The 71,447-nt window shown below is 45.3% G+C and overlaps 1 protein-coding gene across 1 annotated transcript; it reads left to right on the top strand.

Annotated features, from left to right (window-relative positions):
• Positions 1 to 13,994: 13,994 nt before the first annotated feature.
• Kdr (kinase insert domain receptor) lies at positions 13,995 to 58,126 on the top strand. Its single transcript, XM_050150019.1, has 30 exons — positions 13,995 to 14,353; positions 18,110 to 18,203; positions 20,093 to 20,289; positions 23,574 to 23,704; positions 23,941 to 24,109; positions 24,678 to 24,817; positions 25,553 to 25,730; positions 27,041 to 27,155; positions 27,242 to 27,405; positions 29,072 to 29,228; positions 30,167 to 30,278; positions 31,129 to 31,237; positions 32,043 to 32,384; positions 34,966 to 35,112; positions 35,696 to 35,827; positions 38,316 to 38,422; positions 38,847 to 38,982; positions 39,338 to 39,442; positions 40,895 to 41,008; positions 41,517 to 41,605; positions 42,180 to 42,333; positions 44,130 to 44,227; positions 46,593 to 46,715; positions 46,854 to 46,965; positions 47,221 to 47,320; positions 47,727 to 47,832; positions 49,187 to 49,338; positions 54,007 to 54,106; positions 54,569 to 54,654; positions 56,365 to 58,126. Exons 1-30 carry the CDS (start codon positions 14,287 to 14,289, stop codon positions 56,558 to 56,560), a joined length of 4,032 nt encoding a protein of 1,343 aa, XP_050005976.1. The 5' UTR covers positions 13,995 to 14,286; the 3' UTR covers positions 56,561 to 58,126.
• The last annotated feature ends 13,321 nt before the right edge of the window (positions 58,127 to 71,447 follow it).

Below are 71,447 nucleotides of genomic sequence, written 5' to 3'. Positions count from 1 at the left end.
CACAGATTTAAAATATACTCTTTATAAAATATTGGCAGATAAAATATATTTGTATGTAGAAAACAAAGCATATCACAACTAAGTGTGACTTAGAACAGAAATGTAAGGTTAGGTGGTTAAAATATTAATAAGATATAATATTATAAGTTAATGTGAAAAATATTAATATGATAGAATAGTAATATGATATAACAGTAAAAAAAAACAGTAAGTGTTTATGGTTATTTTAATATGTGGAGAATAGGCATTTGGTAAAATTTAGAATTCATGACTCTTGATTAATTAGAACAGGAGTGAACTTTCTGGTCTAATAGAAAGCATCTGTGAAGACCTCCGACTGCACACATCATGAGGAGAGGCCGTGTGCCTCCTTTCAAGGCTCTACATTCCTATCACCGCTCTCCAACGCCATGTTAGAGAAAGAGCAAGGCCGCTGTCGGAAGACAGTCCACATGGAGTCGTGTGAAGCGAATTCTGAGTATTGGCAGAGAAACGCTAAGTAAACAATAGTCTTCTCTCCTCAGTTTCCTCAAAACACAGAATGATTCTTGGATTATGCTCTCAGGCCCCTCCCAAGTGCACCGGACAGGAGTGAGTTTATCAGATTTCCATCACAACCGGATATTAATATTTGTTTATATGTCTCTATGGGAAAGCATGTTTTTGCCGCCTGTGGCTTGTCCTTGTGATTGGACACTTTACTCACGTGACTCTCAACCCTCAGAATATATATTGTCTGATGCTCTGAATAAAGTTGGCTATTGCATGAGACCTTAGCCTGACTCAATTTTTGGCTCCATTCTCCCGGGTTGCACTGCCTCCAGACTAGTAAACAATCAACAAACCAACAACTCAAATACACTTAGATTGGAAGGGGATAGATTTTTTTTTAATTCTTGACATGATTATCTATATAGAAAAATCTTAACTAACCTACAAAAACACCCAAGAAGAATCTATATTTGAGTTTATCAAAAGCACAGATGACAAAGACATAAAAAACTTCATTATATGTCTAAATAGTGATAAAGAGCAATTGGAAAATGAAGCTTACAAAAATAGAACTCTTTATAATGGCCTCAAAGAACAAAATACCTCAGAATATGCACATTGGAAAGATGGCCTGCATCCCTCACCACAGGCCAGGATGAACCAACCTTGAGGGCATGCATGTAGGGGAACTGACTCCACCCACTCGCCCTAGGTGGGTGACCTCAGGGTCCTGGTCTGACAAACTTGGCTACTATCCAGGCCCATAGTGGGGTCTTGGGCTGACCCACCCTAGCATCTACCTCACTGAGGACCTGCTGGAGCTGGTGAAGGGACTGGTCCTGTGGATCAATACCTGCAAGATCTCCAAGACTTGTGGTAGCCACAGGATAACCCACAGGAGTTACGGTGAGGATCCTGTAATGGTGGTGTACCAGAAACCAGAGGCCTTAAACCAGACCAGTGACTCACTGCAATAAACATTTGCCAGTAAAACTGATGGGAAAAGGAGGTATGCTATACGGCACATGGAAGCCTCCATTGCTACCAGGATAAACAAAGAGGTGTTGGAGAAGCACAAACGAAGGAGGAGCAAAGAGATTTTTCTGGTGTTGTATTTTTTTCTTTTGGTTTTGGTTTGTCTTCTTTTGCTTTTGTTCATTTGCTTGTAACCAGGGACTGCGTGTTAATTTCCCAGCCGCCCAGACCTGAATAATCACACAGAAGCTATATTAATTACAACACTGTTTGGCAGATGACTCTGGTGTATTTCTAGCTAGCTCTTCAATCTTAAATCAACCCATTTCTATTATTTTATATTTTACTATGAGGCTCTTGGTTTGTTATCTCTTGCTTCTTGGGCAGCTACGTGGCTTCTCCCTGACTCCACCTACTTTCTCTCTATATCTCTATATCTCTGTTCAGATTTTCCTCCTGGCTTTACTCTGCTAAGCCATTGGCCAAAGCAGTTTCTTTATTAACCAATGGTAATAAAACATTCACAACATACAGAGGGAGATCCCACATCACTTGCTTGCTTACTTTGATTTGTTTCCTTATGGGGGGGGCATAGCAGGGATGAGGGGATGATGGGGAAAATGGGAACTGGGCTGCAAACGTGAAGCTCCCAAAAAGTCAATAAAGAAGTTATAAAATTAAGAAAAAATACTTCAGAATACATCTCTCAGAGCAGAGTCAACATGTGGAGGTGGAAAACAACACTATACTAGTGAGAAAATGTGCAAGGTGACCATCAATGGCTTCGGCCCCTTGCCATGCTCTTAGTATCCTCCTACTCTGAAGAACGCTGGCCTGGGAAGAAACATGGGGGTGTGGTGGACAAGACATTGTATATCTTGACATTCTAGACCACAAATGGCATTGTAGCTTCTCCCTTGATAGGTTGGGTCACTTGCTCTCGGGAAGCCAACTCTCAAGTCATGAGGTCATGAGCAATGCAATGAATGGACACTCCCAGCGTTCAGTGAGGATTGAGTCCTGCTGGTGTGCATGTGAGTGAGTCACCCTAGAGGCCTGCTCAGATGCAGTTGTGCTGTCACATGACTGCATTGCTTGCTGACCACAGCCTAGTCCATGTGACCCCTAAACCAGAGCCACCCAAGGAAACTAACTAACTGCTCTATCCTACCGGTCCGCAGAAATGCCAAGAGAATGAGCGCTTATGGTTAAAGCCATTGAACTTGGGAATAACTTGTTAATCAGTAATAGGGAGCTAAGATGGGCTTTGGAATCTACAAGTGAGTCATTTTCATAGCAAGTACTTTTGCTTGCTGGTGTGGCCCTCTAAGGGGATGTTCAGAAGAGGCTAAGACTTTGAGAAGTGAGGTAGTCATAGGGACCGTTGCAGAGACTGTGAGCAAAAGAACTGCAACAGTGGAGAGGCTGCCAGTGAGGGTTTAAGTTCCGGGAAATACTGGACAACGGAGGCAGAGAGTATATCAGGAACACCTACAATTTCCTCAGAAGATCTTTCAATTAAATGGCAGAACTCGTAAAAACTCAAGGGTGTTGTACCGCATTAGTTTTGGCAGAAGTCCAAGACAGAGATACCTTTATCTCAAGGAGATTGGTAGGCATGGATCTTGACTAACTGTATGAAATCTCAAGAGGAATTATAGAACGACAGAGTTTTGCAAAGGATGGTGTAGGCAGGAATATCACCAGCTCTGACGGATAGCCAGTCAGTGTTCGGATTTCTCAGTCGCTCCATGCATTTTATTTCCACTTAAGGCTTGGGCTTGAGAATGCTAGAAAATGTGGGCTGCGATTCTGGTTCTTCCGCCTGCTAGCAAAGCTTCCTGTCAAGGATGCTTGAAGTTTCTGAGCCCCACAGTGCTCTTGTGAGGAGAAATAAAAAATATATAAGAAATGAGTTTGTACCACAGAAGCATCATGTTCCGGCTTTAGAGATTCATTAGTGTGGGCCAGGTGAGCTGATGCAGGCCTTTAGTCCCAGCACTTGGGAAGCAGCAAAGGAGGGTCTTCACTAAGCATTCTAGGCCAGCCAAGGTAACGTTGGAAGACAGAGAGAGAGAGAGAGAGAGAGAGAGAGAGAGAGAGAGAGAGAGAGAGAGAGGAAGGAAGAAAAGAAGGAAGAAAGAAAAGAAAGGGGGTTGGGAGTTGGGACTTCTTTGTGGTCATGACTGTGCTTTGTCAGCGCCATTAAATCTATGGTAAAACCAAAAGCATGCAACAGAACCACATCTAGACCCTTTGATGCTGTGTCTAGCCTAGCCTTTTAGCACTGTAACATGACATGAGTCATCCAGAAAGTTCTTCTGAAGAACAATGTAATTTTCTAGTTACAGTGAAAATTGCAAAAAGAAAAAAAAAACCTCATAGTGTTGCTTATGAGCAAAGTTTATGATTTTTTGATTGGCTACATGATACATGTGATCTGTGAGTGGGTTGGCCAAACACACCTGCACAGGACAGGCAAGCTTGTCACTTCACACTCCCTCAGCCCCTTGTGCAAATGAAAGGCGCACAAAGACACCTCCAGAGGGAAGAGGATGGGTTTTTGTGCCTTTTTAAAAGTTCAAGGTATATCCTTACAAGTTTAATACATTTTAAATTATCAATGAAAAATACTTAAAAAATATAAAATAGTATAGATAATTAAAAAAAATCTTTTCTACTTTCTCATCTCCTATCCTGGTTTTTACAAGTAATTATGTTTCATGTTTGTTAAGATTTTCTTTCTATTCTTACATGTATTGAAAACATAGTGAGCGATTCATGCAAAAACTTTCAGCTGTCAATATTTTTTTCACTGTTAGATTGGGATGGGTAAATGTTTAGTGTGTAGTCTATATGCATGCAAACATAGATGCTTTTAATCTTTTCAAGTGCAAGCTCATTTTAGAGAGGGTGATAGTTTGGAGTCTTTATCGTAGACCCTGAAGAATCTTAACTACCTGTGAGTGCTGCCTCCACCTACTGCCCCCACTTGATTGGCATTTGTCTCTGGAGGTTAAAAGCCAGAGAGGGCGGGACACGCACATCTTACACTGTGCTCAGCCCTGTCTGCGGATCAGAGAAACCAATTTCCATGATTTATCTTTCCCAAGACTCAGTTTTAGTGTCTTCCTCCCACGCCGTCTCTCAAGCAGTTCTTTCTGTCATAACAGAATTTAATAAGAAACATAGCAGGGGGAAAAAAAAGCAGAGGAGTTACTTTTATAACCACCGAAGCCTTATCTCCTGTGTGAGGGAAGCTGTAATTTTCTACCACGAATGTATTGGTGTTTCCAGACTGTTGATTTCCAACTTGTACTTCCTTAACATTTTTTTAGTGGGAACTGGGAACATTCTGTGCTGTCAGACGCTGAGCAGGAATGCGAAGCATTTGAAGATGCTTTCCCATCCGACTGCAGTGAGTTTTGCTAGGAGAGCTGTCCTGAAGCCCGGCAGACACATTCAGATCCACTCGGGGCTCAAATCCAATCAAATAGATTTTCAGGGGGTGGACACTATTTAAAAGAATCAATAATTTTGCCTGGCTCAAAGAATAAATGATTTTGTTCATAAGAGTTACATTTGAAGAACATCTCATTTTTTTAAATACTTATTAGAATGTTCTCTGAGCTTCTAGCACCAATGAATAAAACAATCCTGGAAGGCTTGTGTTTCCACACCCAAGTTTTAGAAGGATCATCCCGGGAATGAGAATTTTATGTGATGTCATAGAGTCACGTTAGAAAGCAAAGGCACAAACAAACATCTTGAGCAGGCTTTCTTCCCGGAGATTTTAATTTAAATGTAGAAAGGTAACAGGAACAGGTGTTTTAAAAAAAGTTCTACAGCCTAAGAAATCTTGACATGTAGCCAGAATAGGGAAGCTTTGAATTAACATTAATAAATAGATCATCCAATAAATCATAAATAATTGAATACATTTAAAATACAACAACACAACAGCTATCTAATGAACTAATATAAAACGAGTAATAGTGTATCTAGTGCCTGAGTATGACTTTTAAAGCCTAAATTTCTGGTGTTTGTGTAGATAAATCTCTAGTATCTTGCTGTTAAAAAGTAAAGTAGGGCTGGGTGTGGTGACCTATGCCTTAAATCCCAGCACTGGGGGCAGAGGCAGGAGGATCTCTGTGAGTTCAAGGCCATCCTGGTCTACGGAGCTAGTTCCAGTACAGCCAGAACTACGTAGTGAGACTCTGTCACAAAACAAGAACAAAAAGTAAGTTAGGGGATGGTGTGGCCACTCTGTAGGGAAAGTTGCTTCCTCAGCAAACCTGGCACTCTAGAAGAACACTGAGCTGGAGAAGGGTGAGGGAAAAGTAAAGGTGGAAAGAGCCAAAGAACTCTGCTTTGGACATTCTGGGTTTAAGCAACCGGAGAGAATCATCCACAAGGATGTCCAGAAAGGATCGGAGGTTAGAACTTGGAGCTATGGGAGGACTCCAAAGTTGGCCAGCTTCGCTTACAGGCTATCTGCATACTGAAGATAAAGACACGGAAATGTGGTCCCTGAAGAAGTTGCAAAGCCTAAGGTGGATGAGCAAGATGTATCTGGTGAATCCCGTCCTTATGGTTGAGCTATCGAGTCAAAGCCAGCAAGGGACACTGGCTGGATGGGTACATACACCTCAAAAAAAAAATTAAATTTATGCCCTGGCAATGCTGAAGCACGCATGGGCATGTCGTATGTGGTGGTTCTGTTGAACTTGTCCATATTGGGTTTTATGGTCTAAGCTGATGAGGACGACTGACCAGGGCTCTTCCTTGCACGCACCTCAACTAAGGTGCAATTACAAGGCCGATAGACAGTGTGATGAATGCCGAGGACACACTGGGTGGTGTGAAGACTGAGAAGAGGCAGCTACATTTGAGGAAAGAGGCTGAAGGATGACCTCTTCTTCTTCAGAAACCTTCCCCAGGCAGTAGGAAGATTTCTGGAGAAGCAAGTCCAGTTTTGTTAGGAGAAGTGAAACGTACATGCCAAAGACCATTTTCCCCGTCCAGAACTTTTGATGCAGCATTTTCCTACTAGGCTTGTGCATGCTGCATCTGGAACTTCTATTTATGTTATGGAGTCAGACGCGTGAAACGACTCCCTGGGGCTTTTCATCTGCCGAGACCCAGCCTGACCTACTTCTGGCTGATTATCAACTACATCCAGAGCCGTGTTTTTCACTTTCGAGCATGTCTCTCTGGGAGGCATTTCCCCGATGAGTCGATTGGCTCATCACGTGCACGAAGGCAGTGAGATGTTAGCAATGAATGTTCAGAGACACTGCGCAAAGAGAAGTTTTATTTGTGCCTCGAGGGACCATGCGCCAACATTTTGGAAATTCTGGAGAGTAAGTGAATTTAGAGACAAGGAACATAAAACTTTCTGCTGCCACTGAGTAACAATGCAGGGGAAGCAACGTCACTGCAGAACATCATCTTTATTCTGTAGAAACGTGAATACTATTGCAGGATAACAGAGTGTCTTAGTTGCTTTAAACATTGCTGTGTGTCCTTTACCTGACGTTTTTGCACACCCCTGCATGAGCTTATGGGAGAAAAGGTTTATTATGGCTGACAGTGCCGAGGAGATATAGTCCTTCATAGCAAGGGAGGCATGGCGGCAGGAGCATGACCCTGGCTGCATACATTGCATTAGGAAGAAAAGAATAGGAAGTGGGGCCAGGTTGAGCTCTCAAGGCTCACAGCTAGTAATCTACTTTCTCTAGTGAGGCTCCACCTCCCACAGGCTCTACAGTGTTCCCAAATAGTGTCACCAGCTTAGGATCAAGTGTTCAAACACTTGAGCCTCAGGGGGGACATTTCACATTCAACTCACAGCGTGCAATTCATCTCTGAGTGTGTATGCTGGCTTATAAGGGATGTGAGCAAGATGGATGTGGCAAACCCTGTCCTTACAGGTAACGGTGAGATGGAGGATGCTGAGGATACTCTGGGCAGAGATTAATAACCGGTTGCTGCTTAGAATATAGAAGTTATCTCTGGGTATGTTTAGTCCTTTGAAGACCTGATAGCTTTAAGAAGGACGATGAATAATACACTGGAAAATGGTTGCAGTCTGCTAATGGCAGAGACCTGAGAGACAAATCGTACTTCTTATATAGTCCATATGAATACTATAATGCTGGTTTTTCTCACTTAAAATGAAAAGGCATTTCAATCTCCCCTTATTACTAGTTACAAAGGCTCTTTATCTTAGTTGACATTGAAATAGCTTCACATCCATCAGCAGGCTGTTGTCATCAGAGACAACTGCGAGGGGCTCCAGAGCCGTGTGATTGTGAGTGGTAGGAGACGGAGGAGAATCAGGGGGCAGCAGAAATGAACGCGAGAACAAACACAGTCCTAACTAATGCATCAAGAGGAATGTGGAACTGACCTAGCCTAATCTCTGCTATTGAGAGAGAAAATTTCCTGAAACCGACAGCTGCATTCCCACATACCGTACAAGTACTGGGTGTGTAGAAAAGGGACAGCCATCCCCTGGTTCTGTGACTAATAAAATGGTCTATATCAAGGTGTTTAAGATAAATTAGAAACTCAGTACATGGTTGGTTATGCACGACTATCTTCTAAATGTGAATGCAAAGGTCACTATATGAAGTACATTTTTAAATAGCTGGAACATATGATTTTAGATCCACAATATCTTCATTTCTTCTTTTGCACATTTACTTACTCTATTTTCAAAACTTTTCCAAGAAGCATGTTTAAGTTTTACTTATTTTATTTTATGCGTGAGTGCTTTGTCTAAATGTATGTAGTTCATCACATGCGTGTCTGGTGCCCACAGAGATCAGCAGGGGACCTTGGAGTTGTGAGCCAGCTTGTGGATGCTGGGAACTGAACCTGGGTCCTCTCATGAGCAACAAGTGTTCTTAACTGCTGAGGCATCGCACCAGCCACCTCTCCAAATTTTGTATTTTATTTGTGTGTCCATGCATGCATGCATGACCCCGTACATACGTGGAGTTCAGGGACAGCTTGTAAGAGTCAGTTCCCTCCTTCTGCCTTGTGGATCTCTGGGATCCAACTCAAGCTGCCAGGCATAATGGCAAGCTTTATTTGTGCTTTATTTGTGGAGCCATCTTGCTAGCCCAAATTCCATAGTATCTTTATACCTCTGTTTAATTAGACATTCATCATTGGTTTTATAACATACAAAGGTAGATTTTTATTAACATTCATTATTATGCCCTTTACCATTTTTTACTGTATATTAATAATCATCCTTTTAAATTTAATTACTTCCCTGGCTGATTTTTATGGGAGAGTTCCAGGAAGATCTCTGGAGAGATGGTTCAACTGTTAAGAGCAATGACTGCTCTTCCAGAGTGCCTAGGTTCAGTTCCTGGCAGTTACATGGTGCCTCACAACCATCTGTAACTCCAGTTCCAGGGAATCTGATGATGTCTTCTGACCTCTGTGAGCACCACATATGAAGTAAGATAATAAAGTGTAAAAGAAAAAAGAGAAGAAGGAGAGAGGAGGGAATAATGGAAAGAAAAAGAAGAGGGGAGAGAAAGAGAAGAAATGAGAAGAGAAGAGAAGAGAAGAGAAGAGAAGAGAAGAGAAGAGGCAAAAAGACATTACTTGGGTCTCACATTTCAGCTGGATGTTAAAAGATATCCAGGAGGACAAATGACGTTTTTGTTGTTGTTGTTTTTGTTTTGTTTGTTTTCGCAGAAAAGAAATGCACAATGTTTGCTAGAGATTGCTCTTCTGTTACTGGAGCAGACTGGTGATTTGAAGGCTAAGTAGGAGAGGAAGAGCTGACGTGAGCTCCCTGGTGGAGGCAGCCTGATGACTTGCCTTTCTTTCTGGGTCCAGCATCTCAGAGTCCCTCCCCTAAGTCACTCCCAGCCCACCATCTTTCTAGGAAAATGGATCATTTAAGGGAAATGTAGTGGTTTGGACATGAACGTCCCCCATAGGCTCAGATAGCTGGATGGAGGGAGGAGGTTAGGAGTGCAGCTTTGCTCGAGGAAGTGTTACCAGGGTGGGGCTTGATGATTATAAAGCTTCACCTACTACCTCATTCTCCCTCTGCTTCCTGCTTGTGTTTGACCTGGTGAGCCCTCAGATTCCTGCTCCTGCCGTCAGGCCTGGCCACCCTAGTAGACTCTCAACCCTCTGGAACAGTAAACTCAAAGTCTCTTCTGCAGGTCTCCTTGGTCATGGTGCTTTATTGCAACAACAGAAAAGCTTCCAGGCAGGCACGAGGAAGTCAGAGGCACCGATTCAACTCACTTAGCCTTATCCTTGTGTGAGGTTAGTCATCTGTAAGAAACTATGAGCTTAAAGGTCTTGAATGCTTAACATCCATTTTAAAAATCTTATTCAGAAACTTAGAACGGTGGGATATTGGAAAGTACTTAGACCTCCTAAATGCCTTCCCCCATTCTATGAGATTATACAGTGCATTTTCTATTCGGTTAGTTTGAGCAGTAAATAAGATCAATGAAGAAAAATGCCTGCCATGTAAAGACTGTTCCTAAATGCATTTATTTTGATATTAATTTTAAACGCACAGTGTCTTGACTTTCAACATTTTGATAGTGAGGAAAGATGCTTGACGGAGCTGGGTAGATGGTTCAATTGTTAAGGACACTTTTCCTTACAGAAGTTCTGGGTTCAGTTTCCAGCACCACCCACATGGCAGCTCACATCTGTAACTCTAGTTCTAGGGGATCCGACACCCTCTTCTGGCCTCTGAGAACACCAGTCACATATGTACATGAAGGCAAAATACACACATAAAAAATCAATCTAAAACAGTTATTTGAAAAAATATATACTTGATGTTAGAAAACTGGTGTGGCACTTCTTTCTTTTGCACAGCATTGAGAAGGGAGGGGGACATGTTCTTACATCAAGAATAACTTTTTCTTTCCCTCCAAGATTGCTAATAGTGTTTACTACCCTTGTGGACTGTCTTAAGGATGAGGCAAGAATGAAGCTCAGCTTTCAGAACTATGTCTGTCCAAACACTGGCTACCTTTACATTTTCTGGCATCTTTATCTGGTGCTATGTGGATTTTCAGTTGTTTAAGCTCCCCGTATCTTTTATATGCATTGTTAAAGAAACATTTATTTTATTATTTGTATTTGTATATGTGTGTGGGGGGTCATGTATGTGTTTTTTTCATGGAAACCAGAGCAACAAATTCCCTGGAGTTGTAGTTACACCTGGGCTGTGAGCTCCCTGGTGTGGATGCTGGGAACAAAACTAGGGTCTCATAGAAGAGCGGCAAGCACCCTGATTGCTGAGCCATCTCTCCATCTTTACTTTAAGTTGTCTAATTTATCTGTTTTGCTTTTGAAAAAGTCCCAAGTAACTATAGGGAAGTGTTTGGTGGTAGGCACATGGGTGCCTATGTCCCTAGTACCAACATTTTTCCTTTACAGGTAGCAAGTGATGAAGAGACATTTTGTCTGTCTCACAAGGATGGCATGTCCTTAAAATGCTTATTACACTGTAAGATATTACGAGTAGAACTGAGCTCTGATGAAACTTGTGAGGCAAGTAGCTGAGTCTTCCTTTCCTCGAACATAAAATGTATGCTTTAAGTGGAAAGTGTAAGCCGCCCAGGGAGTAATCTCAGCTTGGGGAGAAGCAGAAGTCTGATAGTGAGAAGAAAACAGTACTGGAGAACTTGCAGAGTGCAGCAGCTGCTAGCGTCGATGGGCTATAAACCCAGCCGACAGCTGGCAAGGTAGTCCTATGCTCCCTTAAGTCCCAGCACTTGAAAACATGGGAAAGCAATTAAACGAAGTAAACATAAGGAAGTGTCATGCAAATATGTAACTGACTAATGGCAATGCTTGAAACTACAGCAGACACAAGAAAAAAAAATAGCTTGTCACATTTCAATCATGGAAGAGGTTTCTTGGAAAAATATGTAACAAGCAAATATTTCTTCTCTCCCACCTACCTTTGTGGCAAGCACTTTCTAAATGTTGGAATTTGTACAGTGTGATTTTCCTGGGTACTGCTTATGACGTTTCCTATTGTGTATCCAAATAGGGAGTGTTATTGGACAATTGTGTATGCGTGTGTGTGTGTGTGTGCACGCACACGTGTGTACCGACTCATGATGTGTGAAGACCCGGTGTTGATGGGGGTGGCTCATCCTGCCAGAGGTAAACTTTGACTATCATTTCTCAAGAGTTTCTGCTTTGAGATAGTGTCTCCCACTGGCCTGAGGGTCATCAGCTAACTCACCTAGTCTTGGGGTGGGGGATGAGAAGGGGAATCGAGGCTCCTTGTATTCCTATTTCCTAGGCACTGGGATAACAAGCTGGTGCCACACCTGCCTTTTTAAACACGAGTCTGGAAGCTCAAACGTGGGGTTTTATGCTTGCACAGCAACTCCAGAAACGAACCATTCCCCTATCCTTCCCTCTGTGTTTCCCCCTTTCTTTCCTTCTTCCTTTTCAAACAGATCTTGTTCCTCCCTTTCTTCTAATGGACACAAAACATTTCTTAGTGTGTGAGGGAGGGAATATGGTGGACTGGCTTCACTAGGGTTCTATCAAATTTGGATCCCGTAGCCATCAAAGATGCCTCATTTCCTCTAAGACTTCTAAAGGGGGCTATTACCTTGGGCCTGTGGGTTCTGGTTTGTATTAGAGAAGACACTATCTTCTTACGTAAAACATGGACGAGGAAGTATCCAGAATAGCAAATAAGGTTTCAAGAGAAGTCTTGTTTGGGGACCGTGATGGAGAAAACCTACCTTGTCCAAGCCAGAATCCACCTTCACCTCCTTAACCCAAAGCTGACACAGCCATTCCTTGATCATTTTCTGAGGTGTGTTTTCGTTCCTTTGCTTTACTGTCCAGGAAGGGAAGTTCCCCTCAGTGTTCTACCTTGTTCACAATAAACATGTCTCAGATAAAAGCACACCTGCACTCACAGCAGAACACCGTTAAGAAGAAAGGGCCAGAGCCTTGAAAATGTTCTCCGTGGGTGCACTCTAAAGGGAAAACAGGGAAGGCTCCAAACAGCCTTCCTATGGGGTTTCCTTTTGTGAACAAAGAATGCAATACATAGCAAACTAAACATGCACAGAATTTGCGCGTCTCCACCGAAGGAAGGTGCCCATACCAAGCATCTTCATGTTTTTCTAGCATAATTCCACCACGAAGAATTAACTGTGTGTTGAAACTTTTTTTTTTTACTGTGAACATGGGAAACCAAGGAACAAAGAAACAACAACAACAAAATCTCCCTGGCTTGGTACCTGCTTCTAGCACAATGCTTCAGGCTAAGGCACATTCATATAAAGGGGCAACGGCTTCTCCCCTCTTTAAAAAAGAAAAGTATCATGTTACATTAATTGTATATTTGTGCATTGATGCGCATTAATGTTACACTAATGTAGCTTGGATTAGATACAGAAATAATAATCTTATGTCTTTATCCTGCCGAAGGACTGTCCTTTAGCCTCTCATTATAAAAGCATCTGGTTAGAGTCAGGAATGAAAGATGTTACAGGATATTTGTGGTCACTCCCGAGGTGTGGAAGGAATAGAAAGAAATCTAGGAATGAAAGTGGTCATGAAGGAGCCGCAGCTCCTCTACATTCGCTACTTGAAGTCTACATAGATGGAGAAAGGAGGTTTGTTCTCCCAGAGACCGCCTGCCCCTTCGGTAACTGCAGTGACACTCCAGCAGAGAAATGCCTGCTTCTCTTCTGCTGATCAGCTCTGAAAAAGGCTCGGCCAAAGGTACCCTAGGGGACCATGGTCATGGAACCGGGTGACCAAACAAAGTATTCTAGTAGCTGCAGAACCAGGACCAGTGCTCATTGCTCTGCAACTGCCTGGGGGGTCCTGGTCACGGCCAGCTCCCTGTTGGACAGAGTCAGGCAGGAGTCCCCAGCAGAAATGTCTTCTAGAGCTAAGCAGGTAACTTCAGATGTGAAGTTGCTCGATGGATGAGAAAACGGTAGGGGCATTGGCAACCTGTATAAGCACCTATCTAATTAAGGCATTCGACGGGAATTTTAAAACTATGGCTCAGCTGGCCAAAAGGACCATAAAAAAAAAAAAACTCCCAAGTTCTGGCCAACTCACTGCCAAGTTGGTGCCCTAAATAGTTCTAGGTCCAATGTTCCTATGCTCCAACCTGCCGCGGATTCTGGGTCTCTTGAGACGCTCAGCTACTGCAGCCAACTGAGTTCCGCACTTGGAGGCTCCTAAGGAGGGCGCAGTGGCCTTGTGCTTCGGTGATGTTTTCCAGGTCCCTGGGGACAGCAAGTGTCTCAAAACCCGTTCCTGGCTACATTTTACTTCCACCAGAAACCGAGCTGCGTCCAGTTTTTCTCCCAAGGGCGACTTGCCGACGGGCACAGTTCCGGGCTAGTTGGGGAGTGGGCGTGGGAAACCGGGAAATCCAAACCTGGTATCCAGGGAGGGGTGTTGCCGGACGCGAGGAGTCCCCGCCCCTCCCAGCAGTGACCCCGCCCCTGTGCTCTAGAGTTTAGCGGCCGCTCGCGCTCTTCCCTGAGTCCTCGGGACCCCAAGAGAGTGTAGGTCGCGCGGGACGCTACCTGGCAGAACAGAAAGCTCAGATTGCGTCCCGAAGTCGGGATAACCTGGCTGGCCAGTGTCCGCAGATACCTCTGCAGTTGTGGCCGGAGCCAGGGCGCCCCTGCCCCGCGCTCTCCCCGGTCCTGCGCTGCGGGGCGTGTATCGCTTCTGTGACTTCTTTGCGGGTCCAGGGACCGAGAAAGAGTCCGTGCCTGAGAACTGGGCTCTGCGCCCAGCGCGAGGTGCAGGATGGAGAGCAAAGCGCTGCTAGCTGTCGCTCTGTGGCTCTGCGTGGAGACCCAGGCCGCCTCTGTGGGTAAGGAGCTTACTCTCTGAAAGTAAGGCGGAGAAGCAGGGTGCGGGCGGAGAGCGGGGATGCGAGAGAAGAGGATCTAACTCGGAGAGAACTAGGGAGCTGCCCTTTGGTGTCCTTTCATTATCAACGGGAAAAACAGGTTCAAGGACTGGCCCGAAACGACCCAGCCAGTGGATGGTCTCCAGAGCTCTAGCCCGAACTCTAATCTCCCCAGGGTTTTGGTGGGACCTGTGGTGCAGAGCCGGCACAGCCTAGGGCGCTGGGGAGGCTGGAGTGGGAAGGCGCTCTGAGCAGGGGCAAGAGATGCCCCCACAGGCAAGAACAGGCAGTGAAATCCCTGCAAGCGAGCGCAAACCGGGCGCCCTGCGTGGCATTCTGCACTCCGGGCCCGGCCGAGCCTCCACGGAGTGGAGCAGGGAGCCCGCCCCCTGCTTTCTGGGCTTTAGCTCCCGCGCTTGAGCGCACCGACTAAGTGAGACGAGGTCTCTTCATAGGGCGAAACTTTCCTCCCCCAGCTTTCTTTTAAGCAGAACACTACTTTCCTCGCAGGAACAAGAGGCGGCCCCCTCTTTTGTGACAATTACTCCGGGTCTCTTAAAGTAACTATCTACTTAATACCCCAAAGCGTTTGGTCCTGGGGTAAACTCATAGTCAGAAACCGAATTTCAGCAATCTCTTGGGTTTTTCACTGAGTTATAGCGCCACTTTTCATGTCACTTAATCTTGCCCTCTGCTTCAAGGTTAGTAGCAGTCATGCTCTTGGGTTCTTGGTACAACTTCCCTTCCCATCCATTCCCTTCCCTCCCCCTCCTTTTCCCTCCCCTCCCATTCCCTTCCTCCCCACTCCTCTTCCTCTATTTCTGTCTCATTTCCTTCTTGTAGCCTCAGTCTGCCGTTTTCCCAGTCTCGCCCATTGGAGAACAGAGGGTCAGAAAGTAAAAACTCAATTCTGTCCAAACATCCCTTGCCCCAGAAGAGAACCGCGTGCCTTAAAAACACTGGCGCTGATGTACAGTACCAAGATCATCTGGCCAGAGTTATTGAATTTTCTTCATAATGACTCAGTTCATCAGGCCGGTTCTGTCATGGGTGCTCATTTGTCCCTGACAAACCCCCCACTCTCCCCCTTTCTGGGAAGAGAAAGACAGTCTGGAACATGTGCTGGCCCTGCGTCCCACAAAGAAGTGAGCTGCTTTGAAGCCTGGGGTGTTCCTAGTGCAGCAGTTTAACAGCAGCCCCGCTCCCCGAATAAAACGGAGGCTGCCCTTTTGGAGTGTGTGACTTTGCCTAATTGGATTGGACTCTAATTGGTGCCATCGAATTCCAGAGACAGAGCTGCTGTTGTTTTTCCTTCTCGTCGTCGAGCGGGAAGGATAACAGTGCACAAATTAATGAATGCTGGTTATGGGTTTCGAACATAAAAGGGCTTTTATTGTGCAGTCACATATGTACCTCTTCCAGTCAGAATGAACTTTCTAGGGGAGAGAAGCCAAACTTGCCAATGAAAATGAATGAGCTCCGATGGGGAGGGGTATTAGTCATTAATGTAACTCTCCAATATATTATCAATAACCCTGCTGACTAGCTGTGATTGTGGATCGATCCCTAGAATAGCGTGGTGTTGCCTTTGGCTTCTTATGAATGGGATGTCTTTTAAAGATGAACATAGCTAATATGCCCGCAGTCTAAGATAATCTCTGGGTGCACTTTACTATAGAGACAGTCAAGAGGCTGTCATGGCTGGGGCATGTAGATCAGTGATATAACGCTCACGGCCTGGGTTTGCTTCCCAGCGCTGAAGAATAGAAGTCTTTGACTGCAGAGGTGGGTGGATACATATTATTGAATGGCTAGGTATTTACTACACATTTTCCCTCACACATCTGCCCAACTGACTGGTTCTTTTTCATTTGCTCATCATAAGAGCTGTATTCAGTTATTGTTTTGGGGCTAAGGTTTCTCAGTCACGTTTAAAATCTACTTACCAAATAAACTGTTTTTATTTTCTGCTTCTCAAACAAAGTAGCGTTCCATCATTGGAAGACTGGTTTATGAACATTTTAATTGCTTGCCTAGGTGGAGGGCCATGACATCTTCCCGACTGAAAAGTGTCACATGGATGGGTTGAGTGTGACTACCCAGTTCTGCTGTTGCCTCAGGGTGCTCCACAGAGCACCTGTGACACAGTCATGTTAAACAGCATTTAAAATGCGTGTTCGCAGATCTAGGAACATCCAAACGCTGCATAAAGTTCAGAACCATTGCCCAAATGCACGTCGCTAACAATGTCAACTACCTTCTGAGATTTATTCATGTCACTTCATTTCCAGTGTTTGAAAATATGTCATCAATCAACCCATCTAAAGTTCTATCCGCAGCATGTGTACATCTGACTAGGTTGGGTGTGTTCGGGGTGCTTTGGCTATGGATTGTTTCGCACATCTGTGTAGGTGTGTGAGAACCCATGCTGTCGGTTAACCGCCTGGCTCCAGTTGTCCACATAGCGGCCACGGTGTCATGGCACCGGCTACTTGCCCCGGCTATTTGCCCGTGCTCTCTCTATTCACACGGCCTCGTATTTGTTCATGGGCTCTTATTTGCCCAACAATGTCAATGCCAGCTGAGGCCCTGAGAGTCATCTGCTCTTGGTTGGTGTGAATTAGAAAGCCTGGACGGCTGCCTGGTATTAATTAGTTATCTCTTCCTCTGAGACAGTTGCACTATGTGGCCCAGGCTAGCCTCAAACTTATGGTCCTCTTGTTTCGTTCCTCTGAAAGCTGGCCTTCCAGGTGTGCACCACCAGGCTAGGCAGGTCAGTAGTTGCTTTTCACGCTGAGAGCTGGAAGATTTTGATATCCCTTGGCATGATGGGAAACTTTGCTTTTAATCATGCTTTTCACATGCCTGATGACACTTTATACTTAGGTGGCTGAAAACTAGTTATCTTGCTGTGGAATGACCTGCAGAGATGTGTATCTTTCATGATGTCTTTCTGCATTGTCATCTGTAGGTAGCATGCATCTTGTGTCTGGAGCTTTGTGTTGGGATGAGCGCAGAGCTTTGATTAATGAGTTGAGAGCCCCCCCCCATTGTAGCTCACTAGAGCTACACTATTTATAGTTCTGCTCAGAGAAAAATTATATTAATATGCATGCATACATGAACGTTTCTTTTGCTCAGTTTATTTTCCTTCGTCTAAATGCGCGGTCTCTAGGAGCCGCTACCTCAGCGTTTGCAGCTCAGTCCCCAAAGGAAATCTGCTACACAGCATGATAAAAGACAATGGGACAAGGTCACAGTGGCTCCTATCCTTCTGGGGGGGGGGGAGTATGGGGATGAGCTGTATAGAGATCTCTCTGGGGAGTTTGCATTAATCAGCAATTTAGTCAGATGTGTATATCCTATGCTTTACAAGAAATGTCAGCGAGTCCTTTCCCAAGGGCTTGAGATCATCAGATGGGGGTTCACCGGGTTTCAATGTCCCATATCCTTTTGTAAGACCTTGAAGTTGGCAGGGAGGGAAAACAGGAACTCCACCCTAGCGCCGTGCACTGCAGAACTGTTGTGTTGGTTTGTGACCATCTGCCCATTCTTCCTGTTATGACAGAGTTTGTGGACTTTTACTGGGAATGGGGCATGCAGCAAATTCCACTTTTATACAATGAATAGTTGAAGAGGCCATTTAAAACTTGGAGTGTGCATTGTTTATGGAAGGTGTTTCCTATTGGGTCCGACTCTTATCTAATTTGTTTCTAGTTTTGCCGGGCGATTCCCTCCATCCGCCGAAGCTCAGCACACAAAAGGACGTACTTACAATCTTGGCAAATAGAACCCTTCAGATTACTTGCAGGTAAGGATCCACTTTAGATTCAGATTTCCTGTGTGAAAGGATGCATTGTTTACTGAGGTCACAACAATTTCCATTACTCAAGAATTATAATAGTATTGTTGTAATTGTTTATAAGTCATGAGACTTCTAAGAACTCATGTAATAATAAAACAATGAGAAAGGTCTTTTCAAACTTTTGTACTATTTTGCTGGGCCTTTTCAACACGTACAAGCGTTTTTACACAAATGCAACATGCACACACGTACACACAAGCATACACACATGTAAATGTATGCCAAACTGACATGTGACAGACATTTATGACTATTGATAAGTCAGTCAATTTAAGGACATATTGTTATGAAATAGAGTTGAAGTTTGAGCCATGTTCATGTCTGTTAGAATGGCTTTCGGACATCTTTTTAGCCCTTAATAAGAACTGTAATCTACAAATGAAATTCTGTCTGTAGCAGCAATTTAGTCTCTAGCCAATACTATTCCTGACCATATGTCCTGTTGAAAACATGAGCCTCCTACTCTGCCTTGATGTTCGGGGCCTCTATTCCGCTTGCCAGCAAGAAGCCATGCTGTTCTTCTGGAAAGGCAGGGCAACAGCACCCTTTGACAAGAGGCCTTTGAAATTTGCCTTTCAACCAAGAGGCAAGAAAGAAAACCTAGAGGAAGTGTAGGTGGATGTGGTCATGAGAGACCTGGAGGTCTCTGCAGAGCTGCCTGGCTTTGGTGGAGACGGTGATAGATCTAGGCATCTAAGAAGAGTGCTTGGTGCCGCAAAGAGCCCTGGCAGCTTGTGGTATTATTCATGGCTGAAGAATACCAAGTGGTCCACAGAATAACTCAGGTCTGTTTTAGGTTGTTGTATGTGGCCTAGGCCTCTTATCGAAGGTCTGCAAAGTCACCAGCGATACCCAGCCTTTGGGGGTAAATTTTTTTTTTCTAGAAACAGAAAGCTGTAGCAGGAGCTGTTTATCGTCGATAAATCATGGCATTTCCAGAGATTTCCCTCTACCTATTCTCAGACACAAAGGTTACTTAAGATCTGCAAAGGTTCCCACCTCCCTTTGGAAATGGCAGAAGCACTTCTTACGCTCTTGGCAAACCCTGGAGCAAACAGGTGACGTCGTGAGAGTTTCAGGCTCTTTGAACGAAGGCTCAGTGGGTGACACTGTTTTATTCATGTTGACTACAAAGCAATACAAGTATTGTCTATCCAATGTGACCCTTGCGAGTACCATGAGTCTCTTCCCTCTGTGCCCTCTTGGCACCCTCACCCCCATACCTCCATGATGACTCTGGCTTCCCTGCTGTGTCCCCAACACTCCAGATGCACCCTGGTCCCTGTCCTTCGCACTTTACTGTTCTGCTTGAAACGCGGCACCTCCTGATGTGCGTAGGGCCAGCTTGGCCAAGTTCCTCCCTGGTCTTTGCTTCTTTCATATTTTTCTTCAAGCCCTAAATCACCACCCTTTATACAAGCACTTGTGCTCTCTCGTTGTCTCTCTCCCCCGATTAGAGTGAGGGCCCCCTAAAGGAACTGACTTATTTCTTCTTGGTGTGCACTGGGCAAGTGCTCTAGCACTGAGCATCATATGCCTGGTCCCTTAAAGCATCGGTTTTTGTCCTTAATGCTCAGCCACCATATATGCTTTAAAAATATTTACTGAAAGATTGAATGTGTCAACTAATAGAAAACACGTGACCGTGACTTCTGAGATGGAGTGTTTGGTCTTCGGTGGCATGTCCATGCGGACTGTCTGTAATCGGTGTCTGTCAGCTTGAAAGTGTCTGCTGAGCATTTATATGCATGTGAGAACCAAACCTCCCGTTCTCTTCGTCATAACCCCGTGCCACGGAGTGTCACATTAATACTTTCCTGGGATATTTTTCTCAGGGGAGAGAGGGACCTGGATTGGCTTTGGCCCAACAACCAGCTTGGTTCTGGGGAAAGGGTGTTGGTGACTGAGTGCAGCGACAGTGTCTTCTGCAAGACACTCACAGTTCCAAAAGTGGTCGGAAATGATACCGGAGCCTACAAGTGCTTCTACCGGGACGTCGACATGGCCTCCGTCATTTACGTCTACGTTCAAGGTAAGCAGTGGGCCGGAACGTACTTTCCACATCCACTCACCAGGTCTACAACACAAGAGGCCCAAGAAAAGTTGAATCCAACAGGAGGCTTGTTGGAAAGGCTGCTTGCCAAGAAGGAATATAAAAGCTTCTCTCCCAGGCTTCCTCTGAGAAAGGACTCTCTGACAGTCTGGGCTTCGGTCTGAGCTGCCTTTCTCTTCTCCAGTTAGGTCCCTTTTCTGTGGTGCTCTCAGGTTCTCTGTGAGCCGCCGTGGGATATAGGGACTCCTAAAATGCCTTCAGCTGGAGAGATCTTAGTGCTGGAGAGAGATGGGAGGCGAATTGTGGCAAGGTTTCTGTGGTGAGATAGGTTATCTGTAGCAGGGAGGAGCTTTCTGCAGGAATGCATAGCGCCATAGCCGAGGACTCTGGAGGCTGTTTTCCTTTCCCCCTCCCCCATAAGATCTTTCCTTTCCAGACTCACACTTTATAGAAAAAAAATTCACACACCCATGTGCAAAGCCCAACACCCCCTCAAAAGAACCCTCGAGTACTGCATTTCTTGTTTTTGCTTGTGTGATCTGAGAGGACTTGGCTTTTAGACTCAGCTCCAGCGAGATGCAAGGAGAGTCATAGGAAAGTCACTTCATAGTTACAGCGTGTGTTTTATTTTGAGAGGATGAATAGCCGTGTGGGTTTTTTTTTTTTGTACACTTCACCTTTGAGGGCTAATGATTTGGGATTGATTTATAAAAAGCCCTCGTTTTATGTCAAAGGATTAACTTAGCTTTTGCCTCACATCAAAGGGTTAGTTTAGCTCTGCGAGCAAGTTGTGTAACTTAACATCTTTGTAAGGAGAACTACAGTGTAATATGTATTCAATGTTTAGAGCATGAACCATAATCTCTTTTGTATTTTAAAAATGGCACACCACCTTTTCTTGTGAAAAACCTGCCTTCACTTATGGGATGCCTGTAATAGCGTGCACTTCTCAGGAATATAAAGGTTGCATTATATAGTATTTGTTTTTTGATTTTTGTGTGAGTGAGAGTTGTGCGTGTATGTATGTGTAGTGTATGGGTGCCTGCTGTCTGTGGAAGTCAGAAGAGGGCATTGGACTCCACTGGAACTTGAGTTACAGATGGCTATGAGCCACCATGGGTGCTGGGAACTGAATGCAAATCCTCCACAGGAGCAGCCAGGGTACCTAACTGCTGGGCCATCTCTCCAAGCCCGGGTTGCATTGTGTTTGGCATGGGCATCCTGCACTGTGTTTCTTGCAGAGAGGATGAATCTTCAAAGGATTTTATTTGTTCATCTGTATGCAACCTCACATCCCGGAGGATTTGAGACAGGTGAAAATGACTTTGAAATTTTTTTTCTAGACGCCACTATTACCAGACAGGAAGGCTCTTCATGAGGGCAGCACCCTTGCAGATCTGCCCTTCCATTCCAGTAGGGACAGTCTATGGAAGACCACAGCCCAGTGACCCAGGGTGCCCTGGGGATGCTCAGTGGTTGGGTATTCTTTTTGCCTAGGGTGAGAAAGTCTAAAATGGAGTTCTGTGCCCTCCTCCTCACTCCACAGAGCTGAGGGAGACAAGGCTTGGACCTTGGGGGAATGTCTGGCTCCTTTTGATCTGACAGTCTTGGGAGATGCAGCTCTCTCAGAAGACTGCAAGGATTTCCTGCCCTCGGCCTGTCTAGAAACGCTACAAGATGAGCCTCTCCCACAATATCGCGTTACTTCCTTCTCCCCGAGTCAGGAAACCTGGAGACATGCAAAAAGTCATTTCGTGGGTTACAGTAAATATTTTATTTTGAGAGGATGTGTGGTTGTTTAGTGTCCCTTTGTTTATTTCCCCTTTAGGGCTACTGAAATAGAATTGAGCCACCAAATAACTTTAGCCTTAAGTCAAGAGGTTAGTTTAGATTCTCCAGGCTTGCCCCGAATGAAGCAAGTCATGAAATAGTCTGTCTGTTAACATGTTCACGGGGGTTGTGGGGAGACAGGCAATACAACAGTGGTGGTCTCTAGCACTGATTGTCTGTGTTCTCAGTGCTATTGGATACACCGTGAAATTCTGCTCCCGCCTCAGCTTAGCCTTCTGTGGTGGGTTATCCAAAAGTTTGGTCATGAAGTTTAACAACAGGAAAGAAAGCATTGAATGTATTATTCCCTATGGACAGGTCCTTAATGTCCCCCTCTGGTCCCTACTTCACTTCCTCTGTCCTCTGACCCACCTAGCGGTGGATGGAGCCAGGAGGTTGGCCTTGGCCTCATACCATAATGGCTATGACATGGGGGGGGGTGTCTATGCTCTCCAGTTGGGGAGGAAATCAGACCTTTGCTGTTGAAAGGACTTAGCTACTCTTCTGCCCTTTGGTTTCATTAACTCTTTATTCGCCTCTGAAAAGGCTTGATCAGATGTGTGGGAGGTAGGAACTGAGATGTTATCTCTGAGATTTGAAGTGATGACACCAGGCCAGGTCCCCTGTCTCTGGGGGATGGAGAAAATTCCCAACCATGTACTGACTCTGTGTGAATACTCTCTGAAGGATAGCAAGTCACTCTGGCTTTTGGCTTAATCGTTTGGCATTGTGGTCTCCCAAATATTCATTGTCAGAGATATTTGTAAGTTCTAAGTCTTGAGCTAAATGCAGTGGCTATTAAACATTGGCGCATGGCGACTCTTTGGAGCCCGCAGTCTCTAGGTATTATAAAAATCATTCTTTTGCATCGCTGGAATTGCTCTTTTCTCTTAGCTTAAAGATTCCAGTTTCTTTTCAGGTCATTTATATTATTTGCCTACTGAAAGAAATGAATTTTAGCATCATAAAACTCACAGTTTCAGTGTATGGATTTAAATTTAAAATGTTTATTTTATAAAAATTATAATAATTTATTAAAGCATGGAATTTCTAAAATAGATTCTACTTATTAATGCTCCATGTGAAGTTAAGATCATTGTTGGAGTTTACATTTAGAGTTTCCTCTCTCTCTCTCTCTCTCTCTCTCTCTCTCTCTCTCTGTCTCTCTGTCTCTCTGTCTCTCTCTGTCTCTTTGTCTGTCTGTCTGTCTCTCTCTCTCTGCATGTATGTCTGTGTGTATATGTTTCTCTCCCCTTCCTTGACCATAGCTTTGGAGCCAGATATCTACACGCAGACTCTAGTCAAAGATACGGGCATCTTTGCTCATGCCAGTTGTCAATGACAATCATTCAGTCATTCGGTTAGGGTTCATGGACCCAGGAATTCCAACTGTCCTGCTAACACCTCACTGGGAGAATTCACTTTTCTTCCAGATTACAGATCACCATTCATCGCCTCTGTCAGTGACCAGCATGACATTGTGTACATCACCGACAACAAAAACAAGTCCGTGGTGGTTCCGTGCCGAGGGTCCATTTCAAACCTGAACGTGTCGCTCTGTGCGGTGAGTTGCCTCCTTTTCAGTCACCTCCTACGTTTCCACGGTTGTTAAGCCTCTTTGCCGATGCCCTTCCTGCTTCCAATGTATGTCAACAGTGAACTGCAAAGACCCTGTAGAGTGGGTCAACCGCACCATAAACAAAACCAACTTACCTTCTCGAAAGTAAGATGGATCCTTCAGGGGTCATCAAGTTCGGACAGCACTGGGTAAATGTTCGTTGTTTCTTTGTTGTTATGCAGAGATATCCAGAAAGGAGGTTTGTCCCGGATGGAAACAAAATCACCTGGGACAGTGAGACAGGCTTTACAATCCCCAGTTACATGATTGGCTACGCCGGCATGGTCTTCTGCGAGGCAAAGATCAATGATGAGACCTATCAGTCTATCATGTACATAGTTGTGGTTGTAGGTAAGTAGGCATTTTTCTTCTGTTCCATTAGTACCAATTAATAAAGATGACTTTCTTCATGAAGATCCTGGAGAGGAAGGTGTAGGGCGAAGGGCAAGGGATGTGGAAGAAGATGTTAGCTCAGGATATGGTGCTGGTCAACTTCTTACAAATGCCCTTCCCTACCAGACAAACCATTGCAGCAGGGGGACAGGGGGTATTCCTTCTTTCCTGCCAAGACTAAGAATAAAAAAATATCACCACCAAAGCTCATTTTATGAAAAATGCAATATTCAGATCACTGCTCTCCATCAGTTCTTTTAATTGTATCTATTTAATGGAAAGCTCAACAATTTACTCAAGTGGGCCCCATTGGCCTAGACTTTATTATTCGTCAGGTTCCATTGGCGAAAACGCTGGAGATAGTGATTTGTGAGTTACCATAAACCCTCTTCCTAAAAGCCATCCAGCAGCAGCGAGTCCCCCAAAGAGAAGTGATGTCACTCGCTCGCACCACTTTAAAGATGTGTGCCGAGCCCTCGATGTCTTTTCCATCACACTTTCTGTTTTTATCATTTCCTCGCTCCAGGACATAGGATTTATGATGTGACGCTGAGCCCCCCTCATAGAATCGAGCTATCTGCGGGAGAGAAGCTTGTCTTAAATTGTACAGCAAGAACTGAGCTCAACGTGGGGCTTCATTTCAACTGGCAGGTCCCTTCTTTGAAGGTAACACAAACTGCCCAAAGCCAGACTTCTGAATACTTTGATTATAAACCCTAATGAAGTTTGCTTAAGAGATATAGGATCCCTTCTGGTCAGATAAATTATAAAGGCTTTAAAACACATGTGCATGTGTGCTCTATCTCTCTCTCTCTCTCTCTCTCTCTCTCTCTCTCTCTCTCTCTCTCACACACACACACACACACACACACACACACACACACCACACACACACACACACACACGCGCACGCACACACACTAATGAACCCAGACTTTAATATAAGGAGCCTGGCAGAATACATAGCAACCATGAAAAGACACCTTACTAGGAATCCCAACCCTTCTGCAGCTGGGCTGTGCAGATTGGTCTCCACTAAGTTATTAATCTTTTGACATTACGGTATTTCTTTGTTCTCTAAAGTCCTCGATCTGTTTGTCTCTTTAAGAGGTGAGCTGAGTTCCGTTTCTCTTTAGACAGCTCTATTTGTATCTATACTGGGCATACATCTCATTCTCATTAGGTAAAGAAGGCTTCAAAATCCTCCCTCAGTTCCGTGTATTTCAGCTTCCACTCATTCCTCCTGAATCCCAAAATATATGTTGATGTGGTGTTTAAATCCTCAATAATGGGGTCCACCAAGGGTCAGTCAGGACTGGATTCTGTGGGTCTCTAGGAGCTACTGGAGAGTTAGTGCTCTTCTGGGCTGTGAACTTTTACTAAAATCTTTTTGTTTTTCAGCATCACCATAACAAGATTATAAACAGGGACGTGAAACCCCTTCCTGGGACTGAGTGGAAGAAATTTTTGAGCACCTTGATAATAGATAGTGTGACCAGGAATGACCAAGGGCTATACACCTGCATAGCATCCAGTGGGCGGATGACCAAGAAAAACAGCACATTTGTCCAAGTTCATAGTAAGCGACCGTTCTCTTGCTAATACACCGTACCTGGGAGAGTCAGATGACTTACATCAATCTAGGTTACCTCGTTCATTCACAAGATACTTTTGAGTCCTTGTTAATGAGGGCACAAGACCTAGAGGTCAACAGCTTAGCTTTGGAGTCAGGGACTTGGGTTCAAAACCTCAACTTTGAAATGCCCCATGATACGCGCTCACTAGGCATTGCTCATTATAGCGGTTGCTGCAATTGTTATTGTATGTAGAGTGTTAGTATGAATGATGGTCAAATGATGTCAAAGATTTCAGTTTACTGCAAGGAAGGTTAAGAAGCTTGCACTTCTCCAACTGGGGAAACCCAGATTCAGTTGCTTTCTCTGTGGTTTTAGGTAAATCACCCGAATTTTAGATTGTGCCCTCGTATTTCCATAGCTGTCTCAGTTTAGATCACTTGTGATACTAGAGCTCGCGCTTATGCTTTTGCAGGCTTACTTTGCAGCTTACTGGGACTAGTTTGTTTGTGACATCAGGGGCTTGCAGGTGCTAGGCAAGTGATCTCGCATTGCGTCCTTTAAAGGAAGTGAAGGCAGAAGGGGGGTGGGACACTTAGGAGGCTGGTTGTTCAAATCCAGGTGAGAGATAGTAGAGGACTAGGGCTAGGGTATCTGTGGAGGAAGAAGAGATAAGATCCTGGATCTATTCCTAAGACATAGTCAGCGTGACTTGCTGGTTGACTCATTGGCGGTGATAATGACTTGAGCTTTCAATACAAAAGGATGGCTTGTGCTTACTACAAGCAATGAAGCAGTGGCGTCTCTAAGTGAAGAGGACCAGGTGGGATGGGATTCGGAGAATAGGTTGAGTTCCTTTGGAGATGCCCGTTAAACATCCTGGGGGAGATGTTTGATATGGACACTTGGAACCCAGAGAAGTCAGGGCAGAAGTAAATTTGTATGTATGGCAGATGTTTTGAATCTGAGACTAGACAGAAGAGGGGACAGGTAAAAAGAGGAGGTCTGAGGAGTGAGTGCTGGGATGGTCAACTCATAGAGTATGGGAGAGGGTGTCACGGGAGCAGGGGATAAGGTGTGTCTGCTGCTTACTGGAGGATTTAGAGGAGGTTGTGTGGAGGAATGGATGCTCGAGGTTCATGAGAGAGCGCGAGTGAGGAGAGTATTCTGACAACGGCTACAGGAGAGACAGTGTTGGACTCTCAGAATGGCGGTATATCTGTGTACCTCGATGTCTAATTTTCACTTGATTAAAAATTCAAACCAAGAGGGTAACTTGGCATTTATGAGAACTGTTGTTTTTATTTTCTTCTAGCAAAACCTTTTATTGCTTTTGATAGCAGTATGGAATCTGTGGTGGAAGTCACAGTGGGCAGCCAAGTCCGAATCCCTGTCAAGCATCTTAGTTACCCGGCTCCTGATATCAAATGGTAACAACTGCGAATCAAAGCCTAACATTGGTCTGCTCGAAATAAAATCCCTATGTTGTAGTAATTCCGGGGGCTCTCTTCCGTAGGTACAGAAACGGAAGACCCATTGAGTCCAATTACACAATGACAGTGGGCGACGAACTCACGATCATGGAAGTGAGCGAACGAGACGCGGGAAACTACACGATTGTCCTCACCAACCCCATTTCAATGGAGAAACAGAGTCACGTGGTTTCTCTGGTCGTGAATGGTGAGTCTGTTCAGTGCCTCCTCTGCCCACAGTTGACTAGGAAGGGAGAGGATGGGTCTTTCTCCGTCTCTCTCCTATTGCATCATCCTCATCAGTAACTGGGCCAGTGCATGAAAAATGAAAAACGACCCAGGGAGGTGGATTTGGATTGAGATGTGGCTTGGCATGCCCTGGCCATGCCTCCTTGATGAGTCATGTGAATGTGCTGTTGGTGACCGCACGCAAGGTCAAAGTTGATGGTACCCTCTAGACCCTAAGCTTTGTGAGCTCCCATTGCTCCTGCCCACAAAACGACACACTGAACGAGGATTTAGAAGACTCTCCTTGTGTTTTGTGTGATGTTTTCATCTGAAGCTTCCGCTTCATTGCTCCTAATATGTGGCAGCACCCCACAGGAAACTTGGGGAAGCTAGCGTCGTTGACTGGCCTGCTGTCTGGTCAGAGGACATACTTTGAGGCTGTCCAGAAAAGATTATAAACTTTTGATTTAAGGATGATTTCATCTTTACTTTCCTAAAGTGAATGCTATAATTAAGTATTTGGGGCTGGGGACAGAAAGGTACCATGGCCGGGTGACTGCAGAAGGTACCATGCTATCTGCCGACTTGCTTTTTTCTTATAGGGCTTCTTAGAGTTGTCACTATGCTCACGAATATGGCCTTCTCCATTGGGAGAGGGAGAGTCCTGAGGGTTTAACTAGCTTATGTGACTAGAGCACTCTTCCTCCCTCAGGAAACGCATTAATATTTTGCTTCAAGCCCAGTTGGAGAAATGCTTCTAGGGTCATTCTTTGTGTTCCCCACTGGCACCAGACATTAAAACGTCAAGATATTGTCTCACAACAGTAATGTACTTCCCACGTGTCTCGATCCTCCTCTGGGTGTCTGCCGGGCATGGCTTCGTTTCTCTTTTTTCTTTAGGGAGTATTTAAAAGATAGCAGGTTCTGGGATGGTTGCTTAGAAGCAGCATGGACAGAGGGGATTCGCGAGAGGGGAGGAAGACAAAAGGTGATAAGTACGACAAGAAGAAAATGATCAGACCACAAAGACAGAGAGACAGACGGAGTGCAACCCAATCACTTGCCTCATGAGGTCACACACGCAGCGAACCTTAGCGTGTCCCTTGCTGTGTGCAGTAAACACAGATGTGAAGTCTGGCTTCTGTTCAGAAGCCAGCATGCCTACCTTTGTCCTGGATTTTGCCATTGATTAACTGATGCCCTTGGGCAAGGCAAGTCTTTCAATGTTTACCTCATTTCTTCTCACGTGTGGAATGAGATCCAGAGTCATGGTTATGAGGATAGGCAGTCAATGGAAATCACCTCAGCAAGACGTGGTGCACAAGAAACATTACTCTGGTGGTTTTCTCTCTGTAGCCTCACCCCATTCTTGCTAGGCTGGAGGACGTGGAGAGTGATATCGTTCACGCAGAGCGAGCGAGTGCGGCATGGGTGTGGGGAGCCTGCCTGAACTCACTCAGCTTATCAGCGGTTAGTTTTATGATAGCATAAGAATTCAGGTTCTCTGTCTCCAAGCGTAGATGTTCCTTTGGAAAACAGGCAGAGGCGAAATCATCTGAGTACAAAGGGCAGAACTGGACGCTGAAGTCCTCTCCTTGTTCCTCATAGCAATCAGGCGATTCATGGGTTGTCTTTTCTGTGTCCAGTCCCACCCCAGATCGGAGAGAAAGCCTTGATCTCTCCCACGGATTTCTACCAGTATGGTACCATGCAGACTCTGACGTGTACAGTGTATGCCAACCCTCCCCTGCACCACATCCACTGGTACTGGCAGCTAGAAGAAGAGTGCTCCTACAAGCCCAGGTGAGCAGAGCCGTGTGCTCCATTTCACTTGCCACCTTGCATTCCTTCTGGCCAATCTCTGCCATGATTCCATCTAAATCTACAAGGCTATATCTCCCAGGACATCACCCTTAAAACGGTACTTGGATTCTCCTCCCGTTTTCCTCTGGGTCTTGAGTTTTAATAGACACCTTGGCTTGGGGCATCCCCCTGTGTGAGTCAGATTTCTTCTTAGTTAGCCCCGACGTCAGCCTCTCCAAATGAACAGTGTTTGCTTCATCTGCTAATTGCCAGTCTTTGGATCTTCTTCCCTCTGTGAGCTGGGGGTACCACGTTACTCCTCCTTATCTGTGGGAAGGTTGTCTCTCAGAGGAAGTGCCGATGGATGGGAGGCGGAGATAAACCTAGCCCAGGCCTCAAGAGCCTCAGGCCCAGCTTATCAAGTTCTCCCACAAGTGCAGACATCCTCAGGGAAATCAACAGCCAGCACCTTCGCCCTACCACCCCAAGCATTCTCCTTCCTGTTGTTGTTTTTGAAAGAGCAAGCACTAGTTTCTTCCTCAGCTGCTGGCCATTTCCTAAACAAAAGCCCCAGCTCCAGAGAGAAGGCTGTCAGGAGCCCAGTGGCTTCCAAGTTTCCTTACCTTCCTTTGAACTGAATTAACTTGAATTGTCCTGTTGATCCGATTTATGAATGGAGACCTGAATCGTCGATCCGATTTATGAATGGGGACTTGATCCCAAAATAGCTGCTTCCCTCCTGTATCCTCAGTCACCCTTGGGCCTCTCCACTGTCGTTGGCATCTATTTTTAATTGGTGCCAAGCCCTGTGAAGGGTTAGCCTATATCGAAAGTTATCCCTGAGAACATGCTAACCAAGGTCTGACTCTTTCTGGTACTATTGATTCAAATGGAAGAGAAGCCAAATCCTGACACGCTACGCTTTCTCCCTCATACAGCCAAACAAACTCATACACTTGTAAAGAATGGAGACACGTGAAGGATTTCCAGGGTGGAAATAAGATCGAAGTCACCAAAAACCAGTATGCCCTAATTGAAGGAAAAAACAAAGTGAGTTTGAGCTTCTTGATTTTGAATATCTTTCTTTCTAGTTCTCAGTTTGAATAGGAGGTGGTACAATAACATGCAAAGGTGTGTTGGAGGTTATTAATCAAATAGTCTGTGTGATACCATCTACAATAGGCAAGTTATAGAATCAGCCTGGTAGATAAAGAAGGTGTGAGTTTTACACACACACACACACACACACACACACACACACAACACAGAACAAATTTTGCCATTTGCAGAAAGACAGGGATCATCACATTAAGCAAAATAAGCCAGACTTAGAAGTACAAATATGTTTTCTCTCATATAAATCAAGATGAAAAAAGACACAAAGGTAGAAAGTACTATTTGGAAGAGGAGAGGGCTTATTTGTACTGAGCAGGGGGACCAGAGAAAGTAATTGGGAGAAATTATATTCTATGTTATGTACCTGTACAAAAATGTCATGATGAAGCCTGTTACTTTCTACAACTGATACCTACTAATTTTAAAAAAGAAGAAGAAAGAACATAGTACTCGTAGCTTACCCACAGTTTATTGAAGAGAAACAAAGCACACAGTGCCATCCAGTGTACACACTCATTGAAAGGTAATTCTGATTCTGTACATGGGAAAAATGAAATGTGCGCATAACACACATTAAAGCGAATCCTTGAGGGTTTCCAAAGCACGTCTGCATCCTATGTGCAACTGCCTAGTTAGAGCTGCTTACCTCGGAAGGGGGGCGGTGTGCAGTGTGAAAGGCAAAGTCAGGTCTTAGCGGCTGGGGGCTGACGGATCCGGGCTGGGTGTGTGTGTGTGTGCATATTCAGCCTGCATTGTTCATGGCTTGGGACTTGTATGTCCACAGACTGTCAGTACTCTGGTCATCCAAGCCGCCAATGTGTCAGCGCTGTACAAATGTGAAGCCATCAACAGAGCTGGGCGAGGAGAGAGAGTGATCTCCTTCCATGTGATCAGTGAGTAGACCCTTTGGAGGGCAGTGGGCGGAGCGGAGTCCCTCGGGAAGAGGGTGCTGTGCTGTGGGGCCCTCTGTTGTCCTTGGGGTTTGTGTGAGGGGCGTGGTGTGTAGTTAGGACTTGAAGGAGACAGAAGTGAAGACTGCTCAGGTGGCCCCAGGGCTTGCATCAGAGTTCACGTGCCTCCTCTGGCCTGAGAGTGGAATGCTTCCACGTGCTTTAAGTCTCTAGCGCGATGCTGTGTGGGACTTGTCTTGTTCCCCAGTTAGTGTGACTTATGACTCACTGGAGTTCGTGATGTTATCTGTGGGCTTGTTAGAGAACAGCAGCGGGGCTGAGCCTTCCCGAGGGAGTGGAACGGCGTGAGAGCACTGTCCTCTGCCTTCCAGTGATCCTGGTTTTATCTACGTAGCCTGGTTTTGTGGGTAAACTTGAGCTGATTGTGCTGGCTTAAATATTTTAGTGTGAGATAATTAGTCGTAACAAATGTAGTTTTACTGCCATGTGTTAATAAGAAGGCATCGTTAAAGTTTCTACATGATGATTCAATGCTTTGCCTTGGGTTTTTATTTTTTTCAACTTGGAAACCATATCCAGAACTCAAAGTGGAATACAGTAAAAACCTGGGGAAAGTTAATTCTCATTTCCAGTGAATAAACTTTGGGAACTAAATTGTCTTGTTTGGCTCTGACCTTATAGAAATGGCTGGGCGGTGCAAGACCTAAGTTCTTCACAGCAGCAAGAAGACAGTGATGTCATGTACCAACTTAAGTCACCACCTTCTAACTATGGCTTTGCATTTCAGAGGGTCCAGAAATTACTGTGCAACCTGCTTCCCAGCCAACCGAGCAGGAGAATGTGTCTCTGTGGTGCACTGCAGATAGAAATACATTTGAGAACCTCACATGGTACAAGCTTGGCTCACAGACAACATCGGTGCACATGGGCGAACCACTCACGCCAGTTTGCAAGAACTTGGATGCTCTTTGGAAAATGAATGCCACCATGTTTTCTAATAGCACAAGTGACATCTTGATTGTAGCATTCCAGAATGTATCCCTGCAGGACCAAGGAGACTATGTCTGCTCTGCTCAAGACAGGAAGACCAAGAAAAGACATTGCCTAGTCAAGCAGCTCGTCATTCTAGGTATGTAGGCATTCCTGGACGATGAGTTGCAATGCCTTAAACACAACGTGTTCAGGTTAGTTATGTTGAGAGCGCTAGATTCTGGGAACTTTTGTAGTAGACGGGCTCACTCCCAGAAGCAGAACAAAGCTAATAATGGTGAGGTGATGCATTAAAATTAGAAGACAGCTTGGCTCTTCCTAGCCTTTTGATGAAGTCACTACCAGCAAGAGATTAGTTCAGACTAGGAAACTTCCTATGGCATCTTTGGGCATTCAATGATTAAAATCAGAATGTTTGTTTAATACTGTGAGCAAAGAGCATGCCAGAATCTCATAGCGTGGACCTAGAAGGACAGGATGAGACCATGGGCAAACACTAGGTGGTCATACCATTGTGAGATCTCCAAATCATAAGGACAAAAAATGGTCTCTACTTGTTTGTTGTTGTAACGTTAGCCATAGAACACAGTGGTATACACTAGGTTGTAACTCTAGCCATAGAACACAGTGGCATATACTACCTGCTTCACAAACAGTGAGGCGAGGGATGAGTTTAAGATCTAGAAGATCATTCTTTACTGAGACCTCAAGAACAATGGCAACGGGTTTTTGATTCTACTGGACCTATTGGTTTCGTGGGAGCCTAGGCAGTTTCGTGGATGCTCACCTTACTAGACCTGGATGGAGGTGGGTGGTCCTTGGACTTCCCACAGGGCAGAGAACCCTGATTGCTTTTTGGGCTGACGAGGGAGGGGGACTTGATTGGGGGAGGGGGAGGGAAAGGGGAGGCGGCGGTGGGGAAGAGACAGAAATCTTTAATAAATAAATAAATTTAAAAAAATCTAGAAGATTCTAGATGCTGGAACATTCTAGAAAGGATGATACACTCGTTGCCTGTATGTCTGTGGTATTTCATGTGGTCTAGGGTAGGTGAAGTTCGGAGAGATAAACTTGTGCTTAGCAAGCCTTTCACATTCCCTATGGGGATGTTTTCTATGTCCTGTCTAAACTTGTACTTTGCACAAAACCTGGGAAATCTCTACTATATCTCTAAGGAGATCTGGTGAAGTTAGGGAGTGTCTCTTCCTTTCCCTTCATTTCCTCCTTTCTTTGCTGTGCCCTTCAAGGTTTTTGTGATGTGTATCTTTTCTGTTTTATAGAACAAGGAAGAAAAACTTCCTAGGTTAACTTATCTACACCAAAATTTTACATGAATAGCGTTTTTTGAGTGTTTTGGCTTAATTTAGAAATAGGCACCTGTGTAAGATTTTCTGTTCTGAAGACATGGGAACAGAAAGACAGATGCTTTTGAGCCAAGTCATACCCAAGACCCTGGAAATCCCACCGCACATAGGACCAGCTGTGTGCCCTTCAAAAATTTTGTGCTGTGTATCTACACCAAAATTTTACACGAATAACAGGTTTTTGTGTGTGTGTGTGTGTGTGTGTGTGTGTGTGTGTGTTTTGGCTTAATTTAGAAATAGGCACCTGTGTAAAGTTTTCTGTTCTAAAGACATGGGAACAGAAAGACAGATGCTTTTGAGCCAAGGCATTCCCAAGACCCTGGAGATCACACAACACATAGGGGCAGCTGTATGATGTGAACCTTAGTAGCTGGTCCAGAGGTGGGAGAGGTTAGAAAGAGATGTGAAGGAGGCTCCTGGCTTAGCCATGCAGGTAGAGCAAGATCACAGTGAGTGGGTGTGGCTTTATAAGGAGGCTCCTGCTGTTTCCCCAAAATCTGTTCTTAGAAACTGACCAGAGCCCAGCACCTTTGTTGAAATTCCGACTTAATCCATTGTAGAGACAGTCGCAGTTTGCTAAGTGTTAATGTGGATTCTTTCACCATAATTCTTTCGATGCCCATTTGATTTGGACAAGGTTTTTCCGCAGCAGATAGATGACCTGCAAGAGGAGGGTAAAGCTGGTATTATGCTGGGCATGTAAACAAATGTCCATGGGTTTTGTGTTTGGCTTGTTTGTGCTTTAGTGGGAATTACACTGACTTTCAGGCTCACCACATTCTGTTAATAGCACAACCACTGGCTTAGTTATAGGGATTTGGGTGAGATACTTAAACCCCTGAGATGTGATCACCTTACCTAAAAATAAGGTGAATGGCCTGGCCCTCATCATATATGATGGATAATAAGTATTAGAAATGATATAAAGTTATCCAAAAAATGTAAGTCACTCCCTATGTACTTCTTCTGAATCTTTGCCCTTCCCAAGGGAAAACATGATGAAACTGTACTTTTAGTACCTACCACTTAGCTGAGAAGGAGTTACCCTTTGGGAAAGCCTTGTGTAATTAGAGGGGGGGAAATACTATAACCTGAAAAGCGCCATCTCCAAGAGTCCCAAATCTTTATTTTGTGACTTGTATGTAGGGTGGCTAATGTGGACACGGAAAGGCTGCCATGGTCTGTCAGAACTGTCCCTCCTTAGTTCACCCAACGCATCCACCAGCATTGGGTTTCAGTCCACTTCATCAATGGGCTACTGCTTCTTAAGTTTAGACTGTCCAGTAGTGACAGGACACCAAAGCTGTTCACACAGTTGGAACCGTGGGCTCTATGGCTTTCTTTTTATGTGTACAGAGCGCATGGCACCCATGATCCTGGGAAATCTGGAGAATCAGACGACGATGATCGGTGAAACCATTGAAGTTGCGTGCCTAGCATCTGGAAACCCTGCACCACACATTACGTGGTTCAAAGACAATGAGACACTCGTGGAAGATTCAGGTGAGTGAAACTTGTCTATTTCTCTAGTGGCAGATTTTTTTTTCAAGGATGCTAGGTAAGACCGCTGTCATTTCTTGGTTTATTTCAAAGTAGACAGGAAGCAGTATTTATGAGACAGCTCAGTCAGTGAAATGCTTGTCAACAAGCCTGAGGACCTGTGCTCACATCCCTAGAACCCATGTGGAAAGCTAGATTCAGCATCCTTCTGTAATGCCAGTGCTAAGGGGAGGGAGTGTTGGGGGGGTGGAGGTCAAGTGCATTCTTGTAACCATTTGGCTGCCTGTCTAGCTGGATCATTGAACTCCAGATTCAGCGAGAGACCCTGTCTCAAAAGAATGAGGTGGAAAAGAATAAAAAAGACACCCAACATTGACCTCTGACTTCTATGCATGCCTCCTCCCCCACATGAACACACAAAGCAGTATTTAGGTACAGGAGCTATCTGGCTCTGAAATGAGCCATCCACCTCTTTAGAGTTGGATCCTAGCCCACGATGAAGGGCAGCAACTCTTCTAAACATTTTCTTGGATAAAGCACAGATCGCATCATCAGAAATAAAGCAAACATTTCCTTCCACTTGTAGGCATTGTACTGAAAGATGGGAACCGGAACCTCACCATCCGAAGGGTGAGGAAGGAGGATGAAGGCCTCTACACATGCCAGGCCTGCAATGTCCTAGGTTGTGCCAGAGCGGAGACACTCTTCATCATAGAAGGTCAGAGAGATGTCATGGAACCATGGCGTGTGGGTGGCTATGCTCTTCAGGATGGTCAAGTGTCTCAGATCTCAATTATTGGGAATAGATGTAGTCCAGGGTTTAAAATATTTTCACAAGTTTAGTAAGTATTTTAAGGAAAAGATCTACATCTAAACATAAAACTTATTTAGGCATTATATAAACCTATACACATAATGTAAAGGTAATTTCATGCAATATTTTCAGTGCACCTACCCTTTGCCTGTGGCTTGTCACTTGAGGGAAGGGATGAGCACTCAGAAAGTTTCAGATCATGGTCCTCTGGGAATTCTGAGTTAGGAATTCTCCACCTGTTCTTCATAATCTGTCGTCAATGGGCATGTGTTCTTTTAACCAGAAAGCAAAGTTAGCAGTGTGCTTCTGCCTGTAGAGTATTTCCTATCCACACGCTTCTCACTGTCAGAAAACATTTAGCCAGGAGCAATGTGTATCTTCTGGTTTTCATTTTGTTTTAATGGCCAAGTTAACTTACAGAAATGGCATTCCAGTATCTACTTGGGAAAAAAATTATATTTGGTGTTGACATTGCTATTCAGTTAGTGACACGGGTTCAGAATTTTTGCTAGAGCCAGGACAGGATTCACTCATAAACAAAAGATGATTGCTTTTGTAACAATTGAGGGTTATTATTGAAAAATAAAAGGAAACCTCTTTCTCTTTATCTATCTATCATCTATCTATCTATCTATCTATCTATCTATCTATCTATCTATCTATCTATCTGTGTGTGAGCGCTGGATTGATGTGAAATCCACCTGTTTTTCAGTCAGCAATCTATGACAGACTATTTCAATTTAGGAAGAACACGACAGATTAATTTTTTGATCTTCTTTTGTAACCCACTAAGAGAACAAGGCTATTGTGTGACTGAAGGTGTGGTGTGCAGGGGGTGACTGAGGGAGGTTAGAGACGGGGTTTGGCAGATCTCTAATGTCTCACGGTTCAGATGTGGGTTCCTTTAATTAGTCAACTCACGTCATCGAATACTGCCTCTGGAACTACTAGCATGCTCTCACATCTGTAAGAATGTTAGGATTCCGTAAACTTCAGCGGCTAGTGAAGATGCCAGAGGGCATGGTGGTTCTGTCTCTTCCAAAGGCATCATGTCTTAGTGCCGATCCAGGGAGGATGCTCCCTTAAGCTCTCTTCATTAGCCTTCTGCATTCGGTTACCCAGCCTAAGTGGGCACAGTGGCATGGGTATCGTGGAGACCTACCTGGGGGACAATAGCACCATGTTCAGCTCTCAGATGTTCCTATGAGAATGTTCATATATAAACTGATAGAGGCAGTTGAACCTTTGGCCTTTTTTCTGTATATGTGGGTAAGCTTTTAGATCTTTACATTCAGAGAGAGGGAGAATTGCTTCTCTGAGAATGGCAGAGAAACCGAATCCTCTTACAGACACACTCAGAGCTTGTCTCCCAACTGGTAACTCCTGTTTTGCCAGCTAATGAACTGTTTGTCTTCTGGCTTCTGGGCCATCCCCCCCCCCCCCCCCCCCCCCCCCCTTCTTCCCCCCCCCCCCCCCCCCCCAAGCTCGGGGCTTCTTTCAACTCACACTAAACCATATAAGTGGAGAGACAGAGACCTCAAGTGATAATTGTATCCTAATCTCCTCCCTGCTAATCACTTAGTGCTGAGAGCCTTCTGCCTGTGATTCTCCACTTGGAACACACCTGGGAGAGGAGTCCTCGACTTTCCTTGCCCTGCTTAGTGCTGTCTTTCCTCTCTCCTCCTTTCACGGCCAATTCTCTCTCTCTCTCTCTCTCTCTCTCTCTCTCTCTCTCTCTCTCTCTCTCTCTCTCTCTTTTCTTCTCCTCTTTCGGGCTTCTGCCACACAGGGACAGGAAGAAGTATTATTGGTCAGCTCTATTTTGCACAGACCCGGTATAAGCCTTGAACAACCCACCGACTTCCTGTGTTTCTCAGACAAGTAGCTCAATTTTTCAAATCTTTCTTCAAGCTGAAAACTGAAAACTTACTGAAACAGTGAAGGAGGGTGACATATTTAAAGCAACAAGTTCAGAGTAGGTGTTTGGTCACAAGTTGCTGCCTGGGCAAAGGGCTTCCCTTCTTTCCTCGTGTAGTTTCCTAAATCACGCCACACACACAAAATCAGGTGATATTACCCACAAATAGAAAGAACTTTTTTTTTCCTCAAAAGAGGTCTCTCACCAAACACATCCTGTAAGCATCTCTGAAGACACTTACACCTATGGTTCGTTGTTTGGGAATCTTATTGCTGGATGCTTCCCTGACTGGTATGCTGCTGTTGTTCTTTAAGAGTGTGGCGGACTCTGGCAAACTGATGGAGTCTGTGGTTGTTGGTCCCTCGGAGTCTTGAAAGTGGATGAGCCTGAGGTCTTGCCTTCCATGTCACGCTTGGCGCCTTCTACCAAAGGCTATGGGTTCCCAGCTGGTGATCACTCGCCTGTGTCTTCCAGGTGCCCAGGAAAAGACCAACCTGGAAGTCATCATTCTTGTGGGCACTGCGGTGATTGCCATGTTCTTCTGGCTGCTTCTTGTCATTGTTCTGCGGACCGTTAAGCGGGTAACAACACGATGTCCCTCCTGCCCCTTGCGTATTGGTTTTGTGATTAATGGAACCTGACTGGGCTTCTTTCAGCCGCTTCTTCCCATTGTTAGTGGCTCAGTGGGCACATTTTCACTTCAGCACAATAACATTCTTGTCCATTTTCTTTGGCTGAGCTATGGACATTAATTGATGGAAGCCACTAGAGGGGTCAGGGGTTTGGGCTGTCCACTGTAATTAAGATTTAGAAACTTTATTCTGCACTCATTTTGGAAACTACAGAGGCACTAAAAGCAGGGTTATAATAGGACTTCTCTCGAACTTTGGGAGTTTTATTGGGGAATGAGACACTCTGAATGGGTCCCCTATTAAACAGTAACAAGTACACAAAACAACAAGCAAACAACAGGGTTGTGTAACTGGGAGGGTTTATGCTTTCCAGGCCAATGAAGGGGAACTGAAGACGGGCTACTTGTCCATTGTCATGGATCCAGATGAGCTACCCTTGGATGAGCGCTGTGAACGCTTGCCTTACGATGCCAGCAAATGGGAATTCCCCAGGGACCGGCTGAAACTAGGTGAGCTGTCAACTGCTATTAACTTGACATTGGTTTTACCAGCCCACCTAACTCTCCTTTAAGGCAATGACCTGTCTAGATTATTCAGATGATGTATTCTTATTTGTAAATATGAATTGTATCTTCTGATTTTGGGTAATCACCCTTATAGCCTTTTGGTAGTGAGGAACCTGTATAACCATCCAAAGCAGGGCACTTTGGAAGGTGCAGGGGGAAAGCCAGACTGAGGGAGTAAATCGGAATGTGAGTCTAAACGGAATACAACGTCCCTTTAACCAATCAGAATCTTCACATAACCCTCTGGTAGTGTGACGAGACAACCAGATTTTGTAATTGCCATTATCATCGGTTCCAGGGAAGCCTCTCGGCCGTGGTGCCTTTGGCCAAGTGATTGAGGCAGACGCCTTTGGAATTGACAAGACAGCGACCTGCAAAACAGTGGCTGTCAAAATGTTGAAAGGTAAAAAGCACAATGACATTGTAATGTGGTTCTCTTTATTTCTCCTTCATTAGGCATGGTATGAAGCTTGCATCGCTGGCTCTGTGGATAGGTGGGGACAGAAAGCTGCTGGCTTATACTGCCTTTGCACAAATTAGAGACAGGTTCCTCCTTTGGAGCCTCATGCAAGGGCACATGACTGGGGAGCAAGAATCAACTTACACAATTCTGTTTGGTGGTCCTGGTTATATGAGGGAAAACTATCTGGTTCTATTAAAATTGTTCCTCAAAGTATTATGATGCAAACTGATTACAAACCCTTTATAATCAGTAAAAAAAATAGTATAATGCAAAACCATCATGTTCTTTTAGAATTAGAACATTCCAAAGAACTTTCTGAAGGTGCACTGCAAAGTAAGAATGGCTGTTCAGACAGAATAGGATATGGGTGTTCTTTTAGACACCAGCATCTTTTCACAGTAAAGGACCTGCCACCTGGACATTCTGATGGGGGGAGGGGAGCCTCTGCTCAATTTGTGATTGTTTCGGTGGAGGGAGATGCTTGCCCTTTGCTAGAAGGTTCTTGTGCCTTTCAAAGGCCCCTTCCTCCATTTTCATTTTTATCTAGAGGCTAAGGGTGTGTGTGTGTGTGTGTGTGTGTGTGTGTGTGTGTGTGTGTGTAGAGATGGGTCATCAGGCCCTGAGATGGAACCCATGTCTGTGGGTGAGAGAGAAGTGTAGCAGTTCGTACAGCACCAAATGCAGTCCTAGCCCCATTAGACCCATGAACAAATATCTTTGCTGTGTGCTGGTCCTGTTAACTTATTTATTTGGTGTAGATCAACTGGAATATCAGCATGGACCTGAGCCAATTTACCACATTTATTTATGTGTGTGTGTGTGTGGAGAGAAGGGAGAAGGTGGAGAGAGAGAGAGAGAGAGAGAGAGAGAGAGAGAGAGAGAGAGAGAGAGAGAATGAGTTGTCAGAGGACAAATTGCAAGAGTCAGTTCTCTCCTTCCACCGTGTAGGTCCCAGTGTTTGAACTCAGATCGTTAAAATCAGTGGCAAGGGCCTTTACCCACCCAGCCAACTCACTGGTCCCTAGATCTGAGAATATTTAATGTGCTTCCCTATGAGGAGGCAATGAATTCATCAGGCCCTAAGCAGCCTACTAAAGCTGAAATAGAAACTTCCAGTTTTGTACAGAAAGAGAATCTAAATGTGATTCTGTTGCAGATATGTTCCTAACTTTACAAGAAACCTCCCCTCAGATTTCTTTAAATACCAATCATTCAGGGTTTGCTTAAAGTAAAGCCTTGCTTTCTAATTAGAAAACAGAGTTTGCACTTGACAGTTGCCCTGTTAGCTGTAACTGAGCTCGGCCGGGAGTGACAGTCACACAGCTCAGTGCGTCCGTCATCCTGCGGCAACGGCCACACCTAACAGTGTCTGTCTTTGTTCTGAATTCGTAGAAGGAGCAACACACAGCGAGCACCGAGCACTCATGTCTGAACTCAAGATCCTCATCCACATTGGCCACCATCTCAATGTGGTCAACCTTCTAGGTGCCTGCACCAAGCCAGGAGGTGAGCAACTGCTGTGGCTCTGCCCACCCGCGTGGGACTAACAGCCTTGGTGGTGTTGGAGGGAGCAGTCCTTTGCAGAGCCCCAGATGTGCTAGGCTCCAGAGAGATTCAGTGGACTCTCTAATCAAAGGATTCTGCAGCATCCTTTGAATTGAAGAATGTTCTCCTCACGGGGAGACGTTTGCTACTTAGACAGTGAGTGTTCGATGGGCAAGATGAGCACCCCAGACCTCGAGAGAAAAGAACCTCGAGTCAGCTCCCTTTTCTCCCACTGTGACATCTCAGCTGATTGCTGATGTTTCGATTATGCCTGTAGAATCAGCTTGAAAAAGAAAAGTTACAACAGGAGGGATTGGGGTCAGCTGATTTCTGCCACTCTGTTCCCATGAGAGAGTTCCCATATAAGACTTCTTCCAGGGCAGTTTTGGGCTTATCAGTATGCTAAGTTCTTAGCGAGACGTGTTCGTGAAGTGCATTTTCCGGTCATAACTAGCGGTATCATTTGCAGGGCCTCTCATGGTGATTGTGGAATTCTGCAAGTTTGGAAACCTATCGACTTACTTACGGGGCAAGAGAAATGAATTTGTTCCTTATAAGGTATGTTGCCGTCTAGCTGAGAATGGTCACACATGTATGTCGCCATCTACCTGAGCATGGCCATACATGAAAGCAGAGCAAAACTCAAAGCGGCTTCACATGTGTCTTTTCGTTGAAATTCTTTGCATGTTTCCCTGGTTATCTTAGGCATCCACTTAAGGGGGTTGTGTGCTTCTCATATTTTATTTTTAGGACTTTAATCTCCTGACCCATTATGATGGTGCTAGATTTGATTAAAGAAAGGGTAGGGCAGAGGGAGCGTTGGCTCTGCATGATAGTCTGTCACCTCAGCCATATTTGGCGCCACGGAGGGTGCATCCCCCTGTCAAGGGGGCACTAATGACAGTGTGTCTGAGTATGTTTGGGAATGTAGCACTTACCACTTGACACCAAAGTGAAGGAATATGGGCGTTGGAGAAGGAACACCGGTAAAACTTGCCCTGCGTTTCATCTCCGTAGGATCCTAGACTTGTCTCTCTTCTTTGCTTTTAATAGTCTCAACTGTGTGTGGCCTTGCCATGCATGAGAGACCCGTCTTGTATTCAAGGAATTTGCACAGTCCCTTCTTTTCCAGAGCAAAGGTGCCCGGTTCCGCCAGGGGAAAGACTACGTCGGGGAGCTCTCCGTGGATCTGAAGCGTCGCTTGGACAGCATCACCAGCAGCCAGAGCTCGGCCAGCTCGGGATTTGTCGAGGAGAAATCCCTCAGTGATGTGGAGGAAGAAGAAGGTACCTGCCCTTGCGGCCTGTCCCTAAAGCACACTCTTGTAGAAAGGGATGGTGGCAAGATATTCAGCCACAGGGGAAAGCTTCAGGTACGAAAAAAATCTAAATTCCTAGGTAGCGTCCAGTCAAACTTAACGAAAGTATGGAAGCCCCAAACAGACAGTGAACTCTACTGGGGATAAAAGCAGGGTTCTCCTGAGAAGTCTAGGTAGCTCAGTGGGCGAAGCTGTCACTAGCAATCAAATCAACACTCTGGTCCAATACTGGATGAGAATTTATTGGAAGTAAAGGTTCAGTGCCGTGTTTGGAAAGGGCAAGGGAGCTTTTTGGGGTCTGGCTAGCCTTCGTTGCCGTAGGTGGCTCAGATCCAATAGGTAACATGCGTTAGCAGCACACAGAGGCCCTTTGGGCATCTCTTCCCGACCTTCTCCAAGATGGGTGAGGACATGGCCATCGTCTTCACTCCACCCCAGCTAGCTTCTCCATCTCCAGTCACATGCCTTAGTCTTGCCTCACTTGGTTGTGATCCCAATGATGCTTTAGTGGTACGTATGGGTGGAGCTGGACCTCGGCCTCTCTGCTACTTCAGTCAGCGCCAGGACACACTGTAGGTCTGCCTTTATCAGAAGGAGCAGGCACCGCTGTGTGATGAAAGAGACGAGGATGCCCGATGCTTGGTGCTCTTGGGATGTGAGTGTAGACAAACCCATCCCCACTTCTGTTTCCCCTGCCACAGGCCGACTGATAGAACTGGATCCAATTTCTTTCTCTTAGAAACCATATAGGCAGCTGGTGGTTAGGACTTGGGCTAGGGGGCATGGGGAAGCTGTTAGGCCTGTCCTCATGAGGTCTACCAGTAAGTGGGTCGGGCACCTTCTTGCTCACAGTTGGTAGCCAGTAAGCTGGAAATGTAAGGAGCTAGGGGTGGAGGGCTGAGGTGTAAATGGCTTGGAATTGCAGGCCAGGACTTCGCCTCTATTTCTTTATCTGGAGAATGAAGAGAGTTTCACTGTTCCTAGCCATTAGCATAAGAAGTCATGGAGAAAGAAGTCTCAGCTTTCTCAGTACTAACAAGTCTGTTATGGCGATCGCGTTTGTGTTTACTCTGGCCTTGTGTCCAGGAAAGAGACAGTAGCCATATCTTATCTGATAAGTTAGGAGAGCATTTCAAAACATCCAGGAGTGCCTCAGTGTTTATGTGTAAGAAACGCTACCGTAAGCTTATGCAAATCCGGCTTTCTTCCACGCCTGTGGTCACTCACTCCTCTCCGTGGAGGAAAGTCTCCCTTCCAGGACAGACTTAATATGCTTGCTTCTCGTCTTAAGTTTGAAAGTGAGAGAAATAAATCTCTTTCTGTTATTTTTAGTTATCTGTTGTGGACTGCAGTCTGAACTTTGGTCTTTGTCCCAGGAGACAAAAGCCCGGAGAAAAAAAGATTTGATGACCCTCAATATTGTTGTTTTATTTTTAGAGTTTCTTCATAGGAGCTATTGTTTCCCCCTCTGAATTCATGGGGAAACAACAACAGCTTGGGATAGCAGACTTTAAAAGGTCCTTTTTCTCTTCTTGTTGTCAGAACCGATTCCATCTCTCTTCTCCCTTCTGGATTCAGTGACTCAGTTTGACCAAAATGGAGAAAGCATTCTTTTCCCCAGAAGTATGATGAAGGCTAATAATTCGGGGTTTCACAATTGGCCAGGTCTTCTGCTTCTGTCTCCTGAAACTGACTCTTGAGTCTTGAGATCACAGGGCTACCAACTGATGGGAACACTCAGCTGTGTCCTCTTGCCTCTCACAGCTTCTGAAGACTTGTACAAGGACTTCCTGACCTTGGAGCATCTCATCTGCTACAGCTTCCAAGTGGCTAAGGGCATGGAGTTCCTGGCATCAAGGAAGGTATGGCAGGTCAAGGGGACAGTAAGCTTTGTGTTCAGATCACAGGCTTGGGAATGAGACAGCGCTTGCTCGGGTTGGAAAGTCATACATCACATTTAGGATTCTTAAATGTGTTCTTCTGTGGAGGCCCTTTTTCTGTGAATAAAAGGTGGCTAGAGCGTTCATGAAATTCATTCATATCAGTAATACTCATTGACCAATTACTAAGTGTCAGGTTTTGTTTTTAATCTTTTTTGGGGGATGGTGGTTTGTTTTGTTTTGCTTTCTTCAAGAAAGTGTTTCTCTGTGTAGCACTGGCTATCCTGGAACTTCCTCTAGTAACCAGGCTGGCTGGAGCTCACAGAGATCTGCTTGCCTCTGCCTCCCGAGTGCTGGGATTAGAGGTGCGCTCCAACACCTCCTGGCTGACTACATAGACTTCTAAGTGTCACCGTAGTGAATCAACCAAGACAGCTCTTCCTGAGGTTTCCAACACCTGTAGCTGATGAAACAACCCATAACCAAGAAGCACAAGAGGAAGGTTAGGAACAGATGTTGTGAGATGAAGTAAAGCGGGAAGAAGCTTACAGAATATATGAAAATGCTATGTGTGTGCGTGCGCACGTGCTAACACGCGTGTACTTCAACGTTATGCAAGCTAAAGGAGGAACTCTTCACTAAGGATGTGATCTGTGCACCTAGAAGAGGCAGGGAGTAGAGTCCTGTAGGTATCTTGGCGTAGTGGGGTCTATTTTTAATTTATTTTACATTCACCATCATCCATCAAAAAGTTATTTGCTATTTGTATACTTAGAAGCCAGGAAGACCAGGCTTCAGATGCGGACGATTAAAACAGCTAAAATTAGAAAGTAGGCCAAACAAAGGCTGAGGTGGGACGTGACAGGGGACAAACATTCCAAAGGTTGTAAACAGCACTGAGGTGGGAGGGAGGTTGGTGGAAGTCACTGGTGACCCTGGGAATGGGGTGATATGTAAGAAAGGTTCACATTACATTCAGGAAAAGCTCTCTGTGGGTGAAGTGTATTTGCTGCAGGTTCCTGAGGGAACAGAAGCCCTTAATAATTCGTTTGTTTTCTTTATTGTTATAAGGTCCCTTGCCCCTCGCCCCACTGAAGTTTAAAGTTTCTTGACAGCATCTAGAACCTCGGAATCTTAGATAGTTCTGCTGAATATTTCATGCGCTCTATTTCCCAACAAGAAGAAAGAGAACCAGGGTCCTACAGGACCGTCCCAAAGGGAAGGACTTTGAGTCTTTTTCAAGGGTTATTATTTTTGTAAAGGCCAGAACTCACTCTTGAGCCAAATAATTTCTTTTGTCAACTAGAAGGAAGAGTTGATATAGTGATTGGTCAGTGGGGAGCCAGAATCCTTTATTTTCTCTTGTAACCACGAGGTGGTTTTCTTGGTTTGTTGGTTTGATATATATATAAAAATGAAAAAGGAAGCTCTTTGGTTGAGAGCAAGTAGAGATGCCATCTGTTATGTGACCTTACCAGTTTTACTGTCTCACTCTAGACAATGCTCTCCTGAGTATTCTGGTGCAAGGGAGACTGCCCTTATTAACCTGAGGTGCTGGGCAGGGGAGAGGCAGTGGTTCCCAGCCCCCACGTGCTGATTGGGTCTCTTATGCAAGCCTTTCATTCATGTCTAAAGTTCTTTGAGGCTCTTCTTCCCTCTCAGTTGGTGCTTAGGTGTTTGCTGAGGGTTGTGAGCATAGAGTGACAGGGCCACTTAATAGCTGAAAGTCAGATCAAGTTGGAAGACAGAAAGGAGAGACCAGTGTAGGAACTGCAAATCCCAAGGCTTAAAGCTGAGCTCTGGGGAACTTTCTACAGAGTCCAGTCCACTCGAGCTGGCCAGCCTTGCTGGTGTTGACCTTTTCTGTCATATCGAACACTTTGAAGCAGGATGAGTACTGCCTCCAGATCAAATCCAGCTTCAGTACCAAATGAAATAGAAAGCCAACCAAGCGCACCCAACCAATGAGAATCCTCACTTCTCCTTTCCACACAGCCATTCAAAGCAAATCTATTCTGGGATTCCCTTAGAATAACCCAGTTCAAGGCACAGAGGCTGCCAAGCAAAAGATGTGTGGATGTGATCCGAGACACATTTTTAAACCGTGTCCATCATCAGACTGTAACCAGATCATGTAACGCCAAAGGACAGGACTGTTTATGGAATAAGCAGATGTGTCTCAGCGAAACACACGGGCCCCTTTCCTGACCGGTTGCTCTAAAACTCTACCCCACTTCTTGCTAATCAGATGGTTCTCTGCTGTTGGATTTTTTTAAGCATGAGGTCACAACAGATGTAAAAGAGATTAGCTGTGTGGAGACTTAGCACGATCCTGTTCTTTTCACAGTGTATCCACCGGGACCTGGCAGCGCGGAATATTCTCCTCTCAGAGAAGAATGTGGTGAAGATCTGTGACTTCGGCCTGGCCCGGGATATTTATAAAGACCCGGATTATGTCAGGAAGGGAGATGTAAGTATCTAAAGATGAACCTGGTGGTCCATTCAAGCGCACAATTCAAACTTTGTGGATCTGTGTTGGGTAGTGAAGAAAGTGTTTTCTTCAGAAATCGCTAACTTGGGTTCTGATGCCTTGCTATCACCCACGTAGGCCCGACTTCCTTTGAAGTGGATGGCCCCAGAAACGATTTTTGACAGAGTGTACACGATTCAGAGCGATGTGTGGTCTTTCGGCGTTTTGCTCTGGGAAATATTTTCCTTAGGTGAGTTACTTCTCTTTGACCCTTGCCTGGGAGCAGAGGAGGTGATAATAGTGAATGAGCCCAGCAAGTCCTTTTCTCCTCTATATTTTACCTTCTGTCAAATAGAATTTCTTAGAAGATTTAAATGGTAAAATCAAGAAGAATAAAAACAAACAAAAAAAGCTCTGTAGGCCATAAGGATGTGCAAGAATCAGGCTTACAGGCTTTTTATGGTGATTGCAAAGTTCACAGTGCTCCTTTCCTGTCTTACTCTAGGTGCGTCCCCATATCCTGGGGTCAAGATTGATGAAGACTTCTGTAGGAGACTGAAAGAGGGAACTAGAATGCGGGCTCCTGACTACACCACCCCAGAAATGTAAGACTCTGGAAAGCACTCTTCTTTCTTTTCACACAAATTCTTCCCGCTAAGAAGGCGAGAAGGCCTTCCATTGTGAGCATCTACGTCATGGCCTAGTTTGTGTTCGGCCTTTTCTCTGATGCCTTCCTTGGTTACCTCAAGCACCGTCATCGTGTTACTGTATTATCTATACCAGAGAGCTTTTATTGAAGGTTGATAGAGATGTGTGTTAAAGAAGACCCTTTTATAGACAGTTGGACATGTGAGTGTTGACATCTGTGTCTCCTGTAGTTTCATATCTCTAGTTAGTATCTCAGTTCTTGATAGGCTCTTTACAAACACTTCCCCCATTTGAGTATTATTTTGACTTTTAGTTCTTGGAAGAATGACATGCTTTAATGAAACTGGTGTCTTGCTTGTCTAGGTACCAGACCATGCTGGACTGCTGGCATGAGGACCCCAATCAGAGACCCTCGTTTTCAGAGTTGGTGGAACATTTGGGAAATCTCCTGCAAGCAAATGCTCAGCAGGTTTGTAACCCTCTGCTCCAGAAGCTTCCAGAAAGAGCCTTCAGGTCGAGGGTCTGTGATCTAACAGTCAGTCTACTGCCTGAACACACACGAGGCATGATGTGGTTCTCTGGGTCACTGAAAAAGGAGCCTCTGCCTTCCAGTTTTGAGCAATAATGCTTCCTTAAAGTAATAATTGCTCTTTAGAGTGATAGAACCCTAATTCATAGCTTGAGAATAGGCAACTCTAGGCTATCCATAAATTGCAGGAACTATTCTCTTCCTCTATCATGTGGGTCCAGGAGTTTGAACTCCCGTCTGAAGCCTTGGCTGAAGATGCCGTTCCCCTTTGAGTCATCTTGCTGGTCCGCACCTACTTGATTTTTGTTATGTCTTCAAATGTTCTTCTAAAAAAAAAAAAAAGCCTGCTGAGTCTGATAGTGCATGTCTGTAATCCCAGAATTCTTAAGGCTGGAACAAGAGAATCACAAGTTTGAGGCCTGCTTGGGCAGCATAGCAAGACTCCTTCAAAAAACAAAACAAACAAGCAAACAAAATCAAAATCCGATTGACTTACTGATTATCAGAAATGGAAGGAATTTCAAGTCATTTTTAGTAAATTCTGCAGGCGAGGCCAAAACAAAACAAACATGCAAATCATGCCAAGGCAGGACTCTGGCCCCTCTTGGTGAAATGTCAGTCTGTCATGGCAGTTCCACAATGGGATTGCGCCCCCTTTTTTGTTGTTGTTAGAGAGTTTGATGCTGCTCGGTGGTCCCTATTCCAGTCGGAGCCAGTTGCTTCCTTTTTCCTTCTGAACACTTGAGGGCCACTTCTATTTTCACCAAAGAAACCTTCCAAACATTTCAATGTATTGGATCACCTTGTCTTTTCTGCCTCTTGAGAAATAACAGCAGATTGCACTATCGAGAATTCCTCTGCGCCTACTGTCCTAGGCCTTTCTCTTCCCTGCCTTTGGATTTTCCATTGCCTTGGGATGCAGAGGCTCGACTCGAGGCTGTTCACTTTGAAGGTCAGACTCCTGTGGAGGTCTTTGTGGAGAATTGATTCCTAGGCTCCTTGCTCACCCATCTCCTCCGCAGCCATTGCTGGCTTTGTCTTCATGGCAACCATGGCCTCTCATCTCTTCACTAATGCAGTTTTTCCTTAGTCTCTTTAGTAACCTTTTTTCCACACACCCCTTTCAAGTGGCCTTTTGTTTCTGTCAACCCCTTTCCAATACAGTCTTGAAGTCTTGGGTTCAGATATGAAAGCGGCAGGCACAGCCAAGACGCCCCCCTGCCCTTTGTTTCTCATGAAAAGGCCCTTGAAGGATAGCAGCCATAACAATAGCATGCTGTGTTTATTGTTTCAGGATGGCAAAGACTACATTGTTCTTCCCATGTCAGAGACACTGAGCATGGAAGAGGACTCTGGACTCTCCCTGCCCACCTCACCTGTTTCCTGTATGGAGGAAGAAGAAGTGTGTGACCCCAAATTCCATTATGACAACACAGCAGGAATCAGGTATATGGCCAGCATCCCCTCAGGGGGGCTTCAAGGGCGGCTCAGGAGGTGGGGGCGGGAGGAAGACATTTGTTCAGCCTGTCCGTCACTCACTACTTCTAGCTAACTGGAGTTCTGACATTCACAAGGGCCGTGCTCTCCAAAGGAGGTCTGGAGAGTTGAACGGCCTCCCATCTGCGGCCCATATTGCTGGCACAACTCTGCCGTTAAGAATTCTAAGCCTTGTGAGAGCAAATAGCTAAAATACCACAGTTTGTTAATCTCCAGGAAAAAAGAGAGAGAGAGCGAGCCACGGTAAGGAGACATCTGTATTAAAATCGTCCCTGTGTACACTTTTATTAAGGTGAATTAAATGGCTTAGGAAAGACTCAGGAAGGAAGGATTCTGTGCAAATCTGAAACATACCGAGGGCTCTCGGGCAAGGAGACGGCACACCGCAGGCTGTGTCCTAGAGAAGGGCTGCACTCTAGAGAAGTTTGTCCCCAGTCTGAGTTTCAGCATTCTATTTACCTGCTGCGGCGCCTAAGTTTATTCAAAACAAATGCCATGCAGTCCAGTCTTGGTCTGTGCAGGGTTCTGCAGGCAGCTTTTGGTGGGCTCAGGTAATACCTGTGCATGAGGAAAATGCTGGTGGGGCTTCCCACAATACGACCTTAGCATCGCCTTCCCTAAGCCCAAGACAACTAGACTTTGCTTTGGGTATTATTGTGCTTCTACCGAGCAGACCCTCTGAAAACACAGGTGTTGCTTGTCTTCCTGAGTGAATCCAAGCTGTAGAAGGAATTGGGCAGCTGCCTCCCATGGGAGGCACAGGCCCAGTGGCCATGCTGCAAGGAGGTTAAGGAGGCCTAGGAATGATGTTTGGCCCTGAGGAATCCTGAGTGGGGGAAGGGAGTTGGGGGGAGGGGAGTTAGATATCAACCAACACGCTACCATTGCTTTTATAACAAGAGCAGTCAGTTTTCCCTGAAGAATTTTTTTTTTCTGTATATTATCAGGTTTCTGACTATGCGAGAACTCTAGATTTAGACCAGACGGCAAGTATCATCTAGGCACAGGTCATAGCTCTACTACATGAAGCAGTGCAAAAATATCATGAATAAAGATGTAGACACGAGAGCTTGGTAGAACCAGGTGCGATGCCTGGGTCTGCCTTTTGGTAGACTGAAAGAAGTCCCATATCGTTCGCCCCTCCCCCAGCCCAGTCTCTGTGTGAGGGAAGGCAGGGCCACTGTGGTTTGCAAATGGCCACTTGGAGGATTGCACACTGTTATGGCTATAATGTATTTCTAAGTGCCTGGCACTTTAAGGGACTTCATAAAGGACAGCTGTTAAGAGAGTGGCTTCCCATCCTGCCCCAGAGAAGAATGTATCTATTCTGATTCCAGCCGGAGGGCCATTTTCCCTCCTTCCAAGGAGAGGTTCTCAGAGAGAAGAGTCATAAAGAGAAACGCTCATGGATGCAAAGTCCTAGTCCATTCTGGCTTTACCATTGTTCCTGCCACACTGTCTTGCCTTCTCCTCAGCCCAAGAGCCATCTGATGGCTCACTGTCCTTGTCATGTCCTGTGACAAGACAGAGGAGAGTTCAGATCTGGGCCATTTGACTTGCTGGGTTCCCGGAATGTGGTGCTAAGCAGGAGATGGAGCTGTATTTGGGAGATAGGCATGCCAACATGAGGCTGGGGCTAAAAGAGGACTCGCTAACATTTATCCCCAGGAGTGGGGACAAGCGCGACACCATGCTTTTCAGCCCAGCCAGGCTTGGCTCAGATTTTCTGCCTCTGAGTTTTGAAGGAGCCTTCCCAGAATAGGTTCTCTTTTAGCTATCCATAAACTGAAAAATAAAACAGAAATTGGAAGCTTTTTGTTTACATCCCATCTCAACTCCACTATTTTTCTTTTTATAAACACCAAAGCCCTCTGTCACCTTACAGTAATGTAAATGAAGGCAATGTGGATTAGAGGTGGGAGCACACTGCCCTCAATAGTGCAGGAGTCTTGCGTGGTTCAGCTTCTCTGGGGGAATGTGCTGAGGCTAAGACACCTCCCCAGGCATGTTCTATCTATTCTCATGCTTCCAGGCAAGGAGAAACGCTGAGTCTTTCTAGCTTTGCTTCCTCCTTATACGTTTCAACTCCGTTGCGTTATAAATAGAGCTGGGCATGAGCATCACTGTGGGAGACAGCCTCTTGATCTGTTGCCCCTTTAAACTATTTTTAAAATATTTGTTCAACAGTTCTGTGGAAAAGAGGCAGAGGGGTGGGGGCAGGGAGGGCCACTTATGTCTAGACTTAGCTTTGTCTCCAGTTTTTCCCCATGGATCCTCTGTGACCCCAAGTGTGTATGCTTCCCCTAAGAAACCCCATATTCGCCAGTCTCTTTTCTCCTGGAGGGCAGCGTGTGGACCATCTGTGGCTGCTTTGTCATTTTCCCTGGGAGTTCCGCCTCCCATTCCCAGCAGTTTAGCAGAGATGTCTTTGCAGTCCTCTCCCCCAGAGCAAGGCGTCGGTACACACTCTTCTTCCCACTCTGATTAATTGCGAGTAATTAAACATCCAAGGTGGGTTGATCCCCGAGAGAGCCTGCTAGCTGCCTAGCTTCGTCTTGGTTTGGCCATCACTGCTGGAAACAGGGCTCTTCTTTCTCTGCCTTCCATCTACATAACGCTCCCTACTGACTCAACCCACCCACCCATCACAGGGTCCGTGCACACGTGGGAGCCAGAGCAAGGCTGTGACCGTAGTAGGTGCTTAGTAAAGACCTGAGCAAGATGTCTGTGGCTCTCTTGCTTCTTTTCCATCCTGCTACCCACGGGGTGAGGAGAAACAACCCCATGTGGGCTCTGGAGCCTGCAAACGCGAGTGGGAGTCCTGGTTCTGCCCTTCCTCTGCCATTTTCTCATTGAGCCTTGTCTTCTTCATCCCCAATGGGAAATAATGAGAGATCTGTTTGGGAGACGGCAGGGAGCCGATGCAAGGAGACCTTGGAAATTGCTTTGTCATTTGCGAAGGGCCATACCATTTTGAAATCAGAAGTCAAGGATCTGAGTCTCTGGAGGTGGCTATGTGCTATCCACGCCTCCTCACTCTGCTGGGTTGTGTGGAAATGCAGGCACTGCTTCAAACCTCCTGCGCATTCCCCTTCTTTAATCAGATTCCCTGCCTTCCCGCTAGATAAGTGTGAAGTCTCCTAACTGGCTGTATTACTGCCTCTGGCCTTCTCCTTCTCAATCACAGCCAACTCTCTAAAAAGCCTATCTGGTCATGCCAGTCCCATGTTTAAAATTTTCAGTAGCCCTCACAACTGTAGTCTGAGATTCTAGTTGTGTGATTTTGGACCAGTGGATTTTGGAGAGGTTACCATGAAGACGCCGTGAGGCGATGTCTGAAGAGCATTCGACTCAACTCATGACCTGTGGTAGAACCCCAAAGGTCTTCCTGACTGAGCGGAGAGCCATGATCCCAGCCAGCCTTCGCTGACAGTCACGACTTTCAAGGAAGGACCAGAGTCAGCAGGAAACTGGCTTTTCTTGTCCCCTGAATTGCATGTCCTCTTTCCTGTGAAGTCTCCTGAGGGAGGGTGTCACTGGGAACCTCATTCTGTCCTCTGTGTGGAGAGGAAACGACCTCTTGGAGAAGAGAAGAGACACTCAGCTTCTAGTCTTCAACTCTGACCCGACACTGCCCTGTGCCAGCAGTCTGCTTGTCGTGGAACCAGAGTGAAGAATATGCTTATTGTCCCCATGGGCCTTCTCTTATCTCTCTTTGGGCTGTAAGAGGTTTGGATAGGATATTTTGGACTCCCCCAATGGCAAGTGGCAAGGAAGAGCAACGTCCAGGGACAAGTGATGCGTTGTCTGTCAAGTCTCACTCTTTGAAGGTCTTTGGAATCCAAAAGAGGAAAATCAAAGATAGAGTTTTGTGCGTCCTCAGAACACCAAACTTGACAGTTGCTGTGCCGTTCACCTTCCCGACCACCTTGCAAGCTAGAAAGAATAGCTATTGCCTATGCCTGTTTAAAATGGAGCAACAGAGCCATGCTCCCATTTCAACAGTCAGTGTTAGACTCAAAATTAGGCAGTGTCTTGAGGTTCTGAAGCATGGCCGAGAAAGACGCAGCCCACCTCCCTCTGTGCCCTAGATCCGTATATCATGGTGAAGGAAGAAGTTGACTTGAGATCACTGCTTAGCACAGTATCCTTTAGAGAAACCAAAGGTGTTTCCTCTGCCCAGACTGTCAATACTGTGGGGGAAACCTTCTCTATGGGCTAGAAAAATAGAAAGCCCGTAGCACTATATCCGGAGCTCACTGGAGGAATCCCAGGCAGGCAGGCAGGGTCCATCAGAAGGCAGCTGCTGTTGAGTCAGCTTCTATTGACCTGAGTTCAGCCCCGGGCCTCAGAAGCATGAGTCAAAGGCACAGGGTCTCCCTTACTCTTTTCAGTTATATTTTACTTTTAAATGGACTTCCACAGGAAATTAAACCTTCTGTGTGTGCTAGCAAAGGAAGACTTTGTTTTTCTTTTTCTTCCCCCTGCCCCAAAGGCTGTTTTGAAGGTTGCTATTAAACTTGTGGTTGAAAGATAATGGACGTAGGTATCACTTGAGGCATCCGTGGCCAAATATACCAACCACTCCAATGCAGATAAATGTTTGTTCTCTTGCAGTCAGTATCTGCAGAACAGCAAGCGAAAGAGCCGGCCAGTGAGTGTGAAAACATTTGAAGATATCCCACTGGAAGAACCAGAAGTAAAAGTAATCCCAGATGTAAGTCCATCTTTTATAAACAGTTGTAGAAATAAATTCTCAGGCTGAAATGCTAGCTAGATAAATATTAGCTCAAGCGTTTGAGTCTTGGAACCTCATGAAGGTTCTCCTTGAGGGTATGTGCCATGGGGTCATTACAGAGATGGGTCTTTGGTTTTGCTGTAGGAAAGGCACCTGGACCAAGGGTCAAGTAGTCTAACTGTGTGCCCCGTTTCACTCAAGGGCCCACAGTGTCACTGTGCAGAGAGCAGGAGACCCCACTGTCCTTGGTTGTGTCTCCCTGGCTTAAATCTTCTTCCTGGGAGCATTTGCTTCCCTTGTGACTTGCACAATCTCTGGCTGCCATGCCCTTACCCTCCTTGGCGGGACACTGAATCGTATTGTCTGCTAGGTGGACTGGAAATGGGTTTAAGGGAGCTGGCCCTGTGCATACTCACTGTCCTCTCATTGTCTCCTAAAAAGGACAGCCAGACAGACAGTGGCATGGTCCTGGCATCAGAAGAGCTGAAAACCCTGGAAGACAGGAATAAATTATCTCCATCCTTTGGGTAAGACTCAGCCAAATAAGAAAGACCTTTCAACGGGAATTTTTGAAAGGACCTAATAAAGACATTCAGTGTAGATGAAGTTTCACTTTTTGGGGCCTTTGAAGGTTGATGACATTAATAGCCCAAATAAGCAATTTGATAAAGAACTGAAATAAACCCAACAATGAAATTGATAGGTCTGAAAAAAGAATCTGAAGTGAGTTAGAGGGTTTGGTCAATTTCTAATGACCCAACTTTTGACTGGAGCACCTGAGCATGTGATATAGGTCGGCATATCGACTGTGATCGGTGGTGTATGTGGCCTTGGCCAAACAGCAATGACATCAGCAGATGCCATGATCCCAAAGAGTTACGAGTTTGCAGTCTGAAGAACTGTCAAACCTGTTCCTAATTAACTTTATCTGTAATTAAGAAAGATGATATGTAAATAAATACAAAGTCACTGATTTAGTGTATTTAAATATTATCTCTTGAATCCTTCTCAGTTGTGGGAAAGTATTAAATGTGATCTTGAGTCATTCATCTCTCATGGCTCAGCAGCAACATATAGTTGCTTTGAATAAATATTCCTGATTTCAACATAAGAATTTATGAAATTCTATAGTGAAAAGAATAATGGGATAATAGTAGTTATTTATTTGCCGGGAGGATCATTCTAGGTAGGAATACAAAAGATGTGCTCCACTTATGACGGGACGGCTGTGTGAGATGGGAACCCCCAGGTGTTTTTGAGTTATGCTTGTCAGCACTAACAATGGTGACAGTAAATTTTGCTGTTTCCTGTAAAGTCCGGTGAGCAACCGTGAGCGCCAATTGTATGCTTCTTTCTTTGACTCAAACCATATTTATCCAGAACTATTAAGTGGCCAACATCATGCCATTGTTTGAAACACAAATTGGTTTTGGTCTGGGGAGGGAGGAGTGGATTGAAAGGGGGAAAATGTATTTCTAGCTCTTTGAGAACCTACTTTAAACCATATCTTAACACAGAATAAATAAACTCTTTCCCGTGCGGTTTTTATTATGAATAATGAGGCTACGGCCCCTGAAAGGGCAAACCCTGAGCTTTTTGGTCCACACAGCCTTCATTTGTTAGTTTTGACATGATTACTGTGTCATTGAAAACATTCTCCAGTTGCTGCTGAGTGACTGAATCCCCAATTTGTCCAAAGAATGTGGTTTTGATGAGTAAAAAGCAGTTTTTGACATGTCTGGCTTGCCTGCACACAGGCTTCCAGGGTTTTTTTTTTCTCAACAAATTTATTAACATCTTTCATAAGCCATGTAGTACCATAAATGACCGAACAGGAAAACCGCAAATGAACTTTTAGACCATCCTAATTTTCTTCATTATCATGAAAGAGACCCCTTGGCTCCAATCATTGTATACAAACTTGTCAATCATCAAGGCTGTAAAATGTTCCACTGGTTAGGGACTCTGCATACCTCAGCAGAACTGCCTTTTATCTCCTCTCGGGCTTGAAAGACTTGGACCTGAAGGAGAGGACTTACCTGCTACTACTAACTCAGGCTAGTACCTGAAAGTAGACCTTGTCTGAGTGAGCCTGATAGTCTGATTAGGGCAGGGAGGGATAGGGGCTGGTGCCTCCAGAGGAGATCCCACCTCCTTGGAGCTGGGGAACGGGGTGAGGGTGAAGAGCCAAGGGGCCATCTCCTTCTCAACTCATCTGGTTGCCATTTCTTCCACAGCGGGATGATGCCCAGCAAAAGCAGGGAGTCTGTGGCCTCAGAAGGCTCCAACCAGACCAGCGGCTACCAGTCTGGGTACCACTCAGATGACACCGACACTGCTGTGTACTCCAGCGAGGAGGCGGAACTTTTAAAGCTGATGGAGGCCGCGGACCATGCCGACAATGGGACCACGTTGTGCTCACCTCCCGTTTAAAAGGAGGCGCTCTCACCCTGCTCCCCAACTCCCGGGAATCACGTGAGAGGTGCTGCTTAGATTTTCAAGTGCTGTTCTTTCTACCACCCGGAAGTAGCTGCATTTGATTTTCATTTCAGAAGAAGGACCTCAGACTGCAAGGAGCTAGTTCCTCAGGGCATCGCTGGAGAAGATGGCCCATGACCCAAGAATGTGTTGACTGTACTTTCTTTCCCATTCATTTTAAATTGTGTATAATGTGCCCTGCTGTGGGTCTCACAATCAGCTGAAACAAAAGACATTCAAACAGTGGCTCTATGCTCCAAGAAGTAGCCATACCAGGGCAACGGACACCTCTGTAAAACTGTGTGAAATGGGCAATGGGGCTTTGTGTGTTGAAGATGGGTGAGACGCCTAAAGACTGAGTCTACCTAAACGGCTTCATTGAGGATGTGGGCTCTGAGCCAAGTGTTAAGTGTGGGCCGTGGACTGGTAGGAAGGAAGGCGCAAGCTTGCCTGGAGAGCGGCTGGAGCCTGCAGATGCATTGTGCTGGCTCTGGCGGAGGTGGACATGTGGGCTGTCAGGAAACGCAAAGGCGACCGGCAAGGTTTCTGGTTTTAGAAGGTTGCGTGCTCTCTGCAGTTGGGCTACAGGCGAGTTCCCTGTGCTGTTTCCTCCTCCTAATGAGAGTTCCTTCCGGACTCTTACGTGTCTCCTGGCCTGGCCCCAGGAAGGAAATGATGCAGCTTGCTCCTCATCTCCCAAGCTGTGCCTTGATTCGGAACACCAAAAGAGAGGACGTTCGGGAGAGGTTTGCGACTCAGGGTTCTGCTGGATGGACACCCACATGTCTGCCCTGGTGGCAGTGTCTGGGGCCAAGGGCCGAGGGTTCTATGTCAAGTTGTGGTGGTAAAGGCTCACGCAGGATGTATCCACTTGTTCTCCCTCCCACCCAACTCTACTCTCATACCCCAGAATTTTAGCTTTGTGGTCTCTTTCTGGCAGAAACGCTGAACTGGCTTGTTCACTCTCCGGATAAATAAGCACTAGCCAGATTTCAAAATTACCTTATAGCTGAGGTTATAGCAACATCTACTGTATCACTTAGAGTTTTAACATAGAAAGCTATGTCTACTGGCTTTTGCCCTTGTGCTTGGCGTTTTTCAGAAAAGAAGCTGTCCTTTCCATCTGGTACCATAGTGTGAAAAGCTGAAAACAATGGCTGTAGAACATGCTATGGACACATATTTATAGTCTGTTATGTAGAACAAATGTAATATATTAAAACTTTATATTATATATAATGAACTTTGTACTATTCACATTTTGCATCAGGATTATGTAGCATGACAAAGGTTATGAGGCTATCATTAGCTAATGTCGTTTTATTAAAAACATCGAGAATCCTTTCCCAGGGGATGTGCGGCTATGCCTGTCCTTTCCCTCACCTCGAACAGAGGAGAGGGCAGCAGATATAATGTGAGTGTGTTCCACTTGTCCTGGGTCTCTATTCTTATAAAAATGACTATTTTCATCAAATGTTTATAACGCTTTATAAACCAATAAACGTATTCAGAGTAAAGCGATCCAGTGGCATCCTATTATCACAGCTATTCAGTAGTCTCTCCTCTCTTCACCTTCATTACAATCATAATCCATTACAATCCATAATCCATAATCCCTTGCTACACCCTGGGCACTGGTGACATTGTTAACACATGGACTGTCCGGGTGAACCTCGGAACTCAGGGGTGAGAGATTCTGAGACTGAGCTGGAGGCAGGGAGCAGATGCTTGGCTGGCTGTAAGGTAAGAGTGTAAGATCCGTGGCTGACATTATCGAATGACTGCTTTTGCCTGAATTCAGAGAGCAAAGCAAATCCCCGGCCCCAGAGTTACCTTCAGTAATGCTGAATGCTGTTGTTTGCTTGCGTTTTGTGGTGACAGGGTCTGTAGCCCAGGCTAGCCTCCAGCTAACTATGCAGCCAAGAATGGTTTAAAACTTATGATTCTAGCCCCTCTACATCCACAGAGCTAGGATTCCGGGCGCACACCACCATATCTAGATTTTATCAACGTGTTTTTGTAAACAGAAGGTTTTGAAATATTTATCTAATCAAACATGGCTATCTTTTCTTTAGATGGCTTTTGGGTTTTTTTGTTTGTTTGTTTTATCTTAAGCACTCTTCCTCAGATCTAAAGTCACACCAAAATTCATGGTTTTTTTTTTTTCTTCCTCATTGACTACATTTTCATTTACCAGAGGTTTCTTTTCATACCTGGAATGAAGCTAGGTCTAAGCTTGGGGTTATTTTACAAGCAGACTGTCAAACATAGCAGTGCGCTTCATGAAGTATAACCCTCACCTCCTGAAGCTGGAGGAATGTCGTGATTGCATGGCTCTTCAGCCTTTACCGTCTTCTCCCCAGCTTTCGGATGAAGGAAGTGGCTGTGCACGTGTGGTCTCCTGCCACCCAGGGGCGTGGGCTGGGGCCGGGTCACCAGGGCCCTGTGGGGAGTTTCTCTCCCTCCCCATAATCTAACCTCTTTTAGTAAAGGAACTGAAAGAGAGCCTAGGCAAGCCAGGGCCGAGAGACCGCAGAGAAAAACAGAGCTTTCTTCCTTATGGGGTGGGGGGAGGTTTCATTTCACACAGGTGGCTCCTGGCACGGTGTCTGATGTCAGGAGTTTGGATTCCAGCGGAACTCCACACTCTGTGGACAGCGCTTTTCCCGCCCTGTGCAGGGTGGTTAGAGGCAGGCGAGCTGTGGCCTCTGCCTCCTCGCTGTCTTCCGCGTGTTCTGTCTTAGCTGTTCTCTTTCTCCTCTCCTGTCCTGCTATTAAAGAAAATCGCTGTCATGTTTGAGAGTGTTTCTCGCATGGTCTTAGGTTCCAGATTTTAATTGGAGACATTTGGTATGTTGAAATGAGACTCTGCTCTCCTTCCTTCATGTCCTCACCATGTCCCCTGTGTGCTCACCTTCCGTTCCTCTGCCCCCTTTGTGCCCGTATTCCTCCTGCAGCTGCGAGTCTACTCCACAACATCACAGGTGGAGAGAGAGAATGGGAGGTTCGTTTCTGGTCCCTGTCTGGGCTTCCCCATCAACACGCACTATTTTGTCCTTTGTAATGGAAAGAGAAAGGTCAGAGCCATAGCTGACGACCTCTCAGCAGCTAACTTAACCCAACTCTCCCATCTCTTAGTATCTCCCTTTCTGCCTCCAAGTCAGATAGGTATCCTCTGGTGGTGAAATGTTGGCAAAGCTAGAAAATCTTTGGGAAAACAAGGCACTTCCCCTACATAGCTGTCCACACCCATGAGTAACGGGCGTGTCTGCATTCTTGGATGGGCAGCGAGCACAGCTCGAAAGGGCTTAGAGTCCGCTTTTATAAAACCATGTTTTTAGAATGGAGGGACACCTAGCTGGTGGCTGAGAGGGCTGCTGGTCTCCCAAATGACTCAACGTCTGAGGACACAACATCCATGGCTGATAACTTCAGCTCCCAGATAGAGACGTGATGGCTTCCGGCCTCTGAGGACACTTGAACACACATGGCATATGCCTATACCTACACACACAAACACACACATACACACACACATACACACACACATACAGACAGACATACACACGCATTCACACACAAACACGCATACACACACAAACACACACAAATGCATACACATTCACACACAAATACTCATACACATTCACACACAAATACACATACACACACAAGTGCATATACATTCACAGACATTCACACACAAATACACATACACATTCACACACAAACACACAAATACACACAGACATACACATGCATTCACACACAAACACACACAAATGCATACACAGCCACACATAAACACACAAACACACGCGTACACACACACAAACACACACTAAAGTTGCACTTTTAAATGAATCTCTCCCATGTAAAGGAACAACATGGTAAAGAAATTAACAAGGTGAAATAAAATGGTTTACTTTGTTTTTGAAAGTGGTAGAATCCGGGAGGAGCAGCGAGAGCTCTTCCCCAACCAAGTCATCCTGAGGTTCTGGAGCTGACGTGGTAGACACATAATTACCAACCCAGGAGGAGCCCAACTCAGCGATAAGGGCATGGAGTTAGGAGAAAGTGTTCACGCCAGAACTACTGATAACACAAAGGTTGCAGTAAACTGCCAGCAACATCAAGTAAATACCCTTAGAAGACGCTGAGTGATGGCTGAGATTCTTCTCTGTGGTGTGGAACCTTGAGCGTCTTCGTACCTCAAAGCATCAACCTCAGCAGCGTCACTGGGTTTTGTTACTGAAGTTTAAATATAAGGAGATACGGAGACAATTTGTTTCTTAATGTTTAATTCCAACTTACTTTTTTTATGAAAAGTACTTTATAGCACCAGATGGGTGAACTTGATGGTGACAGTGTCCTCTTAAACGTTATTTGTGTGATTGCTCAAATTCTAGACACTTTGCCAAATAAATAAATAAATAAACAAACAAACAAATAAATAAATAAATAAATGGGGGAGAACAAGAAAACTGGCTTCCTCTCTGGGTTTGCTTTGATTTTATTGTCTTTTCCCTTTTTCTAGTAGATGATACGTTAGAGGACCTTCCATCTGTCTTCTGTTCCTACAGCTGAATGCCACAGACATCATGGTTTACATGATGCAGGGGCTGGAAAGCCTAACAGCAAAGCGCTGCCTCTGGTGACGGCCTTGTTGCTGCGTGATAAGGTTATGGAGATGCATCCCAGGTAGGGGAAAGCAAATATGCTGGCCCACACCTTTCTCTCGTCTCTTGCTAATCCACCTGGTAGCCCAGATCTCATGATTCCACCTAATTCCAATTGCCTCTGAATGGCTCCCTTCCAATTATCACCACCCCATGTGACTTTGGGGATTGAGTGCTATTTATTCATTGTTTTTAACACTGAGCTTAAAGAGACTACATTAACCATAGTAGGGGGAGGTGGGCAGGATTTGTCTGTTGGAGATTTCCTTACAGTGTTGAATCTGGTGGCCCACGCCTTAAATCCCAGCACTCCAGAGGCAGAGGTGGTGGATCTCTATGAGTTCAAGGATAGCCTGATCTACAAAGCCCGTTCCAGGTCAGCCAAGGCTAAGTGAGACCTTGCTCAAAAAATCCAAAGACAGACAAACAAACAACAAAAACAACAATGTTTAATCTGGGGTTGCGTGTAGCTCAGAGAACATGAAACACAGACTCAGAGCTCGGCGGCCTCTGAACCGACAGGGGCAGCAGAAGTGAAATAGGATCCTGGTGCTGTGTGGGAGCTCTCTCTAAGCTGAAATCTCTTATCCTGATACAGGGGACTGAAGGCATCCCACACTGCATGAAGAAAATATAACTGAGAACGAAAACTCAAGTACAAGCTAGATCAAAGGGAAGCCGAGACAAGGCTAGATTGAAGAGAAGCAGTAAGAACCCACAGTATTTCCCAGGTTAACAAAGATACTGTCAATCGTATCCTGGAGCATCTATTGATGAAAAAGAAGGTTCCTTATTGAAATAAAAAGGCTCCAAACTCAGCCCTTAACATCAAACTTTAAATGAGGGATCTTTTGTTGGTTTGCTTATATTCAACTCTATCTATGCAATTCCTACAGTTTGCTATCTCATTAAGGTAACAGCTCCTTGTATCAGTTATTTTACACACTGCTGTGACAAAATACCTGGGAAGAAGAAAGTTGAGGGGGGAAGTGGGATTCGGTTCGGGGTTTGATAACACAGCCACCGGGAAGGGGAACGAGAGGCAGCTGGTCACATTGGCTCCAGCTGGGAAGCAGAGAGAGATGAATGCTGGTGCTCAGCCCACTTTCTCCTTTTCATCCAGTCTGGGACCTCATGGACGGTGCTGCTCTCATGCAAGATGGGTCCCTCTCTAGGGAGACCTTTCCCAGAGGTTGGTCTCCTAAGTGATTCTAAATTCCACCAATGAGAAGACTAGCCATCATGGTACTCTAACATCATAGTGTGGATCAGGAGGATAAGCTGGGGCAGGATACAGAGAAGACCCTCATGAAAGGTTCCACAGTGTTTACCAAGGACTGAGTGTGCAAACAGATATTCTACAGGTAGGGGGCCACGATGTTTCGTAAGATGCATGAGTTAGGGCTTAGGAATAGCACCACAGAGAACTCTGGTTTAGTTCAAGAATTCTTTGTGTAGCTTGTGTCTCATTGTCGGCTCGGCCGTTCTCCATTCTCATTTTAATCTGAGTTCAGGGTTTTCTTAAGGGCTGTAATTCAGTCACTGCAGGTGCCCTGAGTTGATTTTAGAGTCAGGAAACAAAGGTAAGGAATTTATCACTCACTGAAGGCTGAGAAAACTGGGTTTCCTCTTGACTGGTTCACCTTCTGCTACAAATTCACATTACACTTGTAAGGCAAGATGACCCTGTAAGAATTCCATGTTGGCAGAGTAGCAACCCAGTAGGGATTGTTGATGTTAGGATAAGGCAGCACTGCCCTTTATACACTGTCTGTATTCAAAGCCTTTCCAGAAGATGAAAACCCAGAATACAGAGAAAATAGGTTCTACTGCTGCCATTAGTTTTGCTAGGAACTCGATGGGCAAGGTCTCAAATAATAGTTTCTCCTTGGTTGCTTCAGTGCATTTTATCAGGGAGCATGCAACATTCTCTGCATTCATCTATTTCACCCAATGAAGAACATTTCTGCATACACTGCTTTGGAGTCCTTTAGGCAGTAGGTACCCGGGGTCCATAGTGGACTTGAACTTGCTTCAGTTCAAATGTTATAGATCCTACCACATCTGCCATTTCTAATATAGTTGGGCACATTACCTTGAGGATGAGAGAGAGAGAGAGAGAGAGAGAGAGAGAGAGAGAGAGAGAGAGAGAAATAATGTTCCTTTTGTCACACAATTCATTAGCAGATGTGAGCACTCTGCCTAGCGTCTTTGACTGTCGCCTTTTGTACCAGCAAAGAGCTCAGAGGATCAAGATAAAGGTGTCATGCCAGAATCCATTCTTAAATAAGACCTTACAGAATTTGTTAATAATGCTCACATGAAAAGTTACAGCAAAGTTATCCAGTGATTGCCCCGCAAGTGAAGCTAATGACCTTGGATTCCATCCTTGTGGCCACGTGTTGGAAGGAGAGAACTGACTCTCACAAACTGATCTCCACACCTGTGACCACATGCATGCACACAGAGAATAAATAAATAAATAGAAATGCAGTAGTCCGTTAGTATTAACTTTGAGCATATCTGTTAGAGAAAATTTAATTGTGATGTAATGGAATTTTTGAATAACTGTAGATTATGGATTCAACTTCCATTATGTTTACTTCATAGACGTGTAAGCAGTTATGCAGTCACTCAGACTTGAGCAGTTCCAAAGGCAGAGAACTAATGTTGATCATTGACCATATGCCAGGAATTGAGCCTCATGCATGAGCTCATTAAATCCTGGCCATGAGCCCTTGCATTAGGTATGCGTATCATCAGGTTACAAGTGAAGATTGACAGTTAAGACTTAAACCTCACTAAAAAAGCCATACTAGGAATCCAGTCTACTGAAGACCTCAGGGACACATGAAGAACCAGGATGGGATCTTTGCTCTTAGTGGAAAATGATGAGCCAAATTACCCTATAATGATGAATCAACCAACCATATGAAAGGTATGTGTCAAAATGTCACAAGGGCAAGGGGGGGGACGGAATATGAGCCAAGTTCACAGTACAAATGTATGAACGTGATAACAAACCCACTGTTTTGTATGCCAACTAGGAAACGTTAGACATTCTTGTATTCCTTTTTCTACATTTTATTCTGTCTTAATTTTTTATGTGTGGGTGCTTTGCTTGCATGTATGTCTGTGAACCATATCAGCATGTCTGTTTGTGTCATCCTTGTTCAGACAACATGCTGATAAGACTTCATAGCTGGGACTTCTCTGAGGTTTCTTGGAGATACAATCTCACAGCCAACTTCAGACTCTTTCAATTTCTGTTCCCTCTTCCAAAATGATCCCCAAGCCTTAGGAGCAGGGGTTGTGTTGTAAATGTACCAGCTGGGGCTAGGCATCCCAAACTCACTGGTTTTCTGCATTTTGATTAATTGGGGTTTTTTGCAACGGTCTTCATCTGTTCAAAGAAGTTGGTTTTGTTTTTGTTTGTTGACACGGTATGAAACCTATACTCACCTGTGTTTATAAATATTTGGAATGTAGCTAGGAATCATGATGGCTTAGTAAAGAGGTGGCTGCAGGTTCTTTCCCAAGGTCCCATGACTTCTCTAGCCCCAAGTAGTTGGCTAGGTTTCCACTACCTGCCATAGCTTCTCTCTTGTTCTGTGGGCCTCAGTTCCAGTTAGAGAGCTGTTGCTTATTACCAAGACCTGCATGCCACTGCCATAGTCCTCAGGGAGGTTTGGGAAAGACTGAATTCTCATTCTTTTCTATAGCACAGTTTTATGACAGAAGCAGCTTTTCAAAGGATGAGGGAAGTATTTACATCTCCTATAAATATAGTTAATCATTTTAATGAGTCACTGAAATACAGTTTTAGGAGAATATCATAATAGATATTTTTTATTAACTTTAAAATTCCATGAAAAACCCAAACTAATCACATCAACATTAAAGTTGATTTCGTTTTCTTTACCAGTTGCAAGAAATGCCAAATTGATGCCTATGTGGTACCTGACACATCTTGAAAGAATGCCCCAGTGCCCAAACATTGAAGCATTCAAACTAGCAGCCAGAAGGACTGCACTGTACTCAGAAGTGGTTACGGCATTTCCGCCACAGCGGGATGCTTTTGCCTGTTTTGATCGGGGGTTTTCTTCCTGCCATCTAACACAGTGTGTGACAAGAATAGGCACCCAGCAAATATCTACAGGAATCAGTGGCAGAATCAGCCCTTTGGTGAATAGAATTGGAGCCAACTGGCCCTCATCACATTGATTTCTGTCATTTCAATCCACTTTCCTTGGCACTGGCAAGTACAAAAAAATCTGTAGACAATTTTTTGTCCCTTGTGTTTAGCATATGGCTGTCATTATGGCTTTTCCTAGGGAGCGGGGGAATTTTTAAGCTATGTGTATTCGTCACTTTTCCCGTTTCAGTGACAAAATTTTTGACAACTTAAGGGAGAGCTGATTTACCTGTGCTCATGGATGAAGGGTCCATCATGGCAGGGAAGGCATGGCAGTGGGAACAATCCATGCTATTGCAGAAGAGTATGGAGTTGCTTGTTCCCATCTTGGCAGACCAGGAAGGAGAGAAAAGGGCAGAAGCAAAACCAGGCTGTAAGTCAATAGGCTGAGCCCCAGGGTTCTATTTTCTCCCACTAAGCTCTGCCTTCTAAAAGATCTACAATCTTCCAAAACAGAGCCACCAGCTGGGACCACATGTTCCAACACAAGATCCAGGGGAGTCACCTTCAAACCACACTATGCCACCCGATGGGCATGTGGATAGAGGCAGGAGCTGTCCTACTGTCTCCAAGCTGATTGGACCCACTTGGACTGTGACTGTGACTCTCAATAACTGTAACCACATTAAAGAATTAGTAAAAGCTGCAGTCCAAAGGCAGCGAGGGGTAGCGGGGCCTTGGACTATAACAAATGACTGAGAAACTAGAAATGGACCAGGGCAGATCGGAGGGCTCTGCAGGGACCCTCGTTTAATGTATGAAGAGCTTCTATAGAACTCTCCTAGCTCTCTTTTGTTTTGTCAAATGGCAAAGTCAGATAACAGAAGCCATGACGGAGGCAGTGCCTGGGCCATATGACTCCCTTGTGCCTTCCAGGTCGTCCACTCCCTGAAGTAAAAGGTGACTGTTCAGGAAGACTGTTGGAGAGGAGTTAGGAAGAAGAGTTGGATTAGGAGACCTCCAAGCTGCCTTTTAGTGCATGCAGCATCTCAGAGACCAAAGAATCTGCTTTGAGGGAGACCGACCTGTGTTTGCATCCTGGCTCCATGGTTTACTAGCTGTGTTCAAATTCTCTTAGCTTCAGCTTCCTCATTCATAAAGCAGAGGTAATAGCGGCACGCCTCTCCTAAGGCTGTCGTGAGGATCAAAGGAGGGACAGACACATTTAAGTGTTTACTACGGTGCATCATACTTAATAAGCACTCAATGAGCACGTCAACGAAAAGGAATCATGCCAAGTTTACCTGTCGTCTCTCAGTGCCTGACCACCACGATTTCCACCTCAGACGGTCAAAGTGCATGCTTGTAAGAGTGCACGGAGTTCTTCTGAGGGCAGGGAAGTCAGGGTTTGTTTTCAAAATAGCTGTTTCCCCGCATGACGCCCAGCTACGAACACAGCACTTGAGTCTTCACAGTGGACTCCAGACTTTGGCTTTGTTTGGGGGTCAGGGTTGGAATGGAGACAGGAAGAGGAGTTGAGACGCCCTGGCCAAGAGCTGAATCCAGGCTGCGGAGGACCTGTGAGTCACACACAGCCTGGAAGGCCCCAGGGGCCATGTCCCTCGGATCCAGACTCCTCACACTGGGGGGCGCTTCCTGCTCTGTGCACCCTGCCTCCACCCCAGCAGTCTCTCAAAGCTAGTTTCTTGGCTGAATTGCTAGAATCCAAGGGAAAGAGGACTTTCAGTGACTGCCAAGCCTGGGGAACTCCCGGCACTGGAGAAAAAATGTATGAGGTGAGCTGGTTCACCAGCCAACATTGCAAAAAAATAAAGGCTTTCTGGGTAGAATGGCATAGCTGACTTGTGCCAAAAAGCCAAAGCCACCTTCTTCCAACACAAGGGCTACCAGAATCCTTTCACGGAGCCCCTGGAAAAGCAAAGACTTCACTTCGTTTCCGTGTGCCGTACACCCGTTGGAGTTTCAGACTGAAGCTCCACGGTGATGAAGGTTGGCCCAGGTAGAGCTGGCCACTTGGGAAAGAGCTGATGTGTGGTCCTCGTGCTCTGACAGGTTTATGGCGGACAGAAGGCAGGGAATATTCCCCAGTTTTGGCTGTGACCTCTTCCCTCATTTCAGGTTGAGACCCCTGTTTAGGTCCTCCAGTCTGGAGACAGATTAGGCCCCAGGAGCCCTTCCTGGGGTCATTGGGAACCTGGCCAGGCCTTGGAACATATGGCGCCGATAACAATCTCGCTCACCAAGATAAGGAGCCATTTCGGGGACTCTGAGGAAGCCCGGGTTTGTTTCCATAGAGCTGGACAATGTAAAGTGTAATCCCTACACAGATGGAATTAGCTGTTAAGCTTATTAAGTCGTGAGGAAGGGGTGTTCTGCGACCTCATAAATTACCGTGAGTCTGCCCAGGGGCACCAAGTGGAGGGCAGGTATCTTTTCCTGCTAGATTGTTAGAGTGGCAACCGGTGATGGATTAGGCGGCGGATCCTGCAGTGTTTCCAGCAAACACCGAGCTCTCAAGGAAGCAGGGACTGGGGGGGGGGGGGGGGGGGGGGGGGGGGGGGGGGGGGGTACAGCTCTGAAGGACCAAGTGTGTTTGGCCCTTTTGTTTCCATGGCGAGAGAGGCTTTGGCAGGTTGTATTATGCCTAAATATGGTGAGGGGCTCTGTGTCTTTTCTGTGGACTTCAGGGTTTGGTATTATGATGTGGGAGGGCCAGGGGATTCTGGTAAAGGATGCTTTCCCTCTTAAAAACTGCCAAGTGGGTGATAAGCAAGTCAGTGAAAGGTGTGGTTTCACAAGCCAATTAAAGTCTGCCAGAAGGAAAGATACTCAAAGGCCCTCCCTCATCTTACAAGCCCATGGTGCTTTGAAATTGCTTCCACTAATTTTATGTTAATAGCAAGGACAAAAACAATCAGTATTGCTAGAGGTCACTCTGTCCTAGGACCAGAACTAAGCATCCAGGGTAGTGCTCAGTACTGAGTACTAAGGGTCATACAGCTGACCTTTGATGGAAGAACTCTATAAACTTGGCTATTGCCCATGTACAGATAGGGAAATGGAGGTTTAGGCAGGTTCATTATCCATCCAAAGTTGGAGTTCCTAGGTATTGGATTCAGTTTAGACTCTAGATGCCGATTCTAAAATTTATGCTCATCAAACTAACTGAGCTCTTATCAGTCACATTTCTCACTCCTCGGGCTCACACTGGCATCGGGATCCACAAGAATCAACTATGAAGACAATTTGGCAGAGATTTCAAAAACTAATCTATTTACTCTCTTGCTTGATATTTTGAAACTCATACATATATATACATATATGTATTTCCATATATATATACACACACACATATATATATAAATGGTAAGTAGCTTGGGAACCCTAAAAATCATTTATTTTTATTGTATCCATGTGTATGAGTGTTCTGCCTGCATGTATATCTGTGTATCATGTGCATGCAGTGCCCGGGGGGCGGGGGCAGAGAGGATGTCTGACCCTACAGAACTGCCATCACAGGTGTTTGTGAGCCACCATGTGATTGCTGGGAACCAAACCCAGGTCCTCTGCCAGGGCAGCCGTGCTCTTAACCGCTGAACTATCCCTTCAACCCTGTTTGGGAACTGTTTGTAAAGGAAAAACAAAACAAAACAAAAAACAAGCAAACAAACAGAAACAAAACCCAGAACTGGTGACTGGCGGTAAGAACCCCTTGTAATCTGATCTTTGGATTTGTTTTATAAAGTACCCCCTCTCCTTTCTCTTACCAGGTCAGGACAGAATGTATGTATTTACGTATTAATAAAATGATGGGCCTCACTGTGTGACATTTTCATATATGTATATAACAATGTTTAATGGTATTCCCATTCCCCTTTCGCTCCCAACCTCCCTCTGGCCACTATGAACGGTTAAACTGGGATGATAGAGAGATGGTTGCAAGTGAACCCTGGGGATGTTTGACTCCCTTCTTTTGATGGCTCTTCCTTTGGCATGAGCCAGCACGTCCGTCGGGTAGAAAGGCTGACCAGGCAAGCTTGCACAGCACAGCTTGTTTCCGGGTGGCCGGCCAGCACACTAACTTCATTCCAGCTGACACTTTCTTCCTCTTCTGGACCCCTTCTGGCATCCTGTAATCAGAAATATGAACACTAAAAAGGACTACTCTTCATCTTCGGCTTGCCTGGACTGCAGATGAAAACGGGGACATCGTAGTTCTTTTGCAGAGGCCAGTTGGAAGTTCTATTCTTTGGCATGTGACAGAAAACTCGGACAATCTGAATCATTCTAAGAAGCAGTTTTAATGACTTCTCTTAAACGATAGAGATTCTCCCAAGGGATAATTAAAAGCTCCTGCCAGGCTCCTGATGGCCTCTGAAATCTGCCGAGGTTGTCAGCCTGTGAGAATTCGGCTCCAAATCATATGGCTTTGGGTCTGCACAAAGATGCAGCGTGGCCATCTTGATCTAACGCATAGGATGATGGTGCAGCCAATGGAGGACTGCAGGAAAAGAAGAGCCCAGCAGAGAGCAGGCAGGGCTGGTGCAGGCGGTACCCCACTCAGCCAGGCTGTGTTGGAGAAAGGCAGCTAGCTCCATATCTTATCAATTGTCATTTTGTGTGATTTAAGACAGCTCAGCATTAAAATTTTAAAAACGTGGGGCAGGCATGGACAGAAGTCTAAATGCCACGGCACTCATTCCCAGAGCCCTCAAGAGATGTCCCCGTAGAAGCTGTGTGAGGCACTTAGGGGTAGCTTTCCACTCAGCAGAACAAAGTCCCCAAGTGATCTTTGCATTGCCCGGTAAAGGCTCCCTGTTCCCCTACTGGCAGAAGCTGGTGAACATTGCAGCGGAGTTAAGCACCCAAGGCAGCAGGGGACGCTGAGATAAACCATTGCAGTTATTAACTTACTGGCTCTCTAAAGGCACGGAAGGCATCAGGACTGTGGCTGCTCGGCCGCCTTCTCACAGCAACCCTAAACTTTTCAGGGACAGTGTGTTATGTTTTATTTGCAGCTGACAGAAAGTACCAGTCGTCAAAGCTGTGGCTAGGAAGGGCTTGTGTCTGGAGAGCGCTCGGTCATCTTCCCACCCCGCTGTACTCCTTCAGAGGTGGCTGGAGACAGTGGTAGGGTCAGTGTGAACCTTGTCATTCTTATTTGGGGCTCTTGGAGCAACAAAGGGATGGTGTTCTCCAACTGCTCAGACAACCTAGTCAACAAACGGTGCTGGCAAAACCAGATACCCCGTTGCAGAAGAGTCGACATTAGACATAGAGTCTGCCGTTGCATGCAAATCTATTCCAAGTGGATAAAACTTGTTATCCTAAAACAGAGACACTAAAACTTTCAAAAGCATAGGGGTATGCCTGAGGTTATAGGACAAGAGTTCCTGAATAGGACCCCAACAGCACAGGGCACAGTCCCAAGAAACAATAAACAGGACAATTGAATTGAAAAATTCCTGCAAAATAAGGGCAACTACCAGAGGAATGAGCAAATGACCTCCAGACAGGGAGAGTATCTTTGCCCGCTGTCCCCCAGATGGGGTATGATAGCAAAAATAAATTAAAAACTGCAAAAATCAAATACCAAGATCATAAAACTACTGATCAATGAATAGCTTGATGAAATGAATAGACAAGTCTCAGAAGAAATACAAATGGCCAGTTAACAGTTTTTCTTAAATGTTGCGAATCACCAGCCTGTAGGGGGTGTCCACTTGTTCGTTTCTCAGCTGCCCAGACTCCCAAAATAATCACACAAAAATCTGTATTAATTGCAATACTGTTTGGTCAATAGCTTCAGTGTATTTCTGGCTAACTCTTATATCCTAAACTAACTTATCTCCATTAATCTGTGTATCACCACATGGCTGGGGCTTACAGGGTAAAGTTCTCTCTGGCATCTGTCTCTGGTGGGGCTGCATGACTTCTCTTGACTACACCTTCTTTCTCCCAGCATTCAGTTTAGTTTCCCCCATCTAGCTCTGTTCCGCCCTGCCAT

The sequence above is a fragment of the Alexandromys fortis genome, unplaced genomic scaffold (assembly GCF_014885135.2).
Source record: "Alexandromys fortis isolate MF-2015 unplaced genomic scaffold, M_Fortis_MF-2015_v1.1 scaffold_0, whole genome shotgun sequence".
Lineage (NCBI taxonomy): Eukaryota > Metazoa > Chordata > Mammalia > Rodentia > Cricetidae > Alexandromys > Alexandromys fortis.
Note: the sequence above shows the minus strand (reverse complement) of the source record. Positions and strands in the feature narration are given on the sequence as shown.

Coding starts and splice junctions, on each gene's coding strand:
- Kdr (XM_050150019.1), top strand. CDS start 14,287: ATGGAGAGCAAAGCGCTGCTAGCTGTCGCTCTGTGGCTCTGCGTGGAG. Junction 41,606..42,179: donor ATGAATTTGTTCCTTATAAG/GTATGTTGCCGT, acceptor CTTCTTTTCCAG/AGCAAAGGTGCCCGGTTCCG. Junction 42,334..44,129: donor TGATGTGGAGGAAGAAGAAG/GTACCTGCCCTT, acceptor TGCCTCTCACAG/CTTCTGAAGACTTGTACAAG.